At 38.4% G+C, this 72,089-nt stretch overlaps 1 long non-coding RNA gene across 2 annotated transcripts; it reads right to left on the reverse strand.

The window, feature by feature from the left end:
- Positions 1 to 22,799: 22,799 nt before the first annotated feature.
- LOC134477943 (uncharacterized) lies at positions 22,800 to 45,369 on the reverse strand. 2 transcript variants are annotated; one of them, XR_010050269.1, is made up of 3 exons: positions 45,049 to 45,349; positions 32,290 to 32,514; positions 22,800 to 31,064 (listed from the first exon to the last, which is right to left on the reverse strand). It is a non-coding gene; the product is annotated as an uncharacterized LOC134477943 (long non-coding RNA). The 2 variants fall into 2 exon arrangements; XR_010050267.1 differs by lacking the exon at positions 32,290 to 32,514 and having other exon boundaries at positions 45,049 to 45,369.
- Positions 45,370 to 72,089: the final 26,720 nt, after the last annotated feature.

Genomic DNA, 72,089 nt, shown 5'->3' on the forward strand with positions numbered 1-72,089 from the left:
CTACTCACCCGGAAACCTAACAGGCCTTCGGTCTTCATCACGCTCTGCATCCTTGATGCTGCTTGTTCTGCAGCTCCCAGCTTCTTGCACTGAGCAGCTACCAAATTCTCCAGCTCTCCAGCGCTCACATGGCCATTATGGACTCCCCCACTGCTGATGCTACAGATAAATTAATTATGTAATTTGTTCTGTTCCTCTGGAGGACCTTAATACATATCCCAATTAAAATCCATCTTGTCATTCAGGGCAAAAATCCCAGCCTCTCAAAGTCTCAATAACTCAGTTTCAATGTTTCTACCCAATAACTAGTCATCTCAAATGAAGACCTGAGCCCATACAGCCTTACATTTAGTCAAATTGCCTTAGTCTAGGTTATGTGGGTAATGAGGTAACTAGGATAATAGGGGGTGGTGAGGCCCATGGTGTACCAGAGATATTAGAGGGTTTTCTTTCATATTAATTAAGGAAATTAATGGTGTTAACTGTTTAAGACTAAATAGATCCTAGCACTTTCAATAATTTTATTTTTTTTCTTGAGACTACTCTATGTAGTTCAAACTGGTCTTGAACTCACTATGTAGTTCAGGCTGGCCTCCAACTCCTGGCAGTCTTCCTGCTTCAGCTTCCTGAGGGCCAGGATTACAGCCTGTGTCACACCTCTGGCTCTTTCAACATTTCAAGCTGCTACAATGTAGTATATTTTTCATGTTAAGATAATTCACAAGCTACTAAGCAATCAAAACTAGGTGCAATAAAACCATCAAATGAATCTCTTCATAAACAAGGTCACACATCTGTTCCTGTCCTTATGAAATTCTTCCCAGCAACAACAAAGGGACCACAATGAAGAAATTCCTCTGAGGACAGAGCCAAGGCTGCTCTCCGCAGTGCTGGGTGATGAATGTAGCTGAGAGAAGCTTCAGAGAAATTTGCTTATTCCTCATTAGCTAGGTATGTGTCCAGCACAAGAACAGAGGGGTAATTTCTCAGGAAAAAAAATAAAAGCAACTATAACTGTATGAAAACTGTTGTTTTAAGCTTTCTTAAATATATATTCATATATATATATATGCATTTGTATAATAAGAAAATAAATATTTGAATGAATGAAAAAGGAAAAGGCCTATACAAGATAATCTGGGATCACCCCACTGCTGCTTTCCCAGGTAATGAGGACGGCTATCTTGGTCCAGAACAGATGTATGAGATCATGTCTCCAAGAGATGAACTGAGAATGAATTCCCTTAAATTATGGAGCACAGAGAGAGGATTTTAGCTTGAACATTTGTTCATATGATTTATGGTACCCTCCATCCGGCAGAGTCAATGTAAAAAAAATGAAACTTAATTACAGCATACAGACAGCAGTTTGCTTAAAAGAGAGCTAAAAGTTTGTGGGGATATTGTGCCTGCGTGCGTGTGTGTGTGTGTGTGTGTGTGTGTGTGTGTGTGTGTGTGAAACAGGAAACATCTTTAAAAGAGAGTGGGAAAAAGCTCCATAAAACATTTGCAAGTCATCAGAAAAAGTGTGAGTCGGACCCTTAGTGAGTAAGGGAGAGAATGGTGCTGGCTGAACCTCCAGTGAGCACCCAAGCAAAACGACCCCAACCCCGAGTCCCTGAATGGCATCCGCCTTTTTTGAGGATAGTTTCCTCTGGATTCCCTTTTATTTTAGCCTTCCATTTAGGGAAGAAAGCATCATTTTGTTTTTCTCCTTGGAAACTCAAGTAAGGAATTTTAAATTTACGTTCTCAGAATTGTTTCAGTGTTTATATGGCTCGGAGGGTATTATTATCAAGTCCAATTAAAAACTTTCCTTCTGTTAATAAAAAAATCAGCACTTTCCCATTAAACTAGGACCTACCCTGATAGAAATGAATGGTTGTTAGCACCTTATTTGCTTTCAGGGGTCTCTTTCTGATACAAAGCAGCATATTTCTTTGTTGTACTTCCCTGACCTACAGCTTCTTCAGCATCTGAATCTAATTCCTTCAACCTCTCTACACCTTGAGGTCTCCTCTAGAAATCCCATTCAAAGGGGCCTGGTTAATGGTACTTATTTGGCAAAAATTGTTAAGATCTACAGATGAACCCTGGCTAATGAATAGTACTAATGCTTATGATACGCATCAAAACATAATTGGCCCTCTTTAGACCCTTTTGGATTCAAATACTTCTACCTAAATCATTACATGAATGGCAGCCAACCTCTGAGGATTAGACTTAACTTTTGTTTTTAAATTTGAAAATTAAAACTGCTTTCATCAAGAAGGAAAATAATAGCAGTAAAATGCTACTCCCTAAACTTTGGATTGCATTTTGTATTTTTCAGCATGTCTTCAGATAATACAGTATGTAACTCTCAAGCAAACAGTGTTTTATCTTTTTCAGGGCTGCAAAGACAATAAGATTTCTGCATCCTCAAAAACTAATCACAAGTGCCTTTGAGACTGACTGTTGGGTCTATTATCCATGTATTTTCTGGTTAAAAAACTGACTGATGATTCTGTTTCCTCTGAAAGAATCAAATGAATTTATCAACTTCTGATTCCTGCACTTACCTAAAATAAGGGGCCTGTTCTGGGCACCAAAGCTTAGATTGGGGGGGGGGGCACTGCCCAATTCATCCTCTTTTCCTTATTACTCGCTTCCCAGTCCTTTCTTGCCATTACTACTTCTGCAGCTTTAACGGTGGGCATCAGCACTGAAGAGCATGTCTGCAAATGAAAGCAGGGGAAAAAGCCACCGCTATCACGGCAGCCTCACCTGCAGATAATTTATCTAACAAACTCCATTTCCTGCGTGTCGTTTGCCCGTATTTATCTTACATGTGCGCTCCCATGGAGGATTGTCATAAAGGATTGTGCTGTTAGAACCCAGAGTCATATTTTTCCACCTAAATAATGAAGAGGCTTCAACTCTCTCTTTTTTGTTCCCTGCAGCCTATATCAGATGTCCATAATCAGATGCTTTATTAATGAGGTTGCCACATTATTTTTTTGCTTAGAAAAGAGTTCTCTTTGTGCCTTCTTTACTTAAAAAAATTGTTTGCAAATTAAGAAGTCTATCTCCTATTGTCTCCCTATTCTATCTTTCTTCTTTTCTTCCTTCTTTCCTACCTCCCCTTCCTCCCTCCTTTCCTTCTTTTCTTTTCTCTCCTTCCTGCTTTCTTCTATCTTCTTTAGATATAAATCACCACCTTTTTCTAAGATAAATGGTATTTATTTAGAGATTACAAATAATAATAAAAATGCCACTCACGGAACTGACAGGTAAACTATGTCATGTTACAGTGTTTTAAATTAACAGTAACCTCAGTTGCACAGTGGACTCTCTATTAAGGAAGTTTCATCTTCTTTCTCTGTTTTTGTAAATCCTCCAGTTGCAAACCACTCAATTTTACATTTCTGTGTGTGAGATAAGACCTTAAAAGCACATTACCTTAATAATCAATAACTCAGTGGGCAGTCTAATGGGGAGCACTCACTGGAAGCTAGACTCTAGCTGAAATAGCAAAGGACCACCAGAGGCCTGCAGGCTATAATTAAACAACCATAAAACTGGGAAGTAAAGGGTGGCAGACTACATTAGCAGTAAAATGCTAACTTGCAAGTAATAAGTCTCAAATCTTTCATGTCTACTCGAGTGTCACTTATACTTGAACAAGGAAAATGTTATGTTAAAGAACAAATTTACATGTAGGACCCCTAAAATTTAAGGATGGGTAAAGGTTAGTTAGTGTGGCAATGTGAAAACAAAGGAATACAAATCTGCATGCTCCACAGCTTTCACTCAGTGCTCCCTTTCTCTCTCCCTTTCTCTTCCATCCACCCATGTATTTTTTCATCTCCCTCCAGGGTCTGAGAGACATCACAGAGTTCAAATGCAGGAAACCAATATAAAAACCCTCTCAACAAAGAAATAGTGCAGCTGACTTTACATTGTCTGTCTTCATGGCTCCCTAGTTTTTGCATTTTCTGATCAGTAGCTGCCTCTGAGACCAGGAAACCAAGTTTCCTCAAGAGCGTCCATGGACTGAAGGCCCTGGAGAACTGATTTTCTGCCCATAGATTCCAGTCACTCTGTCAATCATGAGAAAGAAATACAAGATGGCAGCCAAGAAGCAAATGGACCAAGCTCTCATGAAGACAACAATAATCTGAGAGACTAGATTGAACACAACATGCCAAAATCCTCAAGAGGAAAGAAATCAGAAAAGCATTTCTGGAAAGAAAAATCCATGATGCCCCCCAAAAAGGTACACTATGTTTGTAAGAGAGTATATGCCTGCCAAGGAAGTCTGGAATATGTTCACCAAGTGAATTAACTAGTGAAAACATTTATTAAGCATCTGTTAGGCAGTTATAGGCAGTGATGACATAGTGAGAAATTATTGTTCGGCTCCTGTTGGCTAGAAATTTATCATGTGAATATGCAATTAGAAGAAAATATACAAAGCATGGTAGTGGAGGTCAGCACCCGTGGCTTTGTGAATGTCCAGGAGGAGGATCTTACAACCCAGGGGGCAAGGAAGACTTCAGAAGTGACAGTCAAGTTATATCCTGAAGAGCCTTTAGGAGTTCTATAAACAAAGCATGTTGGGGGACACTCCAGGCTGAGGACCCAGCATGTGGCAATCACCCACCATTAATACAAATTTAATGGGCTTATAAATAATTGAACAAGGCATTCTTTAAAGGAGAGATATGAAATGAATAGCCCACTATGTTTTTTTTCAACTATTTAATGATCTTTGCCTCATCCTATTCCAGACATAATCCCACAGTGTCTGACTTGTGCTTTGTGAAAGGAAACTGCTCAGTAAATATTTGTTAATGGATTGATTACAGAGAGGGAGGCTGAACAGGAACTGAATGAAGCAGTAAAATATCTTAAAGGATTTAACTAACTGTCTTTAGCAACTCTCACTGTGATCTTCAAAATGTTAAAATTATTAAATGGTATAAAGCTACAACTATAAATAAAGTAGGAAAGTATCCATTATAAACTCAATGCTTGGATAATACAATTTTCTGGTTGATGCGATTTTCTGGTTAAAGAGAAGCTATATGACACTCCTTATTATTACAAATCTTTTGACATTATAGTTTTATTCAAGTTACTTCTGTGCCTACTAGATAGGCTGTTCAGGATATCCATTCCTACTTCCTTTTCTATAGGACAGGCTGTTTCCATTGCTATTGAAATAGTCTCACTTCCTGCCCAGTCTCCCCTCCTGCCCCTCTCTTATTCCCTGTGCTTGCCCCCAAATAGCCAAGTGTCTTCTCATGTCTTACTCTTTTGTCTTCTCATAAACACGTTTGTGCCCCTACAGTGCCCTAGGGACCTACACAACTGCTGGAAAGTCTGGTGCTGACTCACTGAGCTCAGTCTTAAGCATTGATCTAGGAAAAAAGGCCCCTACAGCACTGCAGTCATGATTTGTAGGCACTGCCCACCTCCACTCCAAGAGACACTGCAGTGTGACCACACATCATTGCAAATTCCACTGGAAAATAACCCATTCTTCCACCTCTCTTGTTTTTTGGTTTCTATTTGTTGGTAGACTTTAAACTCAGACCACTGAGAGAAGATGTTCTGGGAAATGTAGTTCCTAGTTCTTAATATGCTGAGAAGACTGCAACCCAAGAGGAGTGATTAGGTAGAGCTGACTGAGTAATACAGTTCCATGTCCAATTTATATACCTCCTTTGTTTCCATGGAATGTTTTATGACATCTAGACAAGATTATCCTCCTCTGCTATAGAGTTTTATTTCTTGCATTAGCACAAATAAAATTTTATGATTATACATGTGATAATGAGTTATTTTCCTTACAAGAAATTCTCGTTGTTCATTTTGACCAAAATGTCCTCTCACCCTGGTATCTACTGTGTTCTCAATAAAAATTTCCTGAAGGAATGAATGAAGAACCTTAATGTATTCAAATGACTTATGAGCTTACTGCCTAGAAGCCAAAGCCCTCTTTTCTAAACATTGCACAACAGGGATAAAATTGTGCTGTAGATGTAGCAAGTAAAAGAGACAAGGTTAAAGCATCGAATGTGTAGTAAACTCAGAAATTCTTTTAAAAATTAACAGCAGGCAAGCTGAGTTGGCCTTCCCCATCAAGAGTTTCTTAACGTCTATTTTTTAACCTAGAATGTCAAAGAATGTGTTCTAACATCATTTTAAAATGTAAAAGCAGATTAATATAAAGGGATTATTTATTGCATTATTAATTGTATAATCTTGGAATAGTTGTCCTCATTCAGTGATTTTTCTTCCTTACATCTCTCTTAATTCTTTCTTTTTTTCTTTTTTCTTTTTCTTTTCTTTTTGATTAGTACTGGGAGTTGAACTCTTGACCTCATGTTTGCCAGGCAGGCACTGCACCACTGAGCTAAACTCCTAGCCATCACCCCCCTTAATTCTTAAACCTTTGTTTTATGCCTTCAGGGCCCATAAACCATGGAAGACGTCTATCCAAGTCCATTAATGAGCTTCTTGTCATCAAACTCAAACCATCCTTTGAGTTATACTTGAACTGCTGATGGTTTAGTCCTTCTTTAAACCTCTCCCCTTTGACTTCTAGTCCTCTATTTCTCTTCTACCTCTCTGATCTTTCTCAGCCTCTTAGGGACTTTTCTTCCTCTGCTTTGTGGTTCTAACCTGGAATCTTCTCTTCATGCTTTTCCCACAGCACATGGATCCTTTCCTTCAGTGTCCACATGCTGAGATATCTAACCTCTGCCTCTCTTGACAGAAAAGATCTTCCATCCAGACAAGCTAAGTACCATCAGAGCCCAAGAGGTGCTGTGATTGTTCATTTAAATTTAGTTCTAATTTCAAGTTTACTAAAACATTCTAGATCTTGGTAATAGAGTCACTATTAGGTCCAAAAGTGTTTTGTGTTTTAGAAATCATCTTTTAAAGAAAATTTTTAGGCGTATTAATTAGTTATAGAGCCATTTGAACCAGAATCCATATATATTGTATTAAATAATTGTTTAATTTTATCCTATAGTAAGTATTAATGTTTAATCATTCTCCTCATCCTTTTTTCTAATAAAAGTTGAGTCTAGAAATATTCAGGTATATTCATGTTCCAGGTAGGCTGTAGAAATCAAAGGCTTCATTGGATACTAATGTTCATTAGTAAAGAAATAGTTAATCTTAAAAAAAAAATATTAGTAGTATATTTACTTCTATGACAATTTATAGGTTCCTTCAAGAGAGATTTGCTTCTATAATCTGGAAAAATCTTCAGAAATGAAATAGCATACCACCTTTTGAGGGCCAGGGATTATTTTGTGCTCTATGGAAGAAAACTTCATATTTTATGCAACTATGGGAATAATTAATTTTGCCTTGCTGGAAGATTAAAGAAGGAGAACTTTTGGCTTATTGACCTTGCGCAAGTCAGGTCAAAGGAGTCTTCATAAATTTGAAGACAAAAGACGGTAACTTATTTTTCAGGGCACTGTGACTTCAGTTTGATTCATATGATTAATACATGAAATTTTCAGGATGACTTTTAATATGTACAAGTAGTTATACATCTTGTTTTGTGGCTTACCTTCATGGAGAAAACATGAAATATTTGCATTTCTTTTAAAGTGGCACTAAATTCTTATTTATTCTGCTCCTTCTCATTACCCTCACATCTCCTCCCCAGAGATCTTTTGCTGATTTGCTATAATGTGCTCCACCATTAGCAGGCAAAGAGTAAAATGAGACATTTCATATAAGGTACATATAGTCTAACACATAGACCATTTTTTCTGGGAGAAAATAATGCTACCAAGAATAGAAAATACATATAAGGAATAAATTAAAAAAGAAATAAATTGGAGACTTTGTGCCTTGTGAGGAAAGACCAGGAGTGAAAAGATGAGAGGGTTTGGCATAATAAACATTGTAATGATGGTCACACTGAAAGAGTCCTTCCACCTTCTCTGCCCAATACAGAAGGAGGACTGTACAAGAGACAGAAGTTCAGGAAGTCATCTTGGAACTGGAAATTATAGTTGAGCTGAGAAGAGATGGGCTATGTTAAAGGAGAGTGTTCATTTAGTCATTCAAGGAGGTGCTGGATAAACTCCTGCTCTTGAGAAGGATCTAATGGAAATGGGAAGATGGACAGAAAGACATTTCAAACCCATTCTGAGATCAACATGGTGGCACATGCCTATAACCCCAGCAACCTGGGAAGCTGAGGCAGAAAGATTGCAAGTTTGAGTCCAGTTTGGGCAACTGAGCAAGACCTCAGGTCAGAAAAAAAAAAAAAAAGTGCTGGAATATAGCTTAGTGAAAAGATCCTGGTTCTGTTCCTAGTATTGAAACAAAAACAGGAACGAAAGTAAAAGCAGAACAAACAATTTCATTCTGATTCTAAGAGTCCATGAGTTTTCAAGGCGGAAAGAATAGACAAAATACTCCATGGTTACTGCAGAAGAGGAACATTGTCCCAGTAGAGTAGGGAAAGGCATTTCTTCTCAACCCATGTGCATTTCCCTGAGATTCTGCTTGCTTTCATCAGAAACTCAAAGCTGCTAAGTTCTCAGCACCTTAAAGAACATAGCAATAGAGAATCCTAGTTAAAGCAGATATGCTCACCATAACTGGTACGTCAAGGTGCCTAACCGAAAACAATGTCAAGAGAACAAAAATGGAGAAAAGCTAAGTTTCCATTGTGGGGAAAAAGAAAAGAGGAAGCCGTGGGACTTATGAGTGTCTGGATGAAAGGCCTGGAAAGAGTTATGATTTTCTTGTATTGGCTCAAAACTGAAATTATATTCTTCCTTCCTGAGAGCAACTCCCTTCCCATTACTACAAATTGCTCCATTGTATTAGTCAGGGATTGCCAGAGAAACAGAACCCAAATCTCACACACACACACACACACACACACACACACACACACACACACACGTGTGTGTGCACGTACATGTACCTTTCTATGTGTCTGTATATGTGACCATTAAAATAAATTTCTCAATGTCTATTAATGTATTATATAATACACAATTGGTAATTATAATATACATTCTATATGAATTTATCTTGAGGAAATTGGGCATGTGTTAGGAACCATTAAATTCAAATTCATATGGCAGACCAGCAAGCTGGAATCTTAGCAAGAGTTGATAACAGTATTAAGGTGGAATTTTTTTTTTTTTTTAATACTGGAGATCAAACTCACAACCTGGTGCTTGCCAGGCAGGTGCTTATGTTGCTGAGCTAAATTCCTGGCCCTTAAGGCAGAATTTCTATTGTATTATTAAAACCCGGATTTTGCTTTTAAGGCCATCAAATGATTAAGTGAACCCCCAACATAGTATCAAGGATGATCTCCTTTATTCCAAATCAGCAGATTATTTAGATGTTAACCACATCTACATACAATTTTACAGCAACTCTAACATTAATGTATTTGATTAAATAAGTGGGTACTGTCTCTTAAACCAAGTTTAAACATAAAATTAACCATCATTAACACTATGCAAGTAACTTTTCGACTAGAAAACCTAGTTACCATATCTTCTTTCTCATAATACTTTTTCATGCTTTTATTCAAGAAAGAGTCTCAAATAAAGTCAGGGTTTAATGAAAATAAAATTAAGGTAATTGAAAAAGGAAACAAACAAAGCCTCTTCACAGTTTTACCCAGGATTGGCTATAGCAAATGGAGTTGGCAATTGCTAAATCATTTGAACCACTTTCCAAGTAGTAGTAATGGATGTATTTATTCTTAAATATCCTTTGTGTGTGTGTGTGTGTGTGTGTGTGTGTGTGTGTGTGTGTATGTGTGTGTGTAAAATGGTTGATTTAGTTTTAGACTTTTAGTTCAGTGTCAATCCTACTTTAACCTATTAAACGTTTAAGGAGCTATTACCAAAAAGTCACTAGTTTTATGTCTTTGATATATTACATCAATATCATAGGTGTAGCATCCAGGTTTTGCATAGTGAACAACTGAGCACTGACTTATTTCAATCATGTCTGTCCTGCCTAAATGTGGCTGTACTTCCTAGGTTCACATAATGTTTGCTTTCTGCTCCTACAGTTTTGCTACTAATGGATTATCTGTGTGTCCATCTCACTGTTACAGCCCGAGATCAAGGGAGGAAGTGAAAACAAAAGATATTCCTAGGGTCAAGGCTTAGAGCTGACATATTGCCCCACCTGCCCACATCAATGAGTTGGGAATATATACTTTGCTTTTAGAGGGAAGGACTCCAAAGCTACCTAATAAAGACTGTGGATGCAGGGAGAGATAAAGAGATAGATAAATCATTTACTCTATCTTATTTATGATTATGCATATTTTTATTTGTTGCAATAAATCAGCCACAAATCTGGTGGTTCAAAACACCAGCATGTGTTCTGTGTCACCATCCTGGAGGTCAGTTATATTTGTCAGTTTTCTGTTGCTGGACTAAAATCTTGACATACACGGCTTAAGGGAGAAAGGGTTTAATAGGCCTCAGAGTTTCAGTGATTTCCATCTGCCTTAGTTCCTTTTTGCTTGTCACTGAGCCAAAATACCTGAATTCCAAAGTTGGGAAAGGAAAGGTTTTTTTCTTACAGTTTTTGGAGGTTTCAGTCCATACTCAGTTGGCTCCAAGGTAGAGGGGCATGGCGGGGCTGCAGTTCATGGCCACTGCAAAGAGAAAGGTGGAAACCGGCAGGAGAAAGACATGCCTTCTTCCTGCCATTACCTTGTATGCTGGCTCCACCCTTAGGCAGGTGTAGCACGACACCATCAATCCAAGTGCTAGATAATGAACCAATCACAAATGCACAATGCAAACGCATGAGGCCTGGGGGCCACCCACATAAACCATGACACCATCCATGGTCTGCAGGCACTGTGACAGAAACGTGGCAGGAGGGCATGATGGGTGCCAGAAAGTAAGTGAAAGACCTAGAGAGGAAGGATTAGGGGCTGGATGTGGTTCCCATGTCCATGTTCACATGATCAATCCAGACACACTCAGAAGTGTATTTTACTAACTTGCTAATCATTTCTAAAGCTGATCAAGCTGAAAATTAAGATTTAGCATCACATCAGCCCAATAGATTGTATTCCCTCTGGAGGCACCACAGGAAAATCCACTCCTCGATTTTTATATCTTGTAGTGGCTTCTGGCATAACTTGAGTTGTGGTTCCATCTTTCTGTCTCCATGGTCACATTGCCTTCTCTTCTATGTTGTCTTAGTACTTTATGCTCGTTGCTGAGACAAAATACCTGATGCCCAAGTTGGGAAAGGAAAGGTTTATTTCTTATAGTTTTTGGAGGTTTTAGTCTACACTCAGTTGGCTCCAAGACAGGCGGGCATAGCTGGACTGCAGTTCATGGTGGCTGCAAACAGCGGAACCAGCAAAGAGCAAGACACACCTTCTTCCTGCCATTACATCACATCCTGGCTCCACCCCTATGTGGGTGGAGCACTAACACCATCAATCCAAGCACTAGACAATGAACCAATCACAAATAAACAATGCAAACTCATGAGGCCTGTGGTACACAGACATAAACCATGACGTATGTAAATCTTCTTTTGTCTCTGTGAAACTTCCCTCTGACTCTGTCTTTAAGAAATGGACTGTATTTAGCTTCAACCCAGAACATACAGCATAATCTCTCCATCTTGAGATCTCTACCTTCCACAGATAAGGGCTTGCTTTGTACTAGATTGCTTAACACTAATCTAAACCTTTATATTTGCTCACTCATTTAATCCTCCAAGTAGCCCTTGGTGTTGTTTCAGTCATTATCTTCTCTCTTTTGAGGGAGAACTAAAGTAAAGAGAAGCTAAACAATTTGTCTGAGTAGTGCAGCCAAGATCTGAGCTCTGTGTCTGGTTCCGAAGACTCCTTTAATTACAGAATTGTATTGCTTCTCAATTTTGCTTGTAAATCAACAAAAACATAGATGGAAACCACGTCCTCCAACACTGGGACTTTTAATACCATTAAGCAAGTTGACTTCTTATAACTGGACAATATGCGTTTCTGAGAATTTCAGTGAGTGGTAACAAAAAAATATCTTGGATGCCATTACCAATTTTTCCAAATCTGTTGGAGTCAGATCAATGACCATATTCCTTTGTGAATTACAGTGGCCAAGTTCTCAGCAATGCTTCTTAGTTTAGAACAGTTCTGCTCTAAACAGTTTTACAAATATTTTTCACTTCCAAATTACTAAGAAGTTATGAATGCTCGATGGAGTTTGTATTCTTGCTTACTGCAGAATTCTGCAGCCAGAGTCTTAATATGGGTAATCTAATAGGAAACAGAATCTCACTGATAATGATGGTCAGATTATTTTGAACTGGTCCTTGAATAGCCTGATGTATTTCTTTAGACATGTGGGCATTTTTTAATGACTTAAATGCTGAGGTTTCTTAGTTTAGCTCCCCATCTATCCTCTGATAGAATTATGTTGGCTACATGTATCATGTTTTCTGTTTTGGTTTCAGTACTGACAAGGCTTAATTTATTATGCTACTAAGGACTCTAACACTGCATATAGTGAGATGAATCCAGCACATCTGGTATGATCTGAATGTCTCCAGAGATTTTTTCCAAATATTTTATATCATTTACCAGAAATTTCCTCCCTTCATGTGCTAGCTTACATGTTTTTGAAGGACATTAATTGGCACTTATTTTAATAATTGGTCCCTAGTTAATAAAAAGTATGGTACATATATTTTATTTCCAAATGGCTTTATTGGCTCTTTCAGTGTGCTAAATGTTTTCTATTATACATTAAAAATCACTATTATTCTTTTCTCAGTGTGAAAATATATTTAGATTTATGAGTTTTAAGTTAATTCCCAAATTATCAAATTCTGTCTTTAAGCCTGCCACACTGATTGAGCAGTGGAAAACACATTCTCACTCAGGCCTCTACAAGTTGGGAAAAACAAGTTTCCAAGATGATAAATAAAAAACTTAGAGTAAAACTCTGAGTTTAATTATTTTTCTTTTGTTTTCCTTTATTTTATTTTATTTTTTTGTCTTTTTCCTCTTTATCGGTACCAGGGATCGAACTCATGACTGCCTGCTTGCAAGGCAGGCACTTACACCGCTGAGCTAAATCCCCAGCTATTTTCTACAGAACTCTCATTTGGATTGATTCTAAGGAAAATTAGGAAGGAATATAAAGGCTTGCCATAGATAAAATTTTTGCCAAAAGTTAAAAATAGTAAGCAAATCATGAAGTGATAGAGGGTTTTATACCTGTCTTTTCCATGAATGTATTTCAGTTACAGAGACAAATAAAAAGTGAAATATTAAGTTTAGGTTATGTGTGTATGTCATGAAAGGTGACATTTCAGAGCTTAGAGAGAGCTGGCTGCCTGCCAGTGATTACCATATTAGTTCTTAGGTGGTAATACACTACGCTACCTTGCTCCATCTTGGAACTACTCCCCTTAGCCTGCAAAGATCTCATCTCAGTCATATGTTTCTTCTACTCCACCAGATCTCTGCTCAAACTCTGTGTCCTCAATGAGTCCTTTCTTGACCATTGTTGTCAGGGATTGTGAAGAGAAAAACTAGAATCAGGACACAGAATTTATATTATTTTATGATGGTCACCCAGAGTTAAACACAGAAAGTGCATGAAATCTGTTCGATAACACTCAAAATATTCAGCCAAGGGCCTGAATCCCACAGCAATGTCCTGCATGAGTCCAGATGAATACCTAGAGTCCATGACAATGCCTCCCACTGTCCAACTGGTGGTCTAGAGCCCACGAGAAGAACTCATGCCAGTCTGTTTTACGGACTTGCACTGGGAAGGCCCAAAGATCAGTGGTGGAAGCTAGAAAGTCTATGCCAGTGCAGTGAAGGAGCTGTGCTGGTAGGTTGGGGGTTCTACACTGGAGCTGGGAAGTCATGCTCAAAATAAGAACCAGGGCTGTCCTGAAAAGCACCACAGCCATCCTCAGCGACATGGAGGCCCAGAGCTCCTTCAACGATAAGAATAGTCAATGACATGCCAGAAAGCCAGCATGATGAGTTTGTCCTGGAGATTAAATGGCACAAATCTTCCCCTCTGGAGCCAGGAAGCGACACTCAAAGTTAGGGCCAGAGTTCCCCCAAAGTGAACCACAGTCAGCCTCACCAACAAGGTCCCGAGTTCCTCTGATGACAATGATTGAACTCACACTGGGGAAGCTAGTCATGATGAGCTCCTCCAGGAGAACCATTGGTTCAAACAGCAACACTTAGAGAAACCTACAACACCTCACTTGTGTTCTCCACATCTCTATTTATGCTGGTAACTTTCCTCAAGTGGGCCATCTATGATCAGCACCATGCTGATTTAATCAGGTGGTGTTAAGTTCACCACCACTTTTTAATCTATAACATCCACACTATCAAAAGTAGCAGCACTTACATCTCCACCTGTTTTTCCTCTTGACATTCATCACTACTTCACTTTATATGTTCTTTTGTCCAGTTTTGGTTTGTTTCTTTCCCGTCACCCCTCACATCTAGATGAGGGCTCCTTACAGTGTGGGTGGCTGGTGCATATTTGCTTCTTCTGCTGAACCTCTCATACTACAGTTACAATGATATATTATTTGTGTTTGTTTAAAAGAAAATTAAGTGCTATGTGAAAGGATTTTGCCCTAGATAGGATACTACAGCAGTGAGAGGCCAAACCAAGGAGCTTTACCTTGAGGTCATCTTCCCCGCCCCCTGGCAATTTACCTGTGCCACAAAATGAGTTCCAATTGGCTGGTGGCACATCAGTAATGTCCCTTTAGGCACCATTCCAGACCAAAGCTATATGTATGCCCCCCACACCACGTGTCCAACAGAGAAAGCCAGGCCAGGTGGTCATGGAGCTTCTCTCCACATCTTTAAAATAAAGGCCACATTACTTTATATTCTGTCTTCTAACAGCACCAAAAACTCTTTCACTTTGCACAAATAGATACTTTTTAAAATTATCCATTTGAAACATTTTCAAAAACAAAGATTCAGAAAGATCATTTTATAGATATTAAAAATGAAACTCAAAGAGGTATAAGAAGGTCACATGCTTGTTAAGAATTGCGGAGGCTCTTTCACCCTACTTGCAAGGTAACAAGTTGGTCCTTGATACTTTGCTGGATGTAGCAGGAAAATAAAATTGTTGGGTCAGAAACGATGCTATGTTATTCATGATGCAGCATGACCGGCCTTAGTCATTAGTTCTTTATTTTCTCTCCTTAACCTACCATCTTCATGGTCATAGGAGTGACATAGGTGTTGTCCCAGTAGAAACCACACCTATGCACGGTGGGTTTGTCACAGCTGAAGAGCTCTGGGCCTTAAAGACTCACAGTTTTTTATAATGGGCGTTAAGGAAATCTGACCTGTAAATGAGAAGATCATTATCTTTATCACCTAACGTTACACAACATTCTCGAAAAGATAAAGACAAATCATGCTACTGTTCACAAAATGTAAAGAAATGCTAGAAGTCCATGAAGAAGTAAATGTGTCCTAACATTGTTTACTTAGTAAAAAATTTGAGATTCCCACTTTTCATTTAGTTATTACCTAAGCAGCAGGTAGTAGAATGTTTGGCATATACTAAATATGCCAATAGTTGAGTACTAAATACTCAGCAAGGTAGCTTTGTATTCTCATTGTATTTATTCCTCTATCATTTTTGAATTGTATAATATTTTTTTCCTTTATTGCTGATTGTGTGTGTCCTGGAATTTGAGAGAAGGTTTTCTTGGTGACAGGGTCACACAAGGAAAAAAAAAATTAATCATAATCTAATCAATGTCAAACTCTATTCTGAGTACTGACAGGAGAAGCCTATTTCAAGAAATCACTAAGTGAATCAAGATACATAATGAGAATTTCTTACTTTGAAAAATATAATCAATATATGGAATTTTGGCATAAAGACCTTAAAGACTGTCTTGCCCAATTTGTCTTCCTTCCCTAGCTTTGCCAATTTACTGGTGAGGAAACAAGTTAAGGAAACAGGGCTAAGTGGCAAGTCCACAGTCACACTGAGTTAGCAGCAAGTGGAGAATGTGACAATGTTGATCTATGCCTGCAACAGTAACCTGCATCTTATCTTCTCATCCTGCAGTTTAGAAGGGCATTAATGGTGTGAACGGTTTGATTTAATCACCTCTTTAAGTAATTACCCAAGAAAGTGAGGCCCCAAGACCTGAAGGGGACAACTTGAAATATATTACAACAAAACCCAGTGGCTGTGTGCAGTTAGGAAATTTTCTCTCATAGATAAAATGCTGTGGGAAATCTTAGAATATCAATTCATTAATATATTCATATTGAAAGAAAGACACAGAATCATCATACTTACAAATGCTAGAGTCAAATTTCACTGTGATATTCTATTGTACTTATATCCATTTAAAATTACTTAACATTGTTTTGCCTCGGTTATTTCATAAAATGTTTTGAAAGTAATACTTACATCTTTCTTATAGGAGTAAGTGATAAGGTGTATGTATCCTATACTCCATGCATAGCCATCATTCAAGATTAAGATCATTTACATTATGATACATTCCTGATTTTGTGATTAATTTGGATTAATCCTTTTAGATCTTTCCCCTACCCTTTTGCACCCTGTTCTTTGTGCTTGGAGAATAAATAGTATGTGCTGACTTGGTGGGCAATATTGAGTTGGCAAGTTCAGGAAGTGAGGCAGGAGACTGAAGAAAGGACTACCTAGACCAGTGTAAGGCCCACTGAGGGCCCTGACTTCTCCAGGATGCCCTCTGTACAGCTGCCCCAGTGTTTGGGGCTTTGGAAACTACCTTTCTCCCTCTATCACTCAGAGGCAGACCCACCCTTATTGGCCATGAGCTGCTACATTGTTCTGTCTGGTGTCCTTACAATTTACTTTCACTTTTATAGTTTTTGTTTTATGTCAGTTTTCTCAAATTACCCTCATCTGAATGTGCCCTCTAATTTTTGCTGAAACATCATTTCCCTGTTTTATTTTTAAAACAACTTCGTGAGTTAAGCATCATTTCCACTTAACATATGAACTTGCTGGCTTAGGCAAATTAAACTCATTTTCCAAAATCAATTGGCTAATAAATGACAATGTCAAGTCCAGAATCCGGTTTTTCTGGCTCTCAAACTCTGTGGCTATTCTAATATGCAGTGTTTGTGTTGTTCCTTCACATTTCCTAGGTCACATTCCTTAAGGGCAGAACTGTGGTTTATGGTTCTGAGTGTTTAGCCCTATCACATTCCTAGTATGTGCTAGATAATAAACATTTTTTAAAAATTACCGAGGACAGTGATACCTGATGATTTCTTTCAAGGGGGGGGGTATAAATACCACTTAATGTTCTACTTCGTATCACACAATTTGAACATATTGTTTTATTACATGATAATAATCTTACTACCCATAGTTTGGCTGCCAAAAAGCACATGGTTAATGAGGGGAATACTGTTGGTGGGTGGTAGGGAAAGAGAATGACTTCATGAGTAGGTCTGGGGAATTGTTCTGGTTGATTTCTTTAGTTCCCTCTTTCTCTATGGGCTTCTCTGAAATGTAAAGAGCTCCGAGACTCTGGCTACAGATGAAAGAGGTAGACTTTTGTTTTGAGAGAAGCTGAGGGAGGTGGGAGTGTTTGGCTATGTTTTGAATTTAATGCTTTTCCTGCATTATCGAATCTGATTTCTTACAGAGGAGTTCAGCATCTGTTTTGTGATTTGATGAATGGCTTTGAGCTGTTAATTTAATTGCTTCCTGGTAAGACACTAATGACCTTTTTGTTTCACTAAATACTGGTGTGTTTAGTTATAAATTAACCATAACTAAACACTTGGAGCTCCAATACTTAAAATTCATACTGCTAGGGTTCAGGGCAAGCAATGTTGGTGTTATATATGGCCTGTAGGGTTAGCTTCTGAAATCTGTAGTAGGTGGGAACACCATTAAACTCAAGGAAAAAGTGCACTGCAATATTAGCAGACAAAGGAGAACAAAGTGGGAAAATGTCTCGACATCCTCAGGAGTTGGAGGCCATGAATTTGGATATTTCTGGTCCCAACTGCGTGATAATTACTTTCTCTTTGGGTGGCCACTAAATATGGGACAGAGGTGAGGAAGTTAGACTAACATGTACAGCTCTCACTTTTATCTACTGATCCCCAGGTTTCAAATGTCCCTTCAAGAGTGAGACTATCATTACACATTTTAAGAGCAACATATCAATTCACTACTCTCTGGCTCTTTTGGTGTGGTTATTGAGTGTTGATTTGATTGGTGATCAAAAATAGGGCATTCTCAGTCCCACTGGACTTTAATTGGCTTCCTCTTGGAGTATTTCCAAGTAAGATCATTTCCCAAATGCCCCTAGCTAAACAGGGAGGCCATAGAAAGCCCAGATCTGCCTTGGGCAACTGAGCCCCTGCGATTGTTTGGGTCGTCTACATCATCAGGAGATTTATTCTCTGCTTTCTCTGAAATAACACTTCCTCACCAAGTAGGAATTCTTCCAAAGCTCCAAGACAAATATTTTTGGAAACCTAATGATATTTGATTTTTTCAAAACCTAAGAGAGATAAGGTGTGTATTTGGGAAGAAAAACAAGAATCTCTTACTCTCCACTCTGAACAGACATATTTGGTTCCCAAACCATCTGCAAGTGGAGCAGCTGCAAAAAATTCAAAGTGAACTGCAGGTGGGCAGAAATAGCTGCAATACTCCATCATGTCCCGAGCCTGGAGTGGGTTGCTGCACGCAGTGAGGACCTCCCACTCATGACTTGATTTTATGTCAAAGCAGGATGAGAAACCAAGAGATACCTATACCAGAACGAGCAAGGATTCCTTATAATTGAAGATTTGTGACTGAGATGCAGAAGAGAATGAAAGATTAATAATGTAAGCCAGCTCTTTAGTTCTTTTTTTCTTAGTCACTCCCAAAATAAAACATAAAAATTTGCACTCAGCATTTCAGTTACCATATTTTGATTTAGGTGAAATGATGCCTTATTATTGAGATTAAACTCAATTTCTTTCAAAATAAGCCGATAAAGACTGAGATTGTTAAAGTTCAGTCTTTCTCTTTAGCAGCTATAAAAGAATATATAACCATTTCTTTTTTAAAAAAATTGTGATTTAATCTTTTCCTTTTTCTGTAAAGATATGTTTCTAAGGTAAGAACTTGCTCACGGCTCTTCAGGTTAAGCATGTCCCTGTAGTTCATATTAAAAAGGGATTCAGTGTCTCTCCAGGTGAAACTACATGTAATGTGCAAATCACTGACATTAACTCCATCAGCAAATTTTGTGGTTTTAATCATCAGAATAAATCCAGACCTATATCACTTGTCACCATCTCTGCTGCTACCATTCTGATTTCAGCCGTCATTTTTTACTATCTTTTTAACTCCAATTCTGAGTCCCTGCAGTCTCTTTTCAGCCCTTACTTTGAGGCAGAGAAAGTGGCTCAAAATCACCTGAAGGCTTCTTACAGCACTCAAAGTCTTAGAATGATTTCCTAGACCCTCTATGATTTTATCATTACGCCTGCTCTGTTTACCCTCTTCATCTTTTGCCATTTTCTGTGTAGCGCTCTGGCCTCAGATTTCTTGGGGATAGCTTAGCATTACTTACTTCCTCTGTCTGAAACACTGACCTTAAGATTCTTTCACTTCTTCCTACAGTTTACTCAAATGTCACTCTCTTAGTGAGGTCCTTTTTGACCACTATATAAAAAATTTTCAGAACCCAGTGTCATGATATGTACCTGTGGTGTGTGGAGTGCTGAATTGGGAGCTCAAGACCAACACGGATACTTAGTGAGACCTTGTCTAATAAATAAATAAATAAATAAATAAATAAATAAATAAATGTCTTCCCTTCAAAACTTTTCTTTTTGCCTGGTTGAATTTTTGTAACATCATCATATAACATTGTTTGTGGGTTACTTATCTTACTTCTTGTCTGCCCACACTATCAATCTTTCATTCTCTTTAGCATCTCACTTATAAGATAAACTCTACAAATTGCCCTTAGTATACAGCTGATCTCAGAGTAGTTAACAAGGTTTGGATGTGGCTTCAGTTCCTGTATAGGGAGCTTGATCTGTACAATGGCAAATCTGAGTGGTGGTGCACCTTTTAAATAAAGGATCCTAATGTGAGGTCCTAGAATAATTGGAGGAGATGTTTTGGAAGGAAACAAGTGAGCTGAGCTCTTGAGAGAGTGAGATTTTATAAGAGCAATTTAAATCGCCGAATCACTCTCTAGCTCACTGTTTTGAAATGTAATCTTTTCTATTGGCATATGAGACAATTCCCGTGAGCCAGTGCTATGAGTTTCACTGTTTAGTCTCCAAAATTATGTTAAATAAACCTATTTTATTTATAAAGTAAAACTGCCTCAGGCATTTTGCTATAGTAATAGAAGATGAGCTAACATATACACATTCAAAACTATTTTTGAATCAATGATGGATATGACTAATTTGTATCATTCAGTCTAAAGAAAGGTATATGATAGAATCCATGAGCTTTGTAATAATAATATGACACAGAATTTCTACAGTAACCATCTCTCACCTCCCCAGTACCACTAGGATGAGGGAATATCAGAAGTTTCAGGTTCTAAAAATACTACATTTTCCCTCATGTGTATTTGTAGGAAAATGGATGCACCTTACTCCATTTTGAGACCATAATGTTAAGTGAAATAAATCAGATGTACAAGTTTAAATGTTGCATGATTTTACTTATATTAGAAATGTAACTATAAATCAAGAGCAAGTAAAAGATAATAGGAAGCACGTAGCTCAAGAGGTGGAGAAGAGAAGGGCAGGAAAAGGTGAGGAAGAAAGGGCTAAGTACGCGTTATGGTACAGGTGCCAACTGTACATGAGGAGTGTGAACATGATGTACAGAAACAAAGACAAAAGAAAATAAATTCTAAAAACTAAGATCTTAAGCTCTCTGTTCTTATTGCAGTATATACAACAGTAAAATGTTACATCTTAGGACAAGACTGTAATTCAGCTCCAGATTCACTAAGTTTTCAGAATCTAAATGTTTTACCGAATATTTTTTAGAAATACTAGAGAACATCACATTGTACATAGTAAGAAAATTTCCTAAAAATATTACTGACATATCTATGTTTTCTCTGTGACTTTATTCTAGGACTTTTCATGCAATTATTATTCTCCTTTCTTCAGTGGTTCCCAGCAACTCTCTAAGATAATTTAGAATTTTAATGAGTACCTGGTTCTAAACTACCTGACCCAGATACTGCACTGCACGTCATGTCTCTACAATATTTGTTCAGTCAAATCTAGACATAATAGGCCCCTGATAAAAAGTTTGTTAATGTTTTCCTATTGCCTAATATATATCATTCAAATACTGACAATGTTAAACTTACCATGCTGTTCTCTTAGGTTAGACTGTGAAGCTGGAGTCTAACCTAAAGATCTTAGTCTTTAGTCTCACAGTCTAACCTAAAGATCTTAGTAGCTAATATACTTCTAGTAGTTTAATGCTTTCAAGTCTTTCAAGACTTGTTGGGTGAGACGAGAGTGGTATTGAGCTGAGAACTATTATTTCTCACTGAGGCAAGATCACTTTGAGAAACTCTTAAAATGCTTCAAATTATAATATATTCCAGTTTTTCTACCTCTAGATGTTTGTGAGAGGTTTATACTGTTTTCTTTCAATGTGTCCTTTTTCTACATTCTTCTCTAAGAGTCAGCTCACTGTGGGCTAAAATCTAAGAAATCATGATCCAAAATAAACCTCTCCTCGTTTAAATTGAGGATGTTAGCTATTTTGTCCTAGTAATGGAAAAGATGTTTAATGTAGAAGGAATAATCAAGAATGCACTTTTTTGGGGGGCGGGGTACTGGTATCGAACTCACAACGTTGTGCTTTCCAAGCAGGCGCTTGTGCCGCTGAGATAAACTCCCAGCCCAAGAGTTTACTTTTGACCCAGAGAAGTGACACATGCTTATAATCCTAGCACCTGAGGTGCTGAGGCAGGAGGATCATGATTTTAAGGCCAACCTGGGCTACACAGTGAGAATTTCTTTCAAAAACAAAACAAAACAAAATAAACATGCAAATGAAATTAAATGAAAGGCTAATGCACACTGTGATGGTTGACACATTGTATCAACTTGAGAACTTTAGAAGTTTAATTATGTGGCTTAGTAGAGAGCCAGGGTCTTTGTTTTGTAAACATACTCATCCTCTGCTAGAGGAGGACACAGAGATACTGGGAGTGCTACACCTGCCATAGAGGGTGGTAGTCTGCTTACAATATAAGGGAGGAAAAGAGGCTTATTCTCCCCTGTTTTTTGCTCTTGTTGCTTTTGATGTCTACTGCTATCTTAAAGTATTGCCCCTTTGTCATGCCACCTTGCCTTGGAGCCAGCTGATCATGGACTGAAACCTCCACAAACTGTGAACTAAATAAATCTTTCCTCCCCTAATTTTGTCTCAGGAATGAGAGAAAAGTAACTAAAACAGGTATATTCCATTCAAGAGGTTTATTAGACTTCCTAGTGAGTTACTAAGTGAACAGTTGAAAATCAAATTTGTAGTTCAGAGAAGAATCTGAGCTATAGATGGAATGTGAGTTACTGGCATATCTGAGCATTTTAAGCATTGGAGGCATTCCATGAATGTTTATGATTATCTTGAGGTTACACACTTGTAAATCATTCAACATTTTATTATTTACTATGCTTTTTTAGATATAACTGAGGAGAAAATGATGCAAGCAACTATTCTGTAACATACTCTTTTTTAAAAATTTTATTTAAGGAGAAAAAGAAAAAAACAGAAAAAGGGTACAAGTTATACAGAATTTCAAAAAAAAATAAACAGTAGGAAATCACTAGTTAATAGATTACCTATTGTCATCTTAGAAGTAGTTGTTCAAGTTACAAAATTAAAGCACATAAAGTAGATATTCAGACAGTGAGACTGCAAACAGTTCTGTTCAATGATCCAAAAAAAAAAAAACCCTCAGTAATATGGTTATCTATCTTATATGCTTAAATATACATGTAGTTATATCCTTTAGAGCACTTTCTTTTCCTCTCTTTTTTACAATGACAATTACACATTTTGGGTTTTATTATTCCCACAGTTCTTATTACTTTTTTTGAAGAAAATAAAACCAAATGTGACATAACAAAACAGAGTTAGTCAAATCAAAAGGATGGACATAGTACATAATGTATAAATAGAATACAAGGTAATCAACAATGGTTACCATAATGCCTCTTGCTATCTTAAAAAGAATTGCCTATATCATCAGTTATAATAAAATTGAAGAAAACAGTAAAGAATAAAACCAAAACACTGGAGACATTACAGGAGTTCAAAAGAAGATAATAGTCAAATCAGAATTGGCATCATACTGAATCTTATTCTCTTCACATTCGTTGCCTATACTCTCAAACTTGGTACTATCAAGCAAAACAGAATACAGTAAAATCAGTCAAAACAAGATGGTGAGAGCAATACTGGGTTTCAAATCAAATTAATAGGAAATCAAGTGGGTTACTATAATATATACTGCTATTTTTTAAATTTATTTTTTCCCTTAATTAAAAAGACAAAAATAAAAAATAAATAATAAAAAAGGAGATTGAGATAAAAGAGGACATAACAAAACAGCACAGGTCAGAACATAATTATTTAAGCAAAATAGTATTTCACCACAAGATATCCTGACATAAAAGTAATTACCATAGTGTCTCTTTCCTTGAAATCTTTGAGTATAACTTCGTATACTGTAGCATCAAACATATCAAGACAATGTAAATCCATTCAAGAGAATGACAGTATTACAGGGTATTTAGAACCAACTAACATAAAATGAACAATGGTTTCTGTATTATCTCCTTGTCTATAAAAGTTTTTGTTTATATTATTACATATAACAAAATCCAATAAGATACAACATGTTAAGACCGATGGAGAGAGAAGAATAAAGCCTGATGGGACTTCAAAACAAGATGATATTAAATCAGCACTAGCTATTATGATGTCTTGTTTTCTCCAAAATAGCTGTTCCTACCATCCAACCTGCCTCATTTCTGTTGAGCTCTTTTTCGGTCATTAGTTGTCAGTTTGTCTGCCTCATTTCACTTTGTGCTCCACTCATTGTGGCCTCTCTGCTACTGTTTCTGGAATCTTGCTATTTTTCTCTTTTAGAACGTCCTGCAGTATTCTCTGTAGAGTTGAATTGGTGGTTGCAAATTCCCCTAGTTCCTTTTTATCCTGGAAGCACCTTGTTTCTCCATTAATTTCTAGGGACAGTTGTGCAGGACATATCGATCTTGGCTGGAGGTTTTTGTTTTTCAAAGCTTGAATTATTTCACCCCACACTCTTTGTGATTTGATGGTTTGTGCCGAGAAGTCTGCTGTAATTCTGATGGGTGTTCCCTTGTAAGTGATCTGTTTCTTATCTCTGACAGCTTTTAATATTCTGTTCTTATATTGAATTTCTGGAATTTTGATTATTATATGGCTGGGTGTAGTTCTGTTTGGGTTGTAGGTGGCTGGGGTCCTGTATGCCTCATAGATTGGAGTATCTTTACCTTTTCCCATATTTGGGGAGTTCTCCTTGATTATTTCTGTGAATAGCCTTTGCAGTTCATTTGTTTGTATCCCTGCTTCTTCCTTTACATTCTTAATTCTTAAGTTATAGATCCTCTTATCATCTTCTAGCCTTTGTATTGTTACTGCTTGTTTCCTTGTTATTTTTAAGAAGTTTTTCCTTTTATGATCCCACATTACAAATCTGTCCTTCAGTTCAGATAATCTATCCTTAGTTTCTTTCAAGCTGTTATGCCAGCTTTCAATAGAATTTTTAGTTTCCTGGTAATCTCTTTGAACCTGCTTCATGTATTCTACATTTTCTCTATTTTCTCCATCAAACAATTCCTTTTTTTCTGTTCTTCCATTCCACCATTTGTGTTTTCTTGGGAGGTGCTTAGCATTTCTTTAACTATTCTACTTATATCTTGCTTTACTTGGTTAAATACTTCACTTTTGAACTCATCTATGAGGTCCTGGAGATATTGCTTTATGTCTATTGGTGCCGTGCCTGATAGTGCATGTTTTCTGTCCTCATTCTCCTTTGCATTTACCTTTCCTGGATCAGTGTTCTCAGGATTGGTGACTGAGGACCCTTTCTTGTTGCTCCCTCTTCCCATACGTTTTGTTCCTTCCATACAAGCGTATATAGGAGGCCCAGTTTCTTTCTTTGTCGGTTACAGTTTGTTTGAATCACGATGGGTAGGTGTTCCCGCCCACTGCAATGTACTAGGGAGACACAGACCTGGGGAGCCTATGCTGGGCCCATCCCTTCAGGTCAGTCAACCTGCTGAAGGCTTCACTGCATTAGGGTGCACTGCTAGGCGCAGGGACCTGGTTTGGGCTAGCCTACTGCATCTTAGTCCGTGGTGTCACCCAGATCAAGCACTCTCCACCAATCCCGCTTGAGAGGGGAATTCCTGTTCTGGCTAGTCTGCCAGGTCCCAGAACGTCTCTGTTGGAGCTTCCTAGTCTATGGAAGTGTCCCCGTTCCTCTCACTCACCACAGGTCGATGCACGACTCCTCACCAGCTCTGCTCTCAATTCAGTTTGCTGATTCCCACTCTCAGAGCTTTCATGTCTCTATCCCTGCTGTGCCAATTCAGATGCAGCAGTGGTGGCAGGAAATTCAAGCCGCAGTTTCCAGAGGTACGGGTTCCAGCTTTAGCACTGAGACTTCAGCTGTTCCAGTCGGGATTGCATTCCCAGTTGGTTTCTCTCAGCTTAGTTTGTTCCTGGGTTGGCAGGCTGTATCTTTCCCTGTTTAGGACTCCCCACACCACACTATTCCTGGAAGGAATCTAAGCTGGCTATCTCAGAGAGCCTCCGTAGCTGCTGTTATCTATCTGCCATGTTCTCCCCCTGTAACATACTCTTAGTCAGTGGTTGCAATGTTTAATCAGAGTGATTAGAATTTTCACCTTTTCAAACATTTATCATTATGTTGGGAGGTTTTGAACTCCTCTCCTGTGGTACTTTATAAAATACATAAGACATCACTCTAAATTCTAGTCTGATTGCTGTGTTGTGAAAGAAAACAGTTATCTTTTCTTTGTGACTGTATTTTGGGTCTCTGTTACCCTGTCTCTACTATTTCTCCTCTTGTTCTACTCTCTAGTAACCACTATTCTACTGATTTCTTCTATAAGAAATGAAGATAATTTTTTAATGAGTGATTTTTTGAATGCCTTTTGGTCTCTTTTGGATATTTTTTGCTAAAATTTCTTATGCCTGAGGTTTATGAGGGGGACTGAGGGTCTATTAAAGAGCTTTCTTTATTGTGGGAGCTTGAAAGCTAACTCTTACAAGTCTATGCTAATAACCCAGTAATTGTTTTAGCGGATTTTCAGTGAAGTTCTCTTCTGACTTCTCAACAAAGTGTAAAGTGCTTTAAAGTAAGTGAGAAAGTCATTCTCACTCCTGTAAATGTGTCTTTTTCTGTTTGCAAAATCAAGAAGCCTTGCCAAATACAGCTTTAGTTTTTCAGCACAAATGAGTTTTGGGTGTACTAGCATTAAGCATCCATTCTTAATTCTGTTTAGCGGTGGGGTAGGGAAAGGTGAGGCTAACATCAGCCAGCCCTTTTCCACCAAAGAAAGAGCCCAAGCATGTCCAGGTACCAGGACTCTGAAGCAGACAGCCTGGGCTCCTGATTAGATTTCTAAGCCTTTAACTGGCCTCTCACCTAGAAGGAAACAAATGCTCCTCCAGGCTTTCTCACTTTCTGTTACTAATATATTAGAAGACCACATCTTCCAATTGTGACCTCCCAGTTCCTGTGGAAGAACATTTTCATGCAATTGATTCTAGTGCTTTCACTGAGGTTTACTGCTCTGTTGAGCTACTTTGGGGTATGCATTCATGCTAATGAAGACAAGGTTCAGTACAGGAAATCCCTCCTTACAATGCTGAGGGAGTAGGAAATGCTTAGTGATCTGTGTTACAAAAACTGTTTTCTTCTGCCTTTGTTTGGTGGCATCTTATAGATTGGAGGGCATGGAATGGTCAAATCTTGTTTTTTGTTCAAATCTCCAAGGCAAGGAGTATATGCCCTCTATGTCAGTTCTTTAGTAGAAATACTACTTAGAGTACCCTGAGGCCACCACAAGCACTACTCTAGAGTAGGATTCTGCCCAGGGCAAGGTAGTTGTGCCTTAGGCCCTGGTCAATAAATTTTAAGGTGAATCATTGAGGTTCTTATGTTGCAGCAAATTAACAGAATATAACTGCTTTGGGTAGGGTTACTTGGAAATGCATATTGAGCTAGAGATTTGATCAAGAAGTTTGTTGAAGAGCACAGGGACCAGCACCAGTAGGGGAGAGAAAGGAGCAGGAATGGGTAGGAGTGCTTTAGCTATGGTGCAGATACAACGGTGGCCTCAGCCTGGCCTCCAAAGAGCTCTTAGCATGAGAGGGTCCTGCAGAATTGTTCTAAATTGAAACAAGATGGCTGGGAATTTGTACTTTTTCATCAACCCTTCATTGCATGCAGATTGACTTGGAGAGTCTAGACTTTTACGAGCAGATTGCCATTGGCAGAGGGCAATTCTTAGATTTCCCTGCAAAAGACAGTTATCAACAGCCAAAGCATCTAGCAGCTGGGGAAATGAAGGTCTCAATCTTGAATGGAAGGGCTGGGTCATGAACCACCACGTCCTCTACCCAATTAGTAATGTTGGACAATATTAAAGACAGTGTGTGTGTGTGTGTGTGTGTGTGTGTGTGTGTGTGTGTATGTGTGTGTGTGTGTGTGACAAGAGTAAAGGGTGTTTTTTTTGCATTGAAATTACATCAGCTATTTGTGCTAATCAGAAAAGTAAACTTATTGAAGTCTTGCTATCATATACAGTAGCATTTTTAAAGCTCATGGAAATTCTGTAAAATAGATACATTATTACTTTTCTGAAAAGTATTTTTCAGAAAAATAAAGTAAATTGTCTGAGCTCACACAGCTTATATTTTTATCTCATGATATTTTCTCCAAGTGGTGATATCGGCTCTCCCACCAAATAATGAACTATTTGTGTTTCCCAATGTATCTTGTGCTTTCTTCTTCCTGGCACTTGTATAATGTTTCTCATTCCACCTAGGACCCCTTACCTGGCCTGCCTGTGGTCAAAAATTCATTCATTCTTTAAGGCTCCATTTGAAGATTATTTCTTCTGCAGAGCTTTCCTGGATTCCCACACTATTACCTCCATTTGTGTATCATCTCAGAACATGTTGTATGTGGTGCCTAATATTGATTGATGTGAATGTACTTCTTGGTTTTCTTATGGTCACCAAGGAAGCCTAGGATGTTTTTCTCTTGTCTGTCTAAACAGCATCATCATAGCAAGTAATACCGTCACCAGTCTATGGCCATACCACCCTGAATGTGCCCCATCTCTTTTGAATACTGTTATTAGAAGTTTCCAATTTAGAGATTCTTTTTTTGTTGGATTTCTCTTGCTTTTATTAAAATTTCATTTCTCTCCTCCCCACCCCAACTCATCCGTATTTGTTGTCACAAACACACACACACACACACACACACACACACACACACACACAATCAGAGCGATGACTGCAGTCAGATTAGGTCCCAGAGCCTGTTACTGTTCTGCAATATTGGTATAAATTGTGAACAGAGATACTGTGTTGGAAGGGATCTTAGAAATTATAGGCCACAGAGTCTACACGCTCATGTTGCATGTTGCTCATGTTGCTGATTCAATTTTCTTTAGTTTGGTGCAGGTAATTTTTTCTTTAACCTTTATTTTTTATCGGTACCGGGGATCAAACTCATGACCACCTGCTTACAAGGCAGACGCTTATGCCACTGAGCTAAATCCCCAGCCCCAATTTTTTTAAACAATTGAATTCGAAAATATTAGATAAATTGAGACCAGGGATTTAGCTCAACAGCATAAGCACCTGCCTTGCAAGCAGTCCTGAATTCGATCCCCAGTTCAAAAAAATAAATAAATTAATTAATTAATTAATAAAATAAAGAAAAAAACAAAAAAATTAGATATTTAATTTTTTTCTCCATTGTGCAATGTTCTCCTTATAACATTTATGCTTCATTCATTTAAGCTGTATGCTCCTCAGCTGTAGATATTTGAATGTGACTCCTGGTTTTGGTTTTTGGTTTAACCTCCCTGTGATGGTTTATCTTGATTGTCAACTTAATTGGATTGAGAACTGCTTAGAAATTAATAAGGTGCACTTCCGGCTGTGTCTGTCAGGGCGTGTCCAGACATGATTGGCATGTGGGACAGCAAACTGCGGTGGGTGAACTGCTGTGAATATAGCACCGTCCAGTAGGGTGGGAGTCCAGATGTGCTGCCTCATTACAGGACCAGAAGCAATGAAGCGAAATGATTATGAAGTGCCCCCTCTGAAAAATGAGTCAAAAACAAACTTTTCTTTCTTTAACTTCTTTTTCCTTAAATTTTACTGCAGCTACAGAAAGCTGAATAACAACTCCCCAGTTTGCAAATAGATAAAAGGGACCTAGTCAGAGGCTTTATAGACTCCTCTAATGTGAAACTCATGAAGTATCACCCCAAATTTACTTGTTTGGCTCCATGTTGACGGTGTACCTGTATCTAATGTAAACTTTATCAGCCTGTATCTGATGTAAACTTTATTTTAATTCATGTTTCAGCTTTCACTTTTTTGCAGGGTGGGGGCTTCTTTTTTTACATATTTTCAGGATTTCAGTGAGAGGAGGACCAACATAGCAGCAATTCTCAGCACTGATTTTTGAGTTGGAAAAGCTGAGGTTGTGCGAAATAAGCACACTAGTAAATGACCTTAGTGATCTACGTACTCTTAAATTCTAGAGCTCTGCTGGTAGATGCCCTGCCTCAGGCTCCCTCGCATTTCGTAGATGAAACTAACCTGGATGCTAAAGCTACATGATTGGCCTAAGATGTGGAACACTGCTCCCAGTTATACAATCGGGGAAAAAAAAATCTTAAAGAAAAGCAAGAAAAACCCAGGCCTGTGGATTCTTCCTAGCAATTTTGAAAGAGACTAGAGATAACGGACTCTTACTAAACAAGTCTATGTGTACATCGGTACCTCTTCACAGTGGCAATTTCACCAAGGAACAAAGCCATTGCTGTTATCAGGGAGTAATCTTTGGCCTTTCATGGGTTTCAGAGCTGACCAGCTGAGCAGTGTGTGGAAGATTTCTTCCACCACAGAAAGCATGGATTTGAAATAAAGAATATATGCTGGAAAATGGCTTTTAATTCACAGTGCCCTCTAGCATTGCCTGTGCTGCTGAGATTGTCTACGTGACAGAGTATAGATCACCTGCTCTGTCTTCTTGCACTTGGCCTGACCCAAGCCCTGAATGTGTTCAGAGTATTCTGATGTCTGTTTTGTTTCTGTTTCATTGAACCAGATTGTTGTGGTGAGAAAGCATCTAAGAAACTTCTGGAATTTGCATGTTATCCCACCTCTTTCAATGCTTTTGGTAATAGTCTATGCAAGGGTGACTCACATGGGGCTATGATTTGACAGCTTTTGTTCCCTCTAAAATTCATGTTGAAACAAGATGAGAATATTAACACAGGTATGACTGTTGGGAGATAATTGAGGAATGAAATTAAGGGCTCTCCATAAAGAGTTCATTGTTTTTACCTCTGTACCTTCCCGCATGTAAAGAAATTGTGTTCCTCTTCTCTGTAGGCTGAAGCAACAGAGTCAGAGATGGTTCCACATCAGACACTAAACAGTCAGCACCTTCGATGATCAGCCTCCAGAATGTGAAAAATAAATTTCTGATCTTTCTGTGTTACCCAATTGGAGGCAATTTGTTGTAGCAGCACAAAAGACTAAGATAGCGGCTCTTCTGGAATAATTATTGCTGATCTTGGAAATGACAGTTAGTGTGGCTGAAGGCTGGGGAGGGAGACGCTGGTCTTGGTACTTTATTGCACTTTTCTTATCATTGACCTGCCAAACAAAATAAACTAAATCATTGCTCATGCAAAACCTTAAATATTTCTTTTAATCATTTCTCTTCCTTTTTAGTTGTCCACACTCATAGATACACTGGCCCTTAAATATTAATCTGGCTTTGTTATTTAATCAAAAAGTTTCTCTGCTCCCGTCTTACTTTACGTTAGCCTTTTGTGAGACATAATATCAAAAGCACCAAAATACTGCATAATTTATATCTACAGCTTCTTCTTTCTCTTTCAAACTTCCATTTTCATGGCCAAGTGACACCTTTGTGACTCCTTAGAGACTATCATTAAATCATTCCCCAGGGTCAGTCTTCCTTTTCACAGTCAATAATACAATAAACCATATTCTGGAGGTTTACAGAAGGCACCCAAACTCTCTTTCAGAAATTCAAAGATAATACTATTTTTTCAAAAGCTTTAGTTTACAGTTCTTGATAGTGGGGATGTATCAAATCTCATTTCAAGCACTGCTTAGTTTGTCTCAGTTTTTATGTTAGAGTTCTGGCTTTACTCATTTAACTGTTCGGATTAACCATTAGCCCCACCTTGCCTGACCCCCAACATATGTTCATATTTTATGTGTTTTATTCATTGCCTAAGAATGCTTCATAAGTGTATTCATTTGTTTAAGAAATGTTTATTGAGACACCACTGCTATACTGAATTCTTTGGAAGTAATGGAAATTTTAGAGGATCTTATCTAGGATTGCCCAGAATGTGGGGTAGATTATATTGTGAACTGGCAAAAGCTAACCTGGAGACAGGAGCATGTAGGGATAGTGTAGTATAGAGAGTGGGGGGCGGGTAACAGAGAAACTGGGTGTCTAATCATGCCTACTGAGAGTCAGGGAGGACTTGACATAGTGAATCTGATTGATATGTAAGCTAAATCTTTAAGAAAACCAAAATTCTCCAAGTGAAGGAGTGGAACGTTGTCACAGGCAGAGGAAATAACGTAACTATAGGTTTGGGCATTCTGAATACATAGGATTACTAGAAAAATTAAATAATGAAAAATAATTTGCTAGTATGAGTTTGAAAAGGAGAAGGCAGATATTGGTAGGTGGGGTGGACAAGGAGATGGGAATTTGGACTTGAGCCAACTCATATAACACTTTTTATGCTGTGATAGATCACTCTTTTTTATTCTGCAGCAAACCAAATCACTGAGGGATTTTAGTAGAAAATGATTTAACTGAGGTTTCAGTCACCTTCTGACGTACGAAGACCACATAGTTGAGGGCAGTGAGTTCTAGACGAGATAGTTCAGGTGAAGTTGGCAGCTGCCATCCAAAAGAGTAAGGATAACTGAGACTTGGGTAGAAGCAGAATTAGAACAAGGATGCCAGTATGAAAAGTCTTCAGGAAATATGCAGGAAGGAGAATGGATCAGCTGTTCTGCCGTCCATCCGGTACCTCACGGGTGGTCGTTGGATCTGGAGAGACAACATTCCTTCCTGAAAGGATCCCCAGCACCTCAATGCACTGACAGTACATTAGGCATCAGATTCCACAGGGGTAATGCTCAGGAGTCAGTGGATCCAATGCATCACTCACACATTTTCCTTTTTTCCTCTTGAATATCTGAAGCTTAATCCCAGTGAGGAGAGCTGTCATTTTCTTCCCAGACAGGAAGCCGAACTGTCTTTTCGAATACCCTGGGGCTTTCTGAACTCACAAACCTTTCATTATAAGTACTAGTCTAACTTACAGGGAAGTTACACAGAGTGCTCACCATGTGCTGTGCTTAAAATGCAGTTCACGAAGTCTGCAGTTCTGCCCTTGCTCCATGGGCCCCTCAAAGAAAGCTGCCTCTGTAGAGGTCAAAGGAATTGTTCTTTGAATTTGAAGGGTGGGTCGCACTACAGGAGAGTGCTCTCTGTGCCCAACAATATTCATAGACAAGCATCATATCCCTAATCTAAAGAAACTGTAAGACTGTCAAAAGGCAAAAATACGAACATTTAAAAAATTAATTACTTAAAATATTTATTAAGAATATGCTGTATGTTCTCGTGCTTTCTTAGATAGTAGCTGATTTGTAGAATTTCAGTGGCATCAGATCATTGCCAGATCAAGCCACAGAAATGAGTCATGTGATCCTGGTGGGGAGAAGTGGGAAACCAGCCAGAGCAGCTTTAAACTAGTCAAAAATAAAAACCAGAGTCCTGGGGAAGAAATCAAAAGCCAAGGACTAGTAAATGTAAACTTCCAAGGAGAAGAACAAAATGGGGAAATGGGGCAGAAGAAGAGATAGATCCAGGCAGGGATGGCTCCAGGGGGCAGCAGGATAAACATGAGAATGGAGGTATCAAAGACTTTGCTGCAAACAGCGTGGAGCAAGAAGTTCAGTGCAGGGATGAACCAGGGGTAGCTTCTTCTCAATGACTTAAAAGCACAGGGTGGAAGTTCAGGGTAAGGGCACATAACTTCCTTCTTGTAGGAGATGAGACTACAGTAAATGCAAGAGAGTGACAAAAGACGACAGACCGCAATCAACTGTACACTGTCACGTGATGTAGGAATCCAGAGGAAGAGTTTGGTGTGGGGTGAAGTTGTATGAATGTGATGACTAAAGTAAAGGTCTGTTAGTAGAATGGTTTTGCTCAGAAACCTTATTTTCTTTAGAACCAAATTCACATAGCTTCCTTGACTCCACATTTCTTGTGCCCACCACTACCAAAGATTCACACACCTGCTCAGGAACCACTTCTTTCATGAAAACACACCCAGATGGACTGAGCCATTGGTTATTGCTCCTTTAGACCTGGTGTGCAACTTCTTTTTTTTTTTTTTTTTTTTGGTCTTTTTCCTTTTTATGGGTACCGGGGATCGAACTCATGACTGCCTACTTGCAAGGCAGGTGCTTATGCCACTGAGCTAAATCCCCAGCCCCTGCAACTTCTCATTGATAAGTTATTGAGCAGTTTCCTGAGGTCCATGTAATAGTTACTGTTCACTCTGAGTTCTCTTCAACATCTAGCCCACCAAATAGTAGAAAATGCTTCATTTATGCATGTGCAGCTCTCCATCAACTATTCCCACACAGCCCTCTTTCTTCCCTTTCATTTCCCTCAAATTTGCCCATTTTTTAAGGCCAACTAGTTCATTTTCCTTCTCCAGAATCCCTTTTGTCACTTTCAAACAAGTTGTGCTCCCTTTCTCTATCTGAACTTTCCTTTCTTCCCTCATTCCAAAGTCTTCTTCTTTTCTATTCTTTCTCCTTCAGGAGCCCAAATTTGCTCCCTATGACTGAACAAATAATTGACCATATTATTATATATTGTGTCTATTCATTTATTTGTAGCTATTCTTACACCACCCATTCATTAAACCATCAACACATTCTTGGCTTTTATAAGGATAAGCACTGACCATGTGCAAGAAACTGTGCTACATACTGGAGACACACCAAGGACTATGAACATGCCTAGGCTTTAAGATGTGTACAAGTGTAGAGTCTCTTGGTTGTTTCCTACTTGGGCTTTAAGATCATTATATACTGCACTGACATTCATGCTTCCATTAGTTTGTAATTCACTTTCAAATTTTGTTTCTTATATAATTTGGTCTTTTCTAAAATTTGAAATGCAACTTGATTAAGTAGACCTAATCTTAGAAGGACAAAAAAAAAAAAAAAAAAAAAAAAATCAGGGAGACTGCCCCAGGTATTCTTAGTTCAAGTTTAGGGCTCCATTTATCCTGTGATATTGCAAAGAAGACACTTTAACTTCCAGTCTTTCAGAACTTTTCAACAGCTCAGAGAATGCCATCTTTACACAATAAAGAGTTAATAGACTTGGGTTCTCTTCCCTGATGATTTTGCTATTCCCTGATGAATGAATACAAAGATAAGGGATATTAAAAGTGGTGGATTTGTCTGATTTTATTTGTCAAAGTGCATTTGACACAAGGAAAAGCTTGAGAAATGTCATGCAGTCAAATTGGCACATCATAAACCTTGCATCAGTGGAAGAAGAACAAAATTTAATTTTTGCTCTTGTATCTTTGCATGGTGTGGTGGTGGTGGTACTGATGTGTGTAAATATTGTTATGTGGCTTGCCACTGCTTTGTATGGACTTGAAACATTTAAGACATATTTGAAAGTACAGTGAAGAGAGGTGAAGTAGCAACGTGTGGGCATGAGAAGAATCGAGAAACCTAACAGAAACAGTGGAGGCCCTAGTTATTTTCTCGTTGTGGTGCTGGTGGTTGCTTTCTGTTTGCTCTGGTAGAGTTTGTGATGCTCAGGATCTGAGCAGCAATCTGATTTTCTTGGAACTCAACCTTAATGGAGCTGAACATTTAAGTACCATGGATCAGATGTGTAAGATTGCCCTTAAATAAGTTATGTATTAACAATGCTATTGCAATACAGAAGTGTTTCTTGTCTTAATGTTTATAATTCAATACAATTTAGTTCAACTTCAGTAATCTAACTTTTCCTGATAACTGACTACTCTGTAGGCATTTATGGCTTCAGAAAGAATAACACTTAGAACTTGACCTTTGTCAAATTCCAGTAGTCTTTTCAGTTTACCTCTAATATGACAGTTTTTGTCCTCTCTATGGTCCTACAAGATATGAAGAAGACATCAATTATCTCTTCTTTTTAGAAAGAAAAAAATTGGTTGACATGTTTTTCTTTTTGCCAAAAGAATCTTTTTAGCCTTAAGCATGCCCTTTCTTTGGCACCAGGTACATTTGATCACCTGGTGGCTCTCCCAGCTCCCCGCAGAGAACCAGGAGAGGACCATAAAGGACATTTTATTTGTTTCAACTCAGCCGAGTTTTTACAGTTCACCTTCCAGTTGGACAAACATTTTAACAAACTGAAAAGCAAAAAAGTCAAACTTTGAACAGCTTTTTCAGAAGCGTGACATTCTTTGGAAAGCCAGCTGATTTGCTCTGCCTCTTGATTCTCTGCATGATGAAAACAAGTGCCTAATGGTTGTCACATTGACATGATTCCTCTCAAAATGTACAGGATGGAACCTTCCACAGCCCCTGTCATGCTCCTGAATACCAGATCCACCTCAGGGGGTAGTTCACACAGACACGGTTTGTTCCACAGCAGAACTTCTACTCACATATCAAAGAAATGGCAGCAGGCACAGGGGTATGCCAGGTTGATTAATATGGACTTGTGGATGCCACAATAAGGAAACCAAATTCAGCAGCTCATCCTTGGAGGGAAAATTTCATGCTCTGTGCTAACAATGAGGGCAAGAAAGGAAAACTAGTTTAGTGAAATAAAGTGGGAAGATGAGCTGTTTTTAATCTAATCTCTCAGAAAACTCATTTTTTTTCAGAAAATATCTTCATACCGGCATGGATATGCAAATGCTTTTGTTTTCCAAACTTTCAGATATTTCAACTATAATGATCTGTTTAAGATCTTTGCCAGTCATAAAATGATGAAGTGAGGGAGAGAGAGGCCTTGAACAGGGCACAGGACTATTGTAAGTTACAGCAAGAATTTTATTAAATGACTTACAAATACCAGAGAGAAAATTATAGTGGTTACTGTAAGCTCATTTTAATTAAAATGAAGATTGTATTTTTCTTGATGTGACACTATATTCTACACACATCACAACCAAGTCTTGATGAGGTAACTATGCTTTGGGAAATTTTATGAAATGGGGCCACTGAAGGGTTGGACGAGATTTCTTGCTTAACCATGGATTTACAGTGACCTCAGATGAGTTCTTTACTCATCTGAGTGTTAGGTTTTTCACCTGCAAAATGAAAAAAAAATGCTGAAGAAATTTCCAGGGTGATGCTTACACAGTGGCTGTTTTAAGAGATGGCTTTAGAAGCAATACGGTAAGTTTATGTGTCCCTCATCTACTATCTCACACCTGACCAGATCTCTGTTTTCATAATCTTCCCTTGAGTTGACTCTCCAGCTATTGTTTCACCTTTTAAAAGCCTTCTGCACAATGGAGCCTTAGGTAGAATTGGTCAGTGCAAATATCAGAGGTATTGAGAAAACACACCGAAACATAAATCTGTCACTCACAGCCTCCATTGGGTAGACTAATGCTTGCCAAAATGTCCACGTTCTCACTCACTCCTAGATCCCATGAATACTGTTATTTTGCATTGCCAAAAGGACCATGTAGGTTTGATTAAGTCATGAATCTTGAGACTGGAGATATCCCTGGGTTGAATACTCAGGCCCATTCGGACCACAAAAGTTGTAAATGAAAGAGGTGCAAGAGCTTCAGAATCAGAGACACCAGTTTAAAAACACCAGTGGTTTGCAAGGTGGTCACAGGCCAACAAATAAAAGATGCCTGTAGAAACTGCAAAACTCACGGAATGAATTCTCTTCTGAGTTTCCAGAAGGAACCATCCCTACCAACACCATGCTTTAGCTCAGCAAAATCCCTCTTCGACTTCTGATACTTCCAAAATTGTATAGTAATAATTCTGTGTGGATTTAATCTGAGCATTTGTTCAGAACCAAAAGCAAACTAACACAGTGTATGATCATCATTTTGTTACTGACTAATGACATTGGAGTGAAAATAAAAAAGTAGAGCTGCCTCAGTCTTTTCTATGAGATATAATCTCCTTCTTGCATGAGAGACAGGGATAGTGAGAATGGCCTGATCTTTATAGCCCCGGTCAATTGTCTCGTGTGTGGATATAATATGACTTTATTTTATTTTTCATGAAATATGTCTTTGCTTTCTAGTCATCACCTTCCACCTTCTAGAATTATCTTCTGAAACCAGAAATCATATCACATCATGTTCCTTCTTAAAAATTTCAACACTTTTACATTGCTTTGTGGAGAAAGGGTGAATCTATTAGTATGGTCTGCAAGAATCTCTAGGTTCTGCCTGTGATTGAGCCCCAGGCTATACAGCCAACCACATGTCTCATGTTCAGCTACTTAAGCCCTGGACTCCATCCACAACAAGTAAAGGGCTCTCCCGTGCTGTGGTTTCTCATAGAAACTTTCCTTTGAATATTCGTTTATTTGGATTAGTGTTGTACCTAGTGCTAATAAATGTGTTGTGTTTTAGGTTTGTTACACCCCATGTAGCAGGTGCTGGTATTATCCCCAGAGCCCAGAGGAGGAAACTGAGGTGCAGAGAAGTTTGTGAACTTGAACAAAATCATACAAGTGGCAGAACCAGGAGTACTAAGTTGGGAACAGGACTGAGGCAGGGAAAAGTGAAAAGAGGAAGGAAGAAAAGTCAAAATAAGGGTTATCGTCAGTAGGTTCTACCCAGGGATAGTGAGGGCTTGATCCTATGCAATCCTTCTGAGGAGCAGATAGATTGTCCCCCAGAACATTCCACCCAAAACTTGATAGGGAAAATCATTTCTCCTCTGGTTTTTATTTCTCACTGACTGAGGCTTACTTGATGAGAGCCTTGAGTGTCCTTCATTTTCTGCCAGCATATGGGTACACGGCAAGCAGATAACTTGACCAATGAACGTTCTACAAGGAGACACGAACAGTCCTGAGAGTTGGAGAATCCCAGAGCGAAGGCTATTGGCCTCTAGAAAGCACTGAAGGTGACATATTGTCATAGAAATTCTCACAAAACTCTGCTACAGCTACAATGGGACTTGGCGATAAGAACAAGAGATGGGAAGTGTATCTTGGCAGGTTGGGCCTGAAGTTTTCTGACCCAGGTGTTATTTCTGAAGTTTTCGGAGTGTGAAGATTTTTCTTTGTGTAGATTCCAAAGTTAAACTAAGCCTTGCTTTTCTTACCAACAAAACACAATTATAAGGATTTCAGCCCCCAATTCATTTCAAAAATAGTCTTAAAACTGTTGTATCAAAATATTCTTATACTAAAACATTTTACGCTTTTGTTATTGCAGTTTATATTAACTTCTTCCATTTATTCAATCAGATGTTCTATAAATGTATACTGACTACTATTCTTTAGTGCACAAATTTTCTTGAGAAAATCTAGGCAAGGGCAAACTAAGCGAGGACAAAAGCACGTATTCCCACTAGGAAAAATTCTGAAGACCTGAGGCTAATGGCATCAACCACAGTAGAAGTTTTGTTTGATGCCTTTCACAAGATGACTAATTTTAATAAAGGACTCCTTGAGCAGAGAGCTGGGAGGAGGGACGACTTTAACAGAAGTTTTGGTTGATTTAATAGAATGCTGTGAGCTCACTCTTCAGTCACTTTCCTCTTCTGTGATAGCAGAGAGAAGTGCATGCAGATTAGCTAAAGGGAAATACCTTCCACAACTCCTAATTACCTGCCTGCTCAGTCACGGAGGTGGCAAATTTGAGCAGAGTCCTGGAGAATGCTGTGAGTGTGGATGACAACTGCAGGTGACAGGAGAGTGCCGCTGTGAATGGGCCTCTGGGGAGGAAGTACTCACTGTGCTGCTGAGCTGGGTGCTGCAGGCTGAGCAAATTGCATGGCTGGGATTGTGGATACGAGGTGTGTATGGATGACAGGGCCCTGATGTTCTCATGAAGAAAAGCAAAATGAAGAATTATCTGGAGATCTGACTCTATAGGAATGCTATGGTTTCCCCAACCACTTAAAAAAAAGTTTATTTTCAGAATCTATTTGTTTCACTGCTGGAGATCAGGGGAGCAAGATGTAAGAGCTGTTTGTCAAGTATCAGGTAGAGAAGTCACTGGTTCATTTCTTTCTGGGGTCAGGGAACCTGGTCTCCTTTTATGGAAAGAAAAATGACTTCACAGCAAAATACTGTCATTATAAAGAGGAAGAGAATTAAGAAGCCCCAGAATTTGCAAGCAACTCATTTGCCTCTTTTCTATAATGGATTTTAAAACTGGAGCTTGTTTGCTAGCTGCCTGCCTAGGAAGTTAAGACTAGTTTCTAGTATGATCATAGGTAGTCATTAAATTACATTTGTTTGTGATGAAAACACACACATACTCTCTCTCTTTCTCTCTCTCTCTCTCTCTCTCTCTCTCTCTCTCTCTCTCTCTCTCACATGCATACCTCTGTTGTCACAGATCACCTTTGCCTTGAATGTTGAACTTAAACTCAGTCCAGTGAGTGTATTGAATATGTATTATTTGCCAGATAACACTATGGGTATTGGGGGAAAAGAAAGATACAGTTCATCCCTTTATGAGCGAACAATTTCTTCAGTGAGAAAAAAAAACTTGGAATAAGAAACTATTTATTTATTTAACCATTCACTCCACAAATGTGCATGGAGGGCCTGTTCTGGACAACACTGGGTCCTCTACAAATTCATGTATGAAAGCCCTATCACAACTGTGATTGTATTTGAATACAGAACCTCTAGAGAGATCATTTAAATTACGTTTTTAAATCATTACAATGGTGTCTTAACCCCATAGCATTGGTAGCTTTATCTGAAAAGGGAGAGACAGGAAAAGGCTCTTGTTTCCTTCCTTTTCTCCTATGTGCATATTCAGAGGTAAGGATGTGTGAAGACATAGCAAGAAGTCGGGGAAAGAGATCTCACTGGAAACCAGCCTTGATAGCACTTTGATCTTGAACTTCTGGCCTTTCTGCCACTCAACTTGCGATATCGTTATGGCAGTCCCAGCAAATGAGACACAGGGTTTATTGTATGCCAGGCATTGGTTAAGTGCCAAGAACACAGCATGAAAAACAATAGGCAGAGTCCCCATACGCAAGGGATTTCCTTCTAGTGGAAGGAGGTCAGGTCTGACGAATGTGACCTGTGGAGATTCACCAGTAGAAAACTGAAGGAAGGAGTCCATTTGTTTTAGAAGGAAAGAAATGCCGGCTGAAAGTGATTTTTTGATCTCCAGGTAAATTGGAAGGTGATGGGCATTCATAGCAGGGAAGGTCAGTCCAGCTGTGAGAGGGCCTGATGGCAGGAAGGGCTGTACCTAATTTGAGAACCCAGAGTGAAGACTCAGGGCAGAATGTCACTGGAGAGATGCAGGAACTGGGCACATCACATAGACTTCTGCAGTGAAATCAAAAAATGTATACTTGATTCTAAGAACTCAGGAACGATTATAAACATAAGAAAGAAATTAATTAGGAGTATCAAGGGGAACAGAGTACTCTTTGGATATAGAGTTCCTCAGAGTTGGAAAATAAGACCTCTCAGACCCTTGTGATCATGACAAACTTTACAACTGTTTCCCAAGACTGGATAAATTATGTAAAAAAGCTGATTTTTGTGTATAAGTAGTTATTATTACATGCTTACCAAGATCTATCCCATAGGCATGTTGTATAATTGTGCTTTCGGCAGCTTACTAGGAAAAAAGGTCTAAATTATTTCAAAGAAAGGTACTTCAGGCATTTTGTGGTTATAAGACCATCAAACACCACATCAACCCTACCAAAAACAGATGACTCCAAACATAAAGTGTTGAGAGACATGCATAACAGAATCATTCATTTAAAAATGTCTTTCTTTACTTGTCGGTTGTAGAAATGGTTACAACTGATTAATGGCCTGCTAGAGAATTTGGTTTGTTGGAGGTACGTCCATCCGTCTATCCAGTAGGTGTTAGCAGTTATACTTCTCTGACAGGGCTCAGAGCCACACCTCAGGCAAGCTTTGCCAAAGAGCAAAGTGTTGATGGGGAGATGATCAATTATGGTGAAGCCTGGGTGTTATTGCCAAGTAGTCACACACTCAGCATGAATGTCATTCTGCAGGGCAGAAAGGAGCTAAAGGAGATTAGTGGAGGCTGAGACTTGAAATTGTGGCTACAGGAAGGGGTGGGTGTGGGAAAAACCAAGGGAAAATCATGTCAGGCTGCCAGACACTTGGTAGAGTTTATGCAATTAGTTCCTTATTCCCGCCATGTAACTGAGCCAACCCAAGCTAAGCACACAAACCATTCTTCTCCAGGCCCCATGAGTTTCACAAGAGTGACTTTCTGGAACTAAATCAGACATTTCTATGATTTCCTTCAGCTTTTTTTTTTCTTGCTACTCTATTCCCTTAGTTCTTACTTGGCCTTGCTTCATCTACCACATAGTACATTAGAGATAGATAGATAGAATTCCTGTAAGATTTGAAAACTCTGAATTTACACAGTTGTAGCATTTCCCCCAATTTTTGATATTATCTTTTTCTGAATCCAGAATACCCAGCTGAGCCTGGACTGAATCCCACTACTTTCTAATCTGTAGCATGGAGTTTTCTGCATAGGCACCCAGTCACCAGGACCTCCTTGGTTCTTAGTGAGAACTCGACCTAGAGAGGAAGAGAAAGCATGCTTCTGAGGGCCTCTATAAAGGCAGGAGAAATGTTTGCCTTCTGATTGTAGAGGAGAATAAATTACCACAGATCAATTACCACAGACCATCTATAATGTTTTGCACACTAACAGACAGGATGCCTGGAAATCTGGAATCTTGGAAACTGAGTTTTCTTTAAATGTAAAAATGGAGGAGATTTCTAAATAAAGAGAAAAATCGAAAAATTGTTTCAAGGTGGATTTGCCATTTATCAGTACAATATTTAGACAACCTCTCTTTCTCTTATACCTTTCTCTCACTGACCTACTTTTAATTATACCTTGTGAAAAATGTCCTTGATCTTCACGGTCATAAATTAAGTTGCTTCTTGTAACTGCTTCTAAATGTTGAGTATGAGAGACTGGCTGGTCTTTGATCATGTACTGCAGAAGTGTCAGAAAACTAAAAGAAAAATAGACAGGTTAAAGCCTGTCAAACAAAAGTTCAATTTTAGAAAGTCTCATTTTTCCTATGTTCATAGCTGCTCCAGTTACAAATGTGATTAGGTATTTAAAATTAAATTAAGATTAACATGAAATTCTTGCAATCCTTCCTCTGGGTTTCAAGATTTCCTTTCAGTTTTCTACACTCATGCTTATAAAAATTGTTGAATTAATTTGAGTTGCCTTTTCTCAAATCCTGAGCTGAAACTCCAGAACACTAGTTCACTGATGTTTTGATTTTGAAAGAAGTTTTGCTTTATTTGTACAGTACAAATGAAAGCATTTTGCTCTTTCTTTAATGGTCAATTATATTTTCTTCACTTCTTACCCTTTCAGGAGATTCTGGTCTCCCCCCAATATTCCTTAATGCATTTGTTTCAAACATGCATAAAATATTTTCTTTGACGCAAATCTCTTGCTTAGTCAAACCAAATGGATGTATTACAAAAGTGTGCTAAGGTTTTGTTTTAAAATTACCAAGAATGGACAGGATAATTTATTAACTTTCTTTCTCAAGCCAGGAAGCTAGCAAAGCTAACTAGTCTAAATTGTGATGTTGAAACCCCATGGTATGCAAATTATGCAATTGTAGCTTTATATACTTCATATCCCCCATTCTCATAGTAACTTTAGAAGAGGGGAGTTGACATTGTTATGGGCATTTTACAGTCAAGAAAACAGTCTGGGAGTTGTTACAACATTTGCTCAAAGAAAATCTGTATTTGGGACTTGTAACTGAGAATCCAACTCCTATTCATCAGGTTATGTTTTTATGATTCTGCCTTCCTCACATCCATAGTACTGTAAGTTACTTCTCTTTGCGGCTGTGAGGTACTTTTTGAGTCTAGGGGACTTTTCCACGAATCTGTGATGGTGACAACTGGAAAGGGAGATAGAATGGGTGTTTGGTGTCAGTAAGAGATACCAGACTCCAGAGCCAGGTAAATGTTGGAAGAATCAGCTAACTTCTGTACCTCACTTTTATTTTTCCTATGTATAAAGTGAGGATAACATTCTCTTAGGACTGTTGTTAGAACTGAATTAATCCATCTGGACTTAGCTCTATGGTACAACGAAGATAGCAGATCTAATTTCCTTTTTCTGACTCCCTCCCTTTTTTTCTTCTTTCCTTCATCAATCATTTCTTGAATATTTAATAACTTCCCATGTGCTATTCCAGAAAGGGAGATCACAGATACAAACACAAAATAGTCCTTGCAGCTTAAATTCTTAAGTTAGGTGGAAACAATAAATTATGCAACAATGAGGTACACAATCTTGTAAAGATATATGGGATGAACAAGTCATTGAGTAGAATTCTAAAGGGAGAAAAAATGAGAAGGATAAGTAATGAGAATGATATTTAGAATCAAACAAACATATGTGCAAAAATATGTCAAGTAGCCTGATGTGCTGAAGGATGTAAAGAATGTGATCATAAGTAATGAAAGCTAAGGTAAAAAAGTAAAAAAATGTAGATGGGGTGCCAGCGCTATACATGGAATAGTTATTTTCTTTATATAGCAAAAGACAAGTAGTTCACTATATATAGTTCACTATTTTCTGCCATTTACCAGAATGAATTCATTTAGTCATTGTAATAACCCTATGATGGAGATACCCTATATTACAGATGCAAATCCTGAGGTGCTACTCCAAGTTATCCAACTTTTAATTAGTACAGTTGAGAATTGAACCCAGACAGTTTGGCTCCAGAGCCCTTTGTTTAAACTCTGTGCTTGGCTGCTTTGCAAGTGCAGATTAAATCCCATAGAACATGGAACCCAACTCCTAGATTGTAGAAAGACCTGTGATGTGAAGGTTTTAAACTTTTCAGTGCCTGTTCTTGTAGCATAGTGGGATGCAATGGAGGAAGAGAGCCACTAAGGGCTGACATGCTTGTTAGGAAAAGCGAATAATCCAAGAAGAAAATAGAGATGACAAATTTGAGGGTTTGCATGATTGTGGGGGATGTGGAGAGGCAAGGGAAGGCAAAAGTCACTTTGGTTTCCAACTTGGGTGTTCAAGGTAGATGGTAGAAAGATTAATGCTCAAGAATCAGCCATGTGGAAAAGAGGGGATTAAATAGGAAAAAGCAAGTTCTCCTAAATCCAGGATGTATTAAATGCACCATTAGATGAGAATAATTATATGGTTTTTCAATTTCAGCCTCCAAACACCCACAGAACTGATAGACTCACTGAAAGAGTGGGGGCGTGCATTTAAAAGTAAAATGGAAAACAAAGGTCAGCAGAAACACAGAGAAATGTTTGGAAATATTTTTCTCTTACCATGAAAATGAAACCATTTGCAGCATTTCAGCCTCAAAACACGGACAAGAGGAAGATGGCAAACAGCAAGGGATGAGAGGCCGGAGAGTCCAACCCAGGGCGTAAAGACTGAGACCTTTGTCCGAAGTACGGCTCTTGTCACCTCCTTGTTAGTGTGCTGCAGAACCAGCAAGGGGAAGAAAATAAAGCACCAGATAAAACCAAAACATACTAAAAAGTTTTCTTTTTTCTGTCTTAGCCTTAGCCTCTCCTCCTCTCTGAATCTCACCGCTGCTCTTCTGGCTCTAATTGAGTCAGCTTATTTCTCTGCAATTAAATCTAGTCAGCTGAGGCTGGTCCTTGCATTGTTGGATTTGGGTATGGGAGACCATTGGGGGAACGCCAAGAAATCAGGGTTATTGGAGAATGAGAAGCAAGGAGAGAGTGGCTTTCGTCACAGGAGTGGCCTCTCTGTTTTTGCCTCTGAAATCAGCATGTTCACAAAGCTGTCTGAGACAATCACTTAAAAGCCTTGAAACTCTGCAGACTGTTTGGATTACAGATTGGAATATAGTTGCAAAGAAGTAGATTCACTGTGCCTGAATGCAAAATGTATCAACTTAAAATGACAATTTTGTATGGTTAAGCCCATTACAACAATGTTTTATTTCTTTCATCTTTTCTGAGTATATGGGATGTCATTAATGTTACCAGCTGCATGGCTTTTTCTGTATACAAACAGCAGAGGAAAAAAAAAAAAACCCACACTCAACAGCCATTGGCTCTCCTGTTTTCCACTTAGAAAGCTGTTGTACTGCCAAGGCAAATGTGAAACAGGCTCCCACAATAACAGCAATTTCCCAAATGCCCTGTTAATTTTCAGTAAACCAAAATAAAATGTGTTATTATTTATTAAGAATATGCACTACATACGGTTTCCAGATGATAAGTATTTCGGTAAAGTACCACATAGAGAACAATTTCAGTTGGCTTACAAGCTGTAACCTTAGAGTAATGGGTATAGCCCAGGGTCAGAATTGTCACTTTTATTGGGTTAATTCAATGTTCATGGTTTACAAACTGTGATATAGGACCAGTGAAAAGTTTTTCCATTCGCAGTATCAGTTGCATTATACATGTAATTTTACGTAAAAGAGTAGCTTCTCGTATATTATTTATTCATAATGACATTTCCTAAACAACTGCATGGTACAGGATGATACTGTTGTCGTGGGTACAGAAAATGGAATACATTCCAAACACTGGGTTTGAGACAACTCTTCTCTTCCAATTACATTAACTTTGGAAGTTATATATATATATTTACAGTTATGAAAGCAGAGTGTCATTATTTTTGGAGAATGATTTGGGGTTCCTTTAGGGTAATTGATATGTGTGTTAAGACCCTTTTTTTGTAACATTGACCCTTGATTCCCCTCTTGGATCATGGGGAGCCCTGAATGAACTGCTTTTCAGAACCTTCCAGCCCCGAGGTAAGGAGAGCTGCATCTGGCCAGAACCCGGTGATCCCAAGGTCTGCTTTGAATGTGGCCCATGCCAGACCTCCTGTGAGGGCTGCCTACTTTGGCTTTCTTTCCTTTCTTCTGTGCTTCTAGATTCTCATGGCTGGGTCTGTGATTTCCTAACCTAATGCTGCCAGGGCCTGGGAGGACTTAGCCTCAGTTCCTGCGCTCTCCTGGTGGCCTTGCTGTTAGATGTCTGTCCAGATCAAGGTCTGGCATCCTGTAAGGAGCCGTGGGCCAAGTCACCACCTCCCACCCCAAGGTCAAACCCTTCTGTTCTCATGGCTTCAGGTCACTGAGTTAGAATTCCAGTCTGGTTTTGGCTACTTGCCTTAAGGAAAAGGAAGTTATAGCACTTTTTACAGATTGCACATAAAATGCATGTTCATTTAGGAAAATCAGGAAATCTCTCATCCTCTATAAATCACACAAATTTCCACTGTTTAGTGATAACCATCACTACTATTTTGAGATTTAATCAAGAAATTTTTCATTGTATGTACATACAAAAACTGAAAAAGATGAGCTGAAAATAAGGTCATATATTGTATACATGTATTATATATGTAGTTTTAAACCAAAATATATATTTTTCCTTCCAAGGGTGCAGTTCCATGTAAAAATATACTCTACATTATTTTCATAGTTTCTTAGGATTCTACTTTTCACTAAACATATTTTCAAAATCCAAAATGCAAGAAAGACATATTATTACACACCCTTGCTTTTCTCACCTCACCAGTTTTTTTTTTTTTTTTTTTTTTTTCGGTTCCTTTATCTGAAGCTTTCCGTGGATGTGACTCTAAAGGGGATCCTTGTTCTCACAGTGCATTGAAAAGAAGAATAATCCAAGACATTTGTTTGAAGTCTATTTCCTCAGGTCTCAACACCAGAGATTTTCATTCAGTGATTCTGGAGTGAGGTTTCCGTTTCTTAAGAACACCTAAAGTGATTTTGCTTCAGTGTTCTCCACACTACACTGTAAGTAACAGCATCCTAAGGAGGCTGGCTCCCTGGGGCTGATGGCCTCTGCAGGGAGCCACCCTGCAAACTGGAAAGAGCCATTACATGGCGCACAGTTCAGCTCTCAGTTTGCCATTGCTTGCGGATTTTCTGAGCTTATCGGGCAGCTATGCATTCCCTCTTCTGCGTGTGTTTAACACCCATGTTTATTTCTATTTTCATACCCGCCATCTCGCCAACTGGAGCATGCCCTTCTGTAGGAAAACACTGGTATATTTGCTATATGTGGACCCAAGACTCGCCTGTCAGTTGACACAGATGTTTGTTATTTGAAAAAAAATAAGAAAGGGAAATATGGAAGGAAAGAAGGCAGCCTGTTTTATTTTGGGGAATCAAGGAACACTTCCTATAGAGAATTCCAAATGTGCTAAGCCTTAAAAACCTATAGGTGCCATTTAAGGAGCAGTAATTTCTTTTTTTACATTATTGTAGCTCTCTGGAATTTCCTAATGCCCCTTATAACAATGTGTTTTACAATTTCTGGTTACTCTTGAGGTCAGGGAGATTAAGTAGCTTGTTCAGGGCATGGAGTTTAAATAAACAAATGGCTCAAACCAACTGTGGGGCCAGATGGTGGAGACAAGAAAAGAAGATCTCAGTTGAACTTGAATGTTGAATGCATACAGACATCAGTCAGTTCAGGGTCTGGAATCATTGTCCTGAGCTAAAATTAATTCCACCAGACAATGGGGAACTAGGGTAGTATTTTGAATAAAAAGTGTGTTCAGAATTTGAGGCCCATGAACATTAGATTGAAAGAGGGGTAAACTGGATATGGGGACACCAGTTTTTTATTTTAAAACCTCAACAAAGAGGTGTAAGGCCATGATGTGAGATGAGAAAGAGGGAGCCAGTGAACTAAGGAGCAGATTCCCTTAAAACACAATTCTGAGAGAACCGGTGAATTTGATGACTTACTATGCACAAATAAGGTTAGAAGATCCCACCACAGTTCACCCTAGGTGTCACGTCTGAGGTGTGTGATGCCTTCAGCAGAAGTGGGGTGACAACTGTGGCCAGGGGAGGAGATTTGTACTTGTGAATTTGAGATGTCAGAAGAAGTCTGGCCAGAGACAAGTAGCATACAGAAGGGAGCGCTAGGTCAGAGAAAAAGTGCCAAGGAATTTGAAAGCCGGTGTAAGGAAGAGAAAACACAAGGAGGAGATTTATTGGGACCTTGTTTTTCAATGTGTTCATGGACAGTCTGAGAGATGGTATGCTAAATATGAGATCCTTAGATGATTTTTTGCATTAGAAAACATTTTTATCCTTAATAAAGCTAGAGACTCCATGGAACCCAGTACCCTATAAGCCAAGCAGTAACTTTTCACAGGTGGAATGTCAGATGTATAACAAACTGGGGAAGGTTGTTTGGAGTCCTATATCCTTTCCAAGACGCATACTAATATAATGAACAACTATTGAGCTGGGATAAGTGAACTAACTTATTCAATTTTGACAAAGTCACGCTATAAGATAAATGTGACTATTCACTCAGTTTTTGAGTTGAGGAAACAGACACTAGGAAGCTCAGTTTCTCGACCCATGTTACACAGCCTGTGTGTGCTCCCCTGAAAGTAATCTGAGTAGCCTATCTCACTGCATATATATTTGGTGCATATTTGATGCTAAGCTGTGCTTTTTCTGATCTGAGTAGTGCAGTCTTTCCAGCCTTGGTGAAAGTGAGCTGACCTTAGCAGGTTGTCACTCAGACACTGTCTCCCAAGGAGCAGATCTCCCACCTGTCAGTACCTCCTGACTTGCCAGATAGGAGTGGGGAGGACATTGATAAGGAGATTCTGGATGATCCCTTCTGCAGCCTGGTGCCTCTCTTTATGTTGCTGGGGTGCTGTTTCCTAATGTTATCTATGATCTAAGATGTGGACTCACATATATAAACTCTCCCAGCTTCTGGAGCAGTATGGGAGGAGGACGAGGACATGGGAGGAGAGTGGGTGAGGCCACCATGACCCTTCCTCCCCTCCAAGATGTCACTGAGTATTCACTCGCCACCTCCATCACCTCCCTTCCACATGCTAAGGTCCCTCTTGGGATATTGTAGAGATGGGGGAAAGTATACAAATTTATGTGTGCATTTCATCTAACTTCGGTGTTTTGTGTGTTTTTGCATGTATATGTGTGTATTCACATTTCCTCTGAGTGGTATGAACATACAGAAAGAAGAGAAACATGCTCCATGCAAAATTTACTTCTTTCCAAATGTAGCTCTCACTCACCAGGAATTATGTTAATTTTATATGAACCTTTATTATTTATAATTTATTACATGCTTATAGAATCTCAGAGAGAGAGAGAGAGATAGAGATACACAGAGAGAGAGAGAGAGAGAGAGAGAGACAGAGAGAGAGAGAGAGAGAGAGAGAGAGAGAGAGAGAGAGAGAGAGAGAGAGAGAATGAATCATTCCACAAACTCGACCTCAGTGGAAGGAAGAAAACTGCAGCTTCGATGAATAATTAAAACCCACATGTCAGTGTGTACCTGGAAGCCAACCTACACTCCTCCAACTTCCTCTCCTTTAAGAAAACGGCACTGTGAGACAAAACTAACAATCCACAGTGGCGTGATCTGAGGACACTTCTTGCTGGTAACTGACAGGTCACCAGACTGAAAGATGAAAGGAATTGGCCACCTCCTGCAGTTGCTGGAGGACGTGCGGGACACTTTCATCTCCCCCTGTCCCCTGCCTCCTTTCTGTCCCTGCCCGCCCCCCGGCCACAGTTGTGTTCTGGAGGCTCCACTTTAATGCTACCAGGTGGCTTCTCTCTTCTTCAGAATGGACTTGGAGCTCTTCTTGAAATTAAACGGTGACCTCTCACTTATCTTCAGGCCTGTTGTTGAGCTGGCTGTGATCCTGCCCCAAAGCTCTCTCCTGATTCATGTAACCAAAACCGGTCCTCATCCATAGTGGGAAGGAGGCCTCTGCTCCTCTGTTCTTGTCATCAAAGCCAAAGAAGCTCCCTTTCCGCCAGCCAACATATGGCTAGAATTTATATGGTGGGCATGGAAATATTCTTTTCTAGTTATTATGATTTCTTTGCTTTGGCATTGCTGAAAATGGCACCCCGCCACCACCAGAAACGAACCATGTCATTTTCCTCATGTCAACAGTCCTCTTGGCAACAACGCTTTCCTGTCGTTCTTCCCAATTTGAGTAGGAGTGGCTGCTCCACTGGTGGCAAACGTCAGGAAAATTCTACATCATCGGGGTAGCTCTGGAGGTAGGGAGTTCTTACGCCAGACCTCTTTAGTGGTCATTGCTACAATGATGAAAGCCATCCTCCTCCCTTTACCTGATGGCTCTCTGACAGCTCCTTCCTGAGCAGGGCAGTCTTTGTTCCGAAACCCCTACCGAAATGCTCTGGTCTCCCATTTGAAACCCTTAGCAACACAGGCTCAGCTGCTGAGCTGCTGCTCTCTTCTTTTGGTTACTGTTGAGGCATTCTTCCTTCCCGCTGCTTTTGCTTCCTTTGCTCTCTCAGTCATTGAACTTCTCTGAGGCTTTTGATTTCCTCTTTAGTGTTTGCTTGTTTGTTTGTTTCCTCTCTGCTTCCTCTTGCTCCTTTGGCTTCCTGTCTTTTGGTTTCCACAGCATTTGAGCCCTTGCGACCCTTCCTGACCACTCACTGAGCGTTAATCCGTAGCCCTGGGCTTAAATAGGAATTTAGTGAGCCTAACTGACAACCTTTAGTGGTGGCTTAAAAAATTAAAATTACACAAGCATATAGTTTACAGAGGAAAATAATTCTACAACATTTGATAAAATTAGTCCCTTGAGGAACTGCATTCATTCTTTTAAGTGATAATTTGTTGACATTTATTTACCAGCATCTAAAAACTATGCGTATATTGCTATTTCCTTCATTCAATCTTTTTAAAAGTCTTTGTTATTGACTTCTAACATGAGTATTAAGTGGAACTATATACATATGTCTGCTCCCTGTGTTTCCAAATGGTCGTTGTGTAATTTGTGTTAAATGAATAATCAATGTTTATGTCTGAGCGTGAAAATACTATTTACAGTAGAGACAAATGATACCCTACAATTATTTTGAGGTGAAGTAGAGAAATAGTTAAGAAAACAGCTTAGGGAGCCTTCAATACAGCTTCTGTTCTGAAATTCCAATGACAGTACTTACTATCATGGTGAGTTTGGGTGAATTTCTTATTATTTATTGGCCTCAATTTTTCAATTGCTCTTAGGTTGAGTAATCATAGTATCTACAACATTAGCTTGTCAGAATGATTAATTTCTATTAGATCAATAGATAGAAACAGAACAATGCTTGTCATGCAAAATAAACACCATTAGAATCTTTTGCTTTTGTTATTATTGTTGTGTGCAACTTGGAAGTTTTTCTTGGGATTAGGAATAGAAACATTACAACAATTTGTGTACATATTTGAATAGTTTTCCATGTACCTCTGGATAATCTAATCCCTATCCCAATAATCACATTCAAAGCATTCGCTGATCTATCCAATGCCATTTTAATGGGGTTCCTCCTCAAGTCTCTGCACCACTCCTGGTTGTGCAGGGCAACTTTTGTGCTGTAAACACTTGCCTTCTCCCTCTCTTTACACCACTGTCCTGTGGAATCCATTGCACTTTCTCATGTATTTGCCCATTTCCCAGATCTTCTGTCATTTCCTCTTTCTTGATTTATCTCCTCTTTGTAGCAGAATATATTTTGAGAAAAAATAAAAATAACTATTTTCTTTCAGAGTCTGTATACTCAGACCTTTTAAAGTTTATAAATATAAATCTTTTTGATTTTATAAATTCAAATTTTTAGGTTCCATAAAGTCTCTATTTTATTTTCACACTTACTGACCCTTTGATGGGTTATAGAGTTCTAGGTTTAAAGTATATTCCTTGATATTCTGAAGATATTTTTTTCATTGTCTTTTGCTTCCATAGCACCATTGAAAAGTGCAGAAACATAAGCTGATCCTTGTATGCATCTGACTTTTTCTTTTCTTTTATACCAGGAATTGAACCTAGGGCCTTGTGCTTACCAGGCAGGTGCTATGCCACTGAGCTACATCTCCAGCTAATTCTTTTTATCTAGAAATTTTAGTACCTGTTTATGACCCTCAGTGATCTGGAACTTCATCTTGATGTGTTCTGGTGTAAGTTCAATGTTGCCCATTATTTAGGCATTTGAATATTCAGTTTGGAAATTACTCTTGAATTGTCTTGCATAATTTCTGTTTTGTAAAAAGTGGAATTCTTTCTGTTTGTGTGAGGAATAGTCTTTTAAGTTTTATATATTTTCTTTTCAAATATCCACCTGGATTTTGGTCAACTCTATAAAAAATAATCAAATTTTATTCTAATCTATTTAATGAGATTTTCAGTTTTACAATTTTATTTTCAATTTAAAGAATTTTTAAAATTTCTGCATACAACTTTATGCCACTAATGTGCTCTCTTTACTTCATTATATTTTTTGTTGTTGTTTGAAGATTTTACTGATTATTTAAGGTTTTGAGATTTCTCTTTGGTTTCTTATTATTGTACTCAGGGTTTATAAGGGAAAATATTTAATACAGGACACATAACTTTATAATAGTCACTCAAAAAGTCAAATACAGAAGAATGCAGAAGATCTGCCCACATACTAAACACCTAAAGAATCCACTGAGGCCTGGTTCCCACGGCAATGTTCTGCATGAGTCCAGTTGAAGACCTAGGGCACATGCCAATGTCCCCTGCAAGTGCAGCTGAAGACCTAGAATCCACATCAGTGTCTTTTTGAAGTCTGTATCAAGGGATCTGTACTGGAAAGGCCCAAAGGTCAGTGGTAGAAACTAGAAAGTCTGCACTAGCAGGTTGAAGAATCTGTACCAGCAGCCTGAGGGATCTGCCCGGAGCCAGGAAGCAGTGTTCAAGATATGAATCAGAGTTCCCCCAAAATGAACCAGAGCCATCCTCAGTAACATGGAAGACCTGAGGTCCTCTGACTGTGAGAATAGTCAAATTCGTATCAGGAATCATGACAAGCATTTCCAGAAGAATCATCAGCTCAACATCTTCTTCAGTTTTCTTTTTATGCTATTTGGCAACAATCCTCGGCTGGGACCTCCGCACCAGCACCAGGCTGATTCGGTTTGGCTGCATCTAACGAGTTGACCATTAATCCACCACATTTCTCTATCTTTTATTTTGTAAGTTTTTCCTTGAAGGCTTATTGAATCCTGGATGCTTGTTTGTTTATGAGAAAACACTGAAAACCTGAAAGGAAAGTCTATCCCTATAGTGGGGCTTTTCAAAGTGATTCACTGGGCCATTAAATTGGACAATTTGAAAGGATACTATTGGTACATCCTTATCCTGGACTTACTGATTTTTCTTAACAGGACTTTCTGATTTTTTACCAGAAGTGTAACTCCCCTTTCCAGATAGAGGAAGAAGCTTGTTTTAGCTTTTACTTACAAAAGTGCACTGAAACACGTGGTTTTAGTACCCATCTTGTTCCTCCTCTGTATGTGGTGTCAGTAATCACAGGGAACATTTGTCTTCCTGAGCTGAAAGTACAAACCTTATCTTCTGTTGGATGAGGGTGGACATCACTGGTGCACTAAGTAGGGGAGGACATGTGAAGTTCTCTTTCCTAAAAGTACTAGGGATTAATGCCGCTTCCTACGTTTAGAAGACATTGATACCAAGAATTTTGAAGTCTTTGGAGACTTCTAGGGTATAGATTATAGATGCCTTTCATCTTTTCCTGGTATTGGTTTGGAATTCCATTTTCTTAGGTTTTACAGGTCAATTGCTTTTCACCTATCTGCTCCTTAGATTTCAATATTTTGTCCCATTTTCTTTACCATGAGTTTATGTCTTCCATTATTATCATTCTAGTGGGGCATCAAGTGGTACAGAGGGTAATGTATGAGAAAACACTAGGAAGGCAGATCTTAAATAAATAAAGGCAGGGACAGCAAGAAGGTCCTAATTTTGTGATTCTTCAGGACATGGATATTTGAGAAAAAATTATTTAACCCAAATCCTTGTGAGAAAATGGGATTTAGCCAGGCCAAAAGCAGAGAGAAGCATTCCACATACATGAGCAGGCTTAAGGTGGCAGAATAATCAAGACTGTGGTAGAAGTGACAGCAGCCTAAGTTTAAGCTAAAACAAGATTGATTGGTTAGTATAACAGGGAAGTTTATAAAATGGATGTAGTTGGGGTTCACTGGATAGAGAGAGCTATAATGCTGAGCTCCTTGAATTTCTTTTCATCTCCTGGTATTCTTTGCCACTGCTTGGTCTCATGCTCAGGAGAACTTCTTCCGTGTGTTTGCTAAGTTGGTCTCTAGTAATCATAAGGCTACATTGTAGCAATATAGCTCTAGCCCTGAAAGAGAGGGAGACAGAGAGAAACAGAGAGAGACAGAGAGGGAGAGAGAGAGAGAGAGAGAGAGAGAGAGAGAGAGAGAGAGAGAGAGGAGACTCTCTTATTTTTTGTTTAATTAGCATTCATATATGAGATCCCACATTTGTTAGAATAACTACAATATGGAATCCTGGGTTTGACCAGACATGGGTTAAAATGTATAGGTAGAAAAGAATTTGGGCTGTAACTTGTATTTATAGTATTTACTATCAGAATTAGGAGAGATTGAAAGATGTTAGGGTTTTTCAAGGTGTTATCTTGCAGGTAATGTAAAAATATTTGGAAGTTATACTAATTGAGATGAGAAGCTATGATGGATTTTAGTTGAGGAATAACATTAACCCAGTTCAATGTTTCAGATCAGTTTATCCTTCCGGTTCCCTTATCTGTGTCAGCAGTCCCACCATCTTCCTATGGCCGTAGCTTTGCGTTTTACAGCCATCTTCAAAGTCTCCCTCATCATCACCCATGTAAAACAAGTCACTGAGCTCAGACGATTTCCCTTCCTGAAGCCTCAGGATCATCCTTGTTTCTGCCTCATACACCCCGTCACAGCCTTGCAGTCTCTCATCAGGTTTGACTTGAGTTCTTGTAATACTCTCCTAACGGGCTTCTCTTTATTTTCTGCTGGCTTCTGAGTCATCACACGTGACACTGCTAGACTGTTCTTTCAAAAATAGCACTGTCTTCATGTCACTCCTCTACCTGGGAGTCCATGGCAGCTTCCTATCATTTAATGAATCACATCCAGTCCCCTCAGCCCAGCATCCAATGCCTTCCATCATCCTGCTCTGCTTATCTCCCTGTTATCCCTTCACCACCATAAGGCTACAGCGGGCAGAGCTGACTCCCCAGCTCTACCACTCCTGGAATGGAGGAAAGATGAGCTGCTATAAATCACTCTGCAGGAAGAACAGAACAGAAGAAAGGAGAGGAAAAAAGAAAGATGAGGTGCTCTTTTAAGCTACAACTGCCTTAGATAAAGGACTGAGTGTGGGTGGGTGGCTAACTCGAACTCATGGTGTGGCTAAGCCAGCCTTTCTGAGCATCCTGGGTAGGTGTGAGCGCCCAGGGAGAATACCCAGCTCTGCATTTTAAGGTGAGGTATTAGTGGGAAGGAGGATAATATTTGCTCAGGGAAGCCTTTCCAGTTGTCATACCCACGCTCTCCTGCAAGATGTGTGGGCCAGCTCATAGGTTTCTGGGAACTTGCCCAGACTTTTCAAGGTCAATTGGTACTGCACAGAAATGATGGATTATCCAGAGAGGCGTGAATACTGTCAAGAAACAAAATCAGCCCCGGGTGGGATGTCATTATTTATTTTTGCTCAGTGACTTTTCAGTGGGGGCTTGAGATAGTGTTTGGAATTTGCAAAAGTAAGTGCTATTACAATAAGAAGAGAGTCTGGCAACTTTTAAAAACCTACTAAAGTTCAGAGGAAAATGAAATAAAAAAATTGCATCTAAGTCCTAATACAAAATAATATAGGGATTAAAAACTTAGCTCAGAATCACTGTTTTACCTACCTAGGGTTGATTTGATTAACTACTCACTGCATTAGTCACTGGGAGGCATGGGCAGACATCATTGGCTCAAATTTTATAATAATTTCTACAATATTTGAACAGAAGTTTATTCTGTGATACAAAGAACTTACATTAGGTTTTGAGGAGCAGAAGAGTTCTATTTGTTCAAGTAAACGTATTAAAAGACAAGGGAACAATAACTCTGTGATAAGAAAAATGATGGCCCCCCCAAAGATGACCATATTCTCACAGCCCCTAGAATATGCATGGCAAGTGGAACTTCGCATCTGTGACTGAGATTGTAGCCTTGAGCTGGGGAGATTAGCCTTTATGATCCAGGTGGACTCAGAGGAATTACATGGTCTTTAAAATTGGAGCAACTTTTCCAGCTGGGATTGGTCAGTGGGAGATGTAACTATGGAAAAAAGATCAGAGAGATGCAGTGTGGTTGGGTTTGAAGATGGAAGAAGGGGATCATAAGCCAAGCAATGTGGGGGGCCTCAGCAAGCCGAAAAAGCCAAGGAAACAGATTCTTTCCTGTAGCCCACAGAAAAGTTCCCAGCAACTGATGCTAACCCAGCAAGTCCTGGATCAGACCTATGAAACGGTACAAGAAATTTGTATTGTTTTAGGGCAGTAAGTTTTTAATAATTTGTGGCAGAAATGCAAAGCTAATGGAAAAAAATATGCTTCAAATAAATGGAATGGCTCCTTCTGCACTTAAATATATGTTTATAAGTGACTCATTTGTAGTATTTATTGAGGATTTACTATATACTAGGCACTTGACTATTTAACTGTATTAAATTTTCAGTGACTATTTGAGATTAATGTTATTCATTAGAGAATTAACCTTTCCAAAATCATAGTCATAGTAAATAAACTTGAAATTTATACTTGGAAAGTTGTAGGACTTACTTGTTTAGTCCCTATGACAGTAGTTTTCAAACTTAGTCACACATTAAAATCTTTGTTGGAGGCTTTACAAAACTCAAATGTCTAGATTACATTCTGTGGCACTTAAACTAGGGTGTCTGGCTTGGGAGGAAAGCATCAACAGATTTTAAAGATTCTCCATGATTCTAATCTGTACCAAAATTTGGTATAGTTCCCCTCAGACTATAAGATGCATTTACTTATGTTTTGCACCTAGCAGAAAGGATTAAAACTGTCACAAAAAATTGCTCCTGACTCTAAATGGGTGATTTTGTCATAGTTAGTACAACTGTCATTGGTTAGTGGAAAGGGCAGTTGTTGGTTAATCCAGAAACTACAGTAGAATTGATTGTGTATGGAGACACCATTTAAATTGTCAGTCAAAATAATAGAGGGCCAGCAGTGGGAAGACCTTCCCCCAAAACGGACAAGAAGGAAAGATTGTTATCTGGTATCTAAAGCCAGAAGAGAAGCAAGAGCTGCCAGATGAGATCTGTGATCAAACTGTCTGTCTGGACCTTTTGTCACCACTATTGTTAAGTGTCTGTGTGCCTTTATGTGTGTTTAGCATAAGTCAGAAGCAACTCAGCTTCCGATTGAAGTTGGCGCTGTGCCTGAGATCCTGTGTTTCCTTTATTTTGCTGTCCCTGGGTTTCCTTGTGCTGCACCGGACAGCTTCTGCAGGGTCACCCACCTCATTAGTCTAGTAGCATCTCCCTCTGGTCAGGGAACAGACACTAAGTGGGAGTGCTGATGAAATTTTGGCTTCAGTCTCTGGCTGCAATAGTGCCAGAAGACTGCTCTTTCCTTTAAATGATGTTTCCAGGAGCTGCATCACCCGGCTTCCCCTCGGGCAGGACAGGAAATTCTCTGTTTCTTAATCTGCTACAGAGCACCTTAACGTTCTCAGTTAGTATTCAAAACAGAATAGTTTAGTGGAAACAGGTGTGGGTGATGATGTCCAAATCTTCGATTAAGGTCCTCCTCGTCCCTTCTGCCAGTGTTTGTGTGGAAGTAATGAACAGGATGTGCTGGGTGTAGCAGATGTGCATCTCCACCTGGGCCAGAGTTCTTGGTTCAAATCCTGGTATTCCTGGCAATTATTGCAGAGACGAGAATCATAAATTAGAGTGCATTTAGTAATCACAGACCTCAGAGCATCATTCATTTGTGTGCACTGACTAAGCCATAAACTTGCTTTAACGAGGATTACTTCAGGATTCGGCACCCCGTAGAAGGCAGTCCTTTTGGCTTGAGTTTTCTCAATTGGCTATATATTCATTGCAGTTTCACCAAAGTGCTGCCAGCACCCTGCTCTCTGCTGTGTGGAAGCAAAGCAGCTGAATCGAAAGGGAGAAAGGAGTCATTTTGCAAATTTTGCATGGTGATCACTGTACTTCTTTCTCTTGGATTTATTCATCTTGGTAAATATTACAGACTATAATTTGATTTTATGATTGACCTTTCTGGGTTTTAATTTAGTCATGAAAGGAATTTGTAGTGAAGAAACTGTACTGCAAATGTGATTTTAGCCTAGGTGGAGCACACACGGTATCGTTTGTCTCGTGAATTCACATAGCACAGACAGGCGGAAGGACCAGCCAAGTCATGCGGTGGCAACTAGACAAAACTGCACTCACATCACACAGCTTTACCATGGGACAAGGACTGACTGTGGGTTCTGTGAGTTTAAAAAATGACTTAAAAATATTTTTAAAAAGCACTGAGACGAGATCATGCATAAATCATAAAGTCTTTAATACAACCCTTCTACAAGGACCACCTTTAAAACTAGGGAAAATAGGTACTGTTTCCTGAGAATTCCTTTCTCTTGCATTCCCTTGGTGATTTCAAATTTTCACTTTCTTAAAACCAATTGGTCTTTAAAATAGTTAAATCCTATTCTGTGCCTGACTCCCCTCCCCAAATAATTGTATGGTTTTCTCTTTTCTTGGAGATAATTTTATACAACTTTTAGACACACACACACACACACACACACATACACACACACATACACACACACACACACATATCTACCAGCTCCTATTGGTAAATAGCCAGAGCCCTGAGGAAACAATTGTAAATTAAAATTGGTTATAGTACAATGGTATCTAGAATGTATTGGCTACTTACCCATGTTTATAAATAGGACACAAAAGCTTAATTTTATCATAATTGAAGAGCAATTCTGGGAAAGTCATGTAATTTAATGGTTTAACTGTCTTTTATTGCCATATGTAAATGGACTATATAATAGCAGTAAATGTTGAACACAATCTAATGCACCACAATTTCTTTGGAACACAATTTAAATTTCAAATTATGCTTAATGCTTTTATACATATCATAGATCTTGTTTTTAAAGCTTATCACATGGAATTGATTTATACAAGGAATCTAGAATTTGGGAAAAGGGAAATGAAGAGAAATAGAGTTTGCCATTTGGGCATCTGATCCAATATGCTGAGGAACTGTGTCTTATTCACTTTTAAATCACGTTTTTCTTTCTGCATTTTAAACTTTAGTAGTACCATCCTATATTATATATCTAAGTGATACTAAATAAGAAGACTTCCTATTATTGCATTGTTATTTAGCCTTAAGCATTTCCTTTTTCTTTTGTATTATTAATTCCAATAAGAGAAGGTGATATATAATAAGACACAATATGCCCATATTGTAGGGGACGTCTTCCTGTTGAAATGATTCAAGAACTGTCACTTTTCAACTCTGCCCTTGGTCCTGTATCTATTTCTACACTAACATATTTTTCTAGATGAACTAATGTTAAGTGAAGAAAGGGAAAAGTGCTGCTCTCTTTGGATACCATTTGGCTTCAGCAATTTATAATTAAGATACAGATGTCAAGGAGGTAAGAATTAAAACATTCTTTTGAGAGGCAGTTAGAAGGCTCTGTGAGACTTTAGAATTGTGGGAATTAGAAATAAGCCAGGATTACTTTCGCCTATCAGCAGTGGGAAGAATTACTCTTAAAAATCTCATTTATAAAATTACAAATCTTAGAAGGGAACTGTTGAAAATATATTGTGCGCACAGTAAGGTACTTTCAAACTCGCATTTTTTTTTTAAATTCTGTTTTCTGCATCTACGAAACCTTTGAACAAAACTGAGAAACTATGGAAATAAAATTGTTGTTAGTTTAGAAAGAAATCTTTAGATAAAACACAATGGAATTTACCAGCACGCACTAAATACTTCCCACTGAACTGCTTGGAAATCTTTGTTCCTCCCACCATAATTCTTACTTCTTGAGGATAAACCCCTTTCTTACCTTCTGGCAATTTCTCCAGTTCTCCAGTAAGTAGGTTAAATGCATTTATTTGTGAATTTGTCTTTGCTATGTGCCAGACTTCAGACATTTAATGGGAGAACCAAATTGTAATAGGAGACTTTGGAGAAAGACAGGGTAAATCAAAGACTTGCATAAAAATAATAACATTTCTAAACGGGTGCTTTCTGGCTGGAGTAGCAGGGACTTACTTCTTTCTGTTGATTTTTGCTCTTGTCAACAAGAACTCGATGTCTTGCCCTTGACAAAAGTTCATTTCAGTAGCCGCAGATGACGCTAACACTCACAGTTTTTCCAGTAGTCTCAGCATAAACCCCCAGTTCTCACACTAGGGCCTTGCTCGGAGGACAGACTCAGCTCCATTTGCCTTCTACTCTAAGTTGCTAACATTTAGTAGTAATTCCCTTTGCTTTCCCAGCGTTGGGAGTGATAATCATTTCCTGTTATTCCTACCTGTATGATACCTCGGTGTCTCTATCTTTTCGGTTCTCAGTATTCACATGATATTGTCTATGTAATTACATCTCTGTTAAAATGACTGGGGTGAAGAAACTTGACAAGTCTATCTGATATAGCTGGTAAAACTCTTGCATTAATCCCATGTACATATTTTCCTTCTAAAAGCCCACCTGTATCACTGGTAAGGGTTGGAAATCACATGTTCCAGTTACTAGAAAGGTACAATAATACTAGTACTAAAACTACTACTAATTATAAGGCACTGTGACAGACTTCAGGAGGTTTCTGATGCTCAGTTTGTAAAACAATGGAGAAGACTAGAATATAAGCAACTCGAGAAATGATAATATAGGGCTGGGGTTTAGTGCAGCGGCATAAGCGCCTACCTGGCAAGTGTGAGGTCATGAGTTCAATCCCCAGTACCAAAAAAATGATAATATAAAAGATATTTTCAAGAACATGCCAGCCTGATAGTGAGACAACTGAACATATAATGCACAATTAACTATTCCCCAACTTTGTTTTATTTGCTGGTTCACAGAAACTTTATCCATTATCTTACTCCCTTTTCTGACTTTCTGTGGGTAAAGCCCAAAGATAAATGTTACTTCCTAAAAACAGAGTGAGGATGATTCTGTAAATTCAAAAGAAAACTGATTTACAAGTGGACCTGTCATGACTAACAGTATTAGGGCAGCCACCTAGACTGTTGTTGGAAATACGTAACAAATTTTATTATGGTTTGGTGTTTGGGTGTTTCTTCAATACTTTGTATATTCTTTGACTACTTCCATGCTGTGTGCTTCAGTGTCTCATTATCACTACATCATTGCAATCAGCATCAGAAACTTGATCTGTACAACTTTTTCTTTTTCCCTTAACAATTGTGCAGTTTTGGGATGAGTGCTAGTTCCTGACCTCTTAAAGTCTGTGTATTGCGGTCATAGCTAATTGGCTAAGGGTACTGGGCTAAAATTCCTGACAAGGTTGATATGCAAACATCCAGCTCACAAGCTTATCACATCAACTGGTGATAAGAGTTGGCTGATTTGGAGACAGTGGAGGGTCTATTTACACAGAATGCTTATAAAAGTTCTGAATGATGAGAGACAATAGAGCACAGACTTAAATGAATCTCAGAAACAAGTCATGCAAAGGTCAAATGAAAGAACATTCTAGGCAGATGGAATAGCAAACAAAAACACCTGACACGGACAAGGTCTTGGCCTGTTTGAGAAAGTGCAAAGATCCTATGGGGTTGAAATAAAATGAGTGAGGGTAGGAGATGATATAAAATTTCACCAGAGGTAGGTAATGTATGACCTTGCAGGTGGAGGATAAGAATATTAGGTTTACTTGTCAGCATGGTGAAAGCCACTAGAGAGTGTTAAGCAGGAAGACAAGTTGGTCTGTTTTGTTTTTTCCTTTTTGTAGTAAGTAGCTAAGTTTATTAAAGATCACGAGGTGGTAGCAAGAATGGGGAGAAGGGTAAAAAGGAAGGGGCGAAGGAAAAAAGTCTTTAAATGTGAAGAGGAATAAAAGGGTTCTAGTGTGAAATGGAAAAAGGCCTTGATAATTCAGGCTTCTAGTATTTATACAGGCAGAGGACACTGATCCAAGGTGCCTCCCACTTCTCTCTCTCTGATGTCAGCAATCAGTGTGACCTCCTAAACTTAAGCCTAATCATTAGGGTGGTCCTAAATTTAAGCCCGAGTAATCCTTAGGATGGTTGGTTTTAAATTTAAACCCAGATAACTGTTGAGTGGTGTAGTGTTTACAGTTGAAGGCAGGGAAGGGATTAACTCACTGAACAACTTTGTTTTTGACTATACTGTTTGCCCTGAAAGCCACGGAGTCCTTGACATTCCTTGAGGGGAGCTGAAAAAAGAAGTTTTATATTCTATAGCTGCTCCTGCCTGAGTAGGGGAGACCAAGGAACTCTTGCCCTGACTCATCTAGGAGTTTGAAGGACCTGAGATTTTCCTCAAAGATTTCTTAACAAAACAGTAGATGTGGAAGCAAGTTCTGATCTCAAATTATGGTCACTACAAGTAGTTTGACAGCTTGTCTCGCACCTTATCTTAGATTTCATCTGTATAATTCCTAGGGACTTGGCCGAATCTAGGTGAGAATAGATAAGCATTACCAGGATTTTATGGCATGCTTCGCTAGCATGAGCACTAGAATGGAAAGGCAAATTGGGAAAGGAGTCATGTCACATGCTGTTTTCAAGGAACTGGAATAGTACTGGTAAGGAGCTGGCTTCTAGAACTGTCTACAAGTAGCTAGAAACCGTCAGCAGGGACAGTGATTAGAGCTCCTTTTATGTTTATCCTATATTGCCATCACCTTTGTATGTCTTTGGTTATACAGGCTCACTGAGTGTCCAAGAAGAGGTTAAAGAGAAACCCACGTCAACCAAAATTTACCCCTTGCTCTCAAGGTCAGTGTCTTGATTACTTTTTTCTTGTTACTGGAACAAAATACCCAACACCTAAAATGAAGAAAGGAAAGGTTTATTTAGCTCATGGTGGAGGTTTCAGTCCATAATCAGCTGGCTCTAAGGCAGGATAGCATGGCACTGGGGCAACACTTCAAGGCAGCAGCCAGAGCAAAATGGAGGGGGGGGGGCTCTTTTTCTCCCTTATATTGTACACAGGCCACTCCTATACCCCTGGGAGGGGGTTAGCTCTCACACAATCTCTGTGTCCTCCTCTTGAACAGGCTGAGGGTATTTACAAAGAAAGAACCCTGGCTCCCTGCTCAGTCTCAGTGAAAACTTCTAAATTCAAGTCAACACAGTATATCAAGCACAACAGTCACTATGTCTCCTCAGGCATTACTTTTAGAACCAAGTACAGAGCCTCTCAGCTCCTCTGTTACTGTTAGCATCCAGGATAGGTCATGGTCTTGCTTGATCATGTGGCTTCCTGCGACAGCACAGAAGACTTTTCCTCTTTGGCAATGTTTCTTTTGGGCACACTATATTAGCTGGATCCTGTTCTCTGGGGTCCAACAATTCCCTTGTTTATGGGGTTGGATGAGGCACCAAAATTGTAGGATGCTGTAAAAAGGTTTCCTCATGTCCTGAATCCTTATTGATCGGAGGCTGGGATGGGGTGGGGTAGAGGTGTCAACTACCTCTGTTTTGTTTGTTTGTTTGGTATTGGTTTGTTCATTTTTTAGAGATAAAGTCTCACTCGGCAGTCCAAGCTGGCCTTTAACTCACTATGTAGCCAAGTCTAGCATTAAACTCGCAGCAATCTTCCTGTCTCTGGCTCAAGTGCTGAGATTACAGGCATGCACCCCCATGCCTGGCCCATTGGCTACCTTTTAACTCAGTTACCTTTTAACTTTGGTCTCTCAGCATTTGTCGTTGAACACAAAAAAAGGTCAGTTGTCCCAGTGCTGAAGTGGGAGCAGTAAGAGTGACTATTATAATCTCATGTCAAACACTTTGAAATACAAAGTATAGCAAAAGGACTGTTACTGAAGGAAAGCAAATTAGGTGAGAGTTTCTTTGTGTCATTTGATGTCTTGTACTTGGAGATGACTGACTAAACAGGTTATTGTACACTAAGGTAGACATTTAAATGTGTTTCAAAGATAATATCGTGATTGTCATACTGAAATATTATGTAGGGCTCTCGATCTCAAGCTTTCTCTGTAAACCTTTGTAATTGTTGTCTTCACATCCTGCAGAGATTCAACTTCTAAAACCATGACTGGTAAGAAATACCAGTCTTCTTGTCTTTTTAAAGGACAAGTTTGACTCCTACATGGAGAATGGTCTCGAGCATCGTGATCAGAGAGAATATTATAGTAGATCTGATGAGGAAAAATATGGTTTGTAATAAGGTGATTGTGATCAAGACATTGGCAACAGGGTAGATTTTAGATGCATGTTGGTGTTCAGCTGCCAACTAATGAAATGAACAAATCTGTTGGTGGAGCAGCACACACACACACACGTGTGTGTGAGTGTGCACGTGTGTGCACATATTGTGTACAGGAACCATATGTTTTGTTTGAGACACCTATTTAAAATTTAAGTGAAGGTGTTGTGTAGATAATCATATTTACACGTTGAGTGCTCAGGCATTTGGGCTAGAGATGCATATGTAGCTGTTATTAGCTGATGAGAAAACCATGTGATGAGATTATCCAGGCGGTGAGCATCCACAGAGAAGAAAGGACAGAAGATGAGTTCTAGGGTGTGATGACATTTGAAAACCATAAGAAGGGTGCAACTTTATCAAAGTTGGGCAAAAGTGAAGTCAAGTTAGGCATGTGAAAATCTAAGCGTAGCGTGTAAAATAAAGGCAGAAAATTCATGGAGAACAAATACTTTTAGGTAGTCTATTGATCATTGAATTAGCAACATTGAATCATCAGTGACTAATATGTCAGTATATGAATGCAAAATCTAAGAGGTATTTATTCAAAAGAAAAATAGGAATTTGAGAAACAGTATAGTTCAAACTTTACAGGATTTTCTTTAGAAGACATCAGAAAATTAGAATAATAGCCAGATGAGATTTCTGATGAAGAGTACATTTGTTTCTGTTGAAAGCTAGTAAATATGTAAAATTTTATACCTAGGAAATTGGTTTGAAGGATGAAGGAAATGAATGACAGATGAGAAATATGTAAACACTAGAAACAAAGTCCTCAAGTAGGTAGGTGGAGAAAATTCTCAATTAGCCATGTAGGATTTCTCTTTGAAAGGAGTATGGAATATTAGTTCACGATTAACAGAAAACTACGCAAATATAGACACAAGAATGTCTATAGATTCAGATTACAGATTTTCTTGTTTCTTTTTCTAAAAAAATAGACTATTTCTTTTTAAAAATTTTTATTTAAAGAAAGAAAAGAAAATTAAAGAGAAAACAAAATAGAAAAAAATGAGAAAAAAGTAGAATACAGAATTTTAAAAAAGATTAACATCATAAAATCACTGGTTGATATATTACATATTGTCATACTTAACAATAGTGGTCAAAGTTACAAAATCAAAGCTTAAAAAGTGACTAAACGCTCAAACATTGGCAATGCAAACCCTTCTGTTCAATGATCTAACAGAAATTTAGTAATAGGAACATTATTCTTACACACTATATATACCAACATATCCTTTAGAGCACTTTTCTTCCCTTTCACTTTCACAGTATCTATTATATCTATTATACTTTTACATCTATTATACTTTTTGAATACCATTATTCTGCCAGTTCTTAATATTATTTTTTTACACTAGAGAGACAATGATATTTACTAATGTGAGTCTTGTTTATTTTACTAATAAGGATATTCTCAATTTTCCTCCATTTACCAATAAAGGCCTCAAGATCATCCTTTTTTGTAGCTGGATAGTATTCCATTGTATAAAAATACCACAATTTTTTCATCCACTCTGTGCTTGACAGGCATTTTGGTTGTTTCCAAGATTTAACTGTTACAGATTGGGCTGCTATGAACATGGGTGCACATATATCACTGTGACACAACCTTTTCAATTTTTCTGGGAAAATATCCAGAAGGAGAATAGCTGGTTTGAATGGAATTTCCAATCTTAGTTTTTTGAGGAATCTCCAAACTGATTTCCACAGTCGTTGCACCAGTATGCACTCCCACCAACAATGGAGAAGTGTTTCTTTTTCCCTGCATCCTCGCCAACATTTGTTATCAGTTATTTTCTTGATGGCAGCCATTCATTCTTGGATGAGATTAAATCTCAATGCTCTTTTAATTTGCATTTCTTGAATGACCAGTGATGGTGAACATTTATTTGTATGTTTTCCATTTGCATATCTTCATATGAGAACTGTGTGTTCATCTCCGATGCCCATTTTTGGAGGGGGTCTTTGAATTTGGGGGGCTTGATGTTTTTCAGTTCTTTATATATTCTGAATATAAGTCCTTTGTCTGAGGGATTGTTGGCTAAAATTCTTCCCATTCTGTGGGTTTTCTTTTCACTTTGTTGGTGATTTCTTTTGAAGTGCAACAACCTTTTAGTAATATGAGATGCCAGTTGTTGATTTTCTGAAGTATTTCCCATTTGGTTTGCATTTTATTCATGAATTCTCTCCCTACCCCTATTTCCCCAAGATTTTTACCTACTTTGTCTTCCAGTAGATTTATTTTTTCTGTTTTAATATTTAGTTCCTTTATCCATTTTGACTTTAGTTTAGTGTATAATGATAGGCATGGATCTGGTTTCAGTCTTCAGCATGTGGAAAGCCTATTTTTCCAACACTATTTATTAAAGAGGCTGTCTTTTTCCTAGTGAACATGTTTAGCCCCTTTGTCAAATATAAGGTGGCTGAGTGTCTTTGTAGTAGTGTTTGCATCTTCTGATCTGTTCCATTGATCCTCAGATCTATTTCTTTGCTAGTACCATGCTGATTTTATTACTGTGGTTTTGTAGTATAGTTTCAAATCAGGAATTGAGATGCCTCCTGTCTTGCCTTTGTTACCCAGAATCACCTTTGCTATTTTAGGTTTCTTTTTCCAGATAAAGTTTAGGAACATATTTTTTAGATCTGTAAGGTATGTTAATGGTATTTTGATTTGGATTGCATTGAATCTGTATAGCAGTTTTGGGAAGATGGCCATATTGGCAATGTTGGTTTTTCCTAGCAAAGAACAAGGAATATCCTTCCATTTTCTAAAATTCTCTTCAATCTCCTTTTTAAGAGTAGGATAGTTTTCAGCATATAGGTCTTTTACATTCTTAGTTACGTTGATTCCTAGGTATTTCATTTTTTTAGATGCTATTGTGAAAGGTGATATTTCCATAATTTCTCTTTCATGGAGTTTTTTTTTTGTTTGTTTGTGTACAGGAGTGCTATTAATTTTTGATTGTTGAGTTTGTATCCAGCTATGCTGCTGAATTTGTTTATTGCCTCTAGTAGTATTTCAATGGAGTTTTTGAGTTCTTCTATCTAGAGTATCATATCATCTGCAAATAATGATAATTTAACTTCTTATTTTCCTATTTTTATTCCTTTTATTTCTCCCTTGTCTGATTGCTCTGGCTAATATTTCCAGAACTATATTGAATAGAAGTGATGATAGTGGACATCCTTGTCTTGTTCCTCATTTTAGAGTGAAGGCTTTCAGTTTTTGTCCATTTAGTTTAATATTGGCCATTGGTTTGTGATAGATAGCCTTTATGAGATTGAGATACATACCATCTATTCCAATTTTCTGTAAGGTTTTTATCACGAAAAGGTGTTGGACTTTATTGAAAGCTTTTTCTTCATCTATTGAGATGATCATATGATATTTATTTTTGGCTCTGCTGATGTGGTATATTACATTTATTGATTTGTGTATGTTGAACCACTCCTGCATTCCTGGAATAAATCCCACTTTGTATAATCTTCTTGATAATTTGCTGCATTCTCTTTGGTTGGGTCTTTCTCTGGTTTTGGTATCAGAATGATATTTGCCTCCAGGAATGAGCTAGGGAGGACTGATTCTCTTTCAATTTCATTGAAGAGTTTAAGGAATATTGGCATTAAATCTTCTCTAAATTTTTTTTTATAGAATTCTGCTGTGAATCCATCAGGACCTAAGCTTTTCTTTGTTGCTGTTTTTAACCATGTTTTTGATTTCAGTAGCTGATATTGGGTTATTCAAAAATTATTAAATCTTCTTGATTAAGCTTTAGTAGTTCATATGTTCCTAGAAATCTGTCCTCCGTTTTTCACCCTATGTGAGTATTGATTTTCAAAGTAAGTGTTCATGATCTTTTGAATTTCCATGGGATCTGTAGTAATTTCTTTCTTTTCAGTCCTTGCTGCGTGGATTCAAGTTTTTCTTTCTGTTTCTTGATAAGGTTGATAAGGGATTTATTAATTTTGTTTTTTCTCTAAAAAATCCAGATTTTTGATTCATTAATTCTTTGTTTTTTTTTTTTTTTTTTTTTTTTTTTTTTTTTTTTTTTTTTTTTTTAGTTTCCATTGCATTAATTTCTGCTCTAATCTTTACAATTTCCTCTCTTCTATGAGCTTTGGGGTTGACTTGATCTTTCATTTCTAGAAGCTTAAAATATAGCATTAGGTTATTTATTTGTGTTCATTCCATTTTCTTGATGTGACTATTTATTTATATATCTATATATTTTATATATTTCCTTCCTAGAACTGCTTTCATTGCTTCTGAAAGGTTATGGTATGTTGTATCTGCATTTTTATTGTATTGTAGATAGTGTTTTATTTCTTCTTTAATTTCATCTGTAATCCACTGGTTGTTCAGAAGGTTGTCATTTAATTTCCACGTATTTATATGGTGTGTTGTATCTGCATTTTCATTGTATTGTAGATAGTGTTTTATTTCTTCTTTAATTTCATCTGTAATCCACTGGTTGTTCCGAAGGTTGTCATTTAATTTCCATGTATTTATGTAAGTTTTGTAGGTTTTTTTTTCCCATTGATTTCCAATTTTAGTGTGCTATGGTCAGATATTATGCATTGAACAATTTTGCTCCATTTGCATTTAGTTAAAAATACTTTATGGGTTAACATATGGTCTATTTTGGAGAATGTCCCATATGTAGCTCAGAAAAAGGTATATTCTGTTGTGCTTGGGTAGAACATTCCGTAAACATCCACTAAGTCCATTTGCTCACAGGTATGATTCAGTTCTGTTATTTATTTGCTGACTTTTTGTCTAGTTGATCTATCTCTTTGTGACAATGGGGTGTTAAGGTCTCCTATTATAACTGTGTTCTTATGTATTTGGTTTTTCATGTCCATTAGTATTAGTCTTATATAGTTGGGTACTCCTATATTTAGTGCATATATATTAATAATTGTTAGTTCTTCCTCTTGTAGTTTTCCACTTACAAGTATGTAGTGGCCTTCTTTATCTTTTTTAATTCTTTTAGGTTTGAGGTTCACTTTGTCTGCAAACAGAATAGCTACCTCTTCTTTATTCTGGGTTCCTGTTGCATGGAATACTGTTTTCCATCCTTTGACTTTTAATCTATGAGTTTCTTTTTGAATCAGATGTGTTTCTTGTATGCAGCATATTGTGGGATTCTGCTTCTTGATCCATTCTGTCAACCTGTTTCTTTTAATAGGTGAATTGAGCCCAATTACATTTATGGATATCACTGATATGTACTGACTTGGCTTTGTCATGTTCTGTTCTTATTGTTGGTTTCCTGTTTTTCCCCCTTGTTTAATTTCTTTTTCAGCCTGGTAGTTTCCTTCTGTTGTTGTTCTGGAGATTGTGGTCATTTTAATCTCTATCTAGCATGGCTTTCAGTAATCTTTTTAGAGTTGGTTTGGTGAATATGCCTTTCTTTGTTGTTGTTTGTCATGGAAGTATCTTGTTTCTCCATTAAATTTGAAAGACAGTTTTTCTGGGTACATTAGTCTGGATTGAAAGTTGTTTTCTTTCTGGGCTTGAAATACTTCACTCTAAGCTCATGTTAACCTGGAGGTTTGTGCTGAAAAGTCTGCCATGGTTCTAACGGGCTTTCATTGATAGGTGAGTTGTGACTTTTCTTTAATAGCTTTTAGTATTGTGTTTTTATGCTGTATGTCTAGGACCTTAATTATTATGTGTCTGAGTATATTTATGTTGGTTGTGACTGTTTGGCATTCTATATGCCTCACTTATTCGTATTTCTGATTTTTTCCCCATGTGTGGGAAATTTTCTTCTATTACTTCTGTGAATAGTTTAGTTATGTTATTTGCATTGACTCCTGCATTTTCACTGATGCCTGTAAGTCTTATATTGTTTCTCTTGGCATCATCTTGAAGCTGCTGGATTGTCATTTCATGCTGCTTTGTTGTTTGTATAAGTCCTACCCTTTCATGATCACTATCTTTGATCCTGTCCTCAAGGCTTGAAATTCTATCGTCAGCTTCATTTAAACAGTTTTTCCAGCTTTCAGCACAATTTTTTATTGCTTGGATATCTCTTTGAATTTGTCTCATGAATTCTGCTTGCTTCTGCATTGTTCCTTCAAAGGTTTAACCAATTTCCCATGTTCCTGTATTTTTTTTAAAATCTATTTCTTCTCTAACTATGTTGAGCAACTCATTTACTAAGGTTGTTATTTCTGTCTTTACATAAGTCTTTATTTCTAATTTGATTTGCTCTATAGCCTCATGGATTTGTTGCTTTACTTCATTTTCTATCTTTTCAGAGATTTCTGGTGTATGGCTTTAAAAGTCCTCTATTTCAATGTCAGCTGTACTTGCTTGTGATGTACTAGATGTTTGAAATTGCATTTTGCCTTTTCATTTTGTCATTTTCTCCTTTTGGGTAAATATTTGGTCTTTCAATTCTAACAGTCTCAACTGTCAGTAGTATGAGTTTTAAGGTCCTACTGTGTAGTTGATATTTGTCCAATTGCTGGATATCAAATAAAGAGAAGATCCAGTCACCTGAATTCCTCCTAAGGGCCTGCTGGGTGAGTCCTACATTCTTTTTGGTCTTAGTAGCCCAGAAGTATTGATGTAGGCCAACTCTTAGTTCCTGTTGTTGCTATGTCTTCAGGTTGTTGCAGGTCACCAAATCTCCCAGTCTATAGTGTTTGTGTCAGCTGAGGCCTTACTGTGTCACTGAGGGTCTAAGTTCTTTTGATTTTCTCCAAGTTGGGGGGGCGTGCCTTATTGGAGTACTCCTCAACCTACCTGATGTTCTCTGTGTGTGGGGGGGGATTAACCACTCTCTTGCTAGGTTCTCCAAGGTCTTACAGTTGGAAGGAGTTTTACTTCTGCTCCTATTTACCCACTGCAGACCTCTACTTTAGGGGAAACTCATCACACTGACTAGAGCCTGCTGAGGTCTTCTGTTTGGGTCAGGGGTTCTTGAGGCTCCCATCCAGTCAGCATGG

Source organism: Cavia porcellus, unplaced genomic scaffold (genome assembly GCF_034190915.1).
Source record: "Cavia porcellus strain 051 isolate PalLab524CR breed Dunkin Hartley unplaced genomic scaffold, mCavPor4.1 scaffold_1, whole genome shotgun sequence".
Classification (NCBI taxonomy): domain Eukaryota; kingdom Metazoa; phylum Chordata; class Mammalia; order Rodentia; family Caviidae; genus Cavia; species Cavia porcellus.